The sequence below is a fragment of the Notolepis coatsorum genome, assembly GCF_963971535.1.
Source record: "Notolepis coatsorum genome assembly, chromosome: 7".
Lineage (NCBI taxonomy): Eukaryota > Metazoa > Chordata > Actinopteri > Aulopiformes > Paralepididae > Notolepis > Notolepis coatsorum.
Window position 1 is genome coordinate 88,834,182 of NC_140171.1, and position 72,089 is coordinate 88,906,270.

The 72,089-nt window shown below is 43.8% G+C and overlaps 2 protein-coding genes across 2 annotated transcripts in view; one reads left to right on the plus strand and one right to left on the minus strand.

Moving 5' to 3' along the window:
• Nucleotides 1-5,249: 5,249 nt before the first annotated feature.
• LOC311231439 (uncharacterized protein) lies at nt 5,250-48,281 on the minus strand. Its single transcript, XM_084318019.1, has 7 exons — nt 48,254-48,281; nt 45,609-45,679; nt 44,565-44,744; nt 33,807-33,900; nt 12,328-12,377; nt 8,157-9,072; nt 5,250-6,395 (listed from the first exon to the last, which is right to left on the minus strand). The coding sequence occupies exons 2-7, from the start codon at nt 45,675-45,677 to the stop codon at nt 5,791-5,793; spliced, it is 1,914 nt and encodes a 637-aa protein (XP_084174145.1). The 5' UTR covers nt 45,678-45,679; nt 48,254-48,281; the 3' UTR covers nt 5,250-5,790.
• A 10,800-nt stretch (nt 48,282-59,081) lies between these two features.
• hnrnpll (heterogeneous nuclear ribonucleoprotein L like) overlaps nt 59,082-72,089 on the plus strand; it is a 325,690-nt gene continuing 312,682 nt past the window's right edge. Inside the window, exon 1 of the mRNA XM_084317964.1 lies at nt 59,082-59,394. Within this exon, the coding sequence (XP_084174090.1) occupies nt 59,182-59,394 (213 nt within the window). The 5' untranslated portion in view covers nt 59,082-59,181. The remainder of the gene's footprint in view (nt 59,395-72,089) is intronic.

Consider the following 72,089-nt stretch of genomic DNA (forward strand, 5'->3'; position numbering starts at 1 on the left):
TACCAAGTGTCATGGAGAGGGACTCTGTCGGCCACCCGCCCCCTCCGGACGGGTGTCCCCCAGGGCTCGGTCCTAGGACCCCTTCTCTTCTCCCTCTACACTAAATCACTGGGTAACATTATCACATCTCATGGCTTCTCATATCATTGTTATGCCGATGATACTCAACTCTTCCTCTCCTTCCCTCCCTCAGATATCCACGTCTCTGAGCGGATCTCGGCCTGTCTGTCCGACATCTCCGCCTGGATGACGACCAACCACCTCAAACTGAACCTAAGCAAAACAGAATTGCTCCACCTGCCGGCCAAATCCTCCCCCCTGACCGACCTCTCCATTACAGTCGAGAATGCAGCTGTGACCGCGTCGCCGACCGCCAAGAACCTTGGTGTTGTCCTCGACGACCAGTTGAACTTCTCTGCTCACATCGCAGCGACAACCAGAACCTGCAGATTCCTCCTGAGCAACGTCAGAAGGATACGCCCCTTCCTGACAAAAGAAGCCACCCAACTCCTCGTCCAATCAACAGTCATCTCCCGCCTCGACTACTGCAACGCACTGCTAGCTGGCCTCCCGGCCACTGCCACCAAGCCTCTTCAACTCATTCAAAATGCAGCGGCCCGCCTGATCTCAAACCTACCGAAGTCAGCCCATGTCACCCCACTTCTTAGGGACCTGCACTGGCTCCCCATTGCTGCACGTATCCGCTTCAAGGCCCTCGACCTAGCATACCGTGCGGCAAAGGGAACCGCTCCCGCCTACCTCCGGTAAATGGTCTCTAACTACACACCCTCAAGACCCCTACGCTCTGCGTCTTCTGGCCGCCTCAGATCTACTCCTATCCAAGCTCCCGGAGGGTCATCAAAGAGAAGCCGCCTATTCTCAGTCCTTGCCCCACAATGGTGGAATGAACTACCCATCCCAGTTAGGACAGCCGAATCCCGTCCAATCTTTCGCCGTCGACTAAAGACTCACTTCTTCAACCATTATCTGAAATGATAAAAAAAAAAAAAAAAAAAAAAAAAAAAAAAAATCTAACCCCGACTAACCTTAATGTCATGCACTTGTCCTAATAAACTAACCTACACTGTAACACGCAACACTTTGATGAACATTGTTACTCAGCTGATAGAGTTATACCCTTCTTGCTGTCTTGTCGCACAGAACTTGTAAGTCGCTTTGGATAAAAGCGTCAGCTAAATGACTAAATGTAAATGTAAATGTAAATGTATGTATGTGACAAATAAACCTCTTGATTCTTGATAGGACAATAGAGCTAGGGGCTAACTAGATGGCATACACAGTATCCGAAGAAAACTAGAATGCTAGTTATGTAAATAAAAACACAGCTAAACTGTCTCAGCACAGAATCAAAATAGTCTATTTTTAATGTTAGTGTAGCTAGGCTTAGGTGTCATCAGCCCTTGGCACCAATGGGTGTTCAGCACCTATACAGTAGGTAGTGTGGTTTGTTTGTATTTTTGTACCTGCATTCTATTTTGTTTTTAAATGGAAAATAAAAAGGTTAATGACTAACTTATTTATTTTTTTATTTTTATTTTTTACATTATTCCAAATTAAGGGGATGGTGTAGTGTTTTGATTGATTAACTATCTTGATAAAGTGTGTGGGTCTATTATTTTTCTCATTATACTATCCACTGAACTGTTGTGTACAACCTCAATCTTTAAAATATCTACATCCTGATCTGCACTGCACTTTTTTAGAACTGCATAGTAATCTTTATTCTAGTCATCTTATTTTATTCTAAGCAAAAATGCGCACCAAACTGGACATACTGCCCTTGCAGCCTACTGTGAATGCACAGGACGAGACTGTGAGAGAAACGGTCCAAAACAAGCAAGCCAAAATGAAGCGCTACACAGATGCTAAGCGTGGCGCTCGCGCACCTGTCTTTCAGGAGGGGGAGAGTCAGGATTAGAACACCACATCACGTCCCCAAAGCACACCCGAGATACAGTGCACCAATGACGGTGAAAAAGAAGATTGGCAAAAGCACCTTTCTTCTCAGCAATGGAAAGAAATGGAACGCATCCCGTCTGGCTCACACTTCTATCACTCCAGATGAGCATGACTTAGGGATCCGCCCTGCACTGACAGCGCTCGGCGGTCACACTCCAGTGCAGCCGCACGCAAGAAACAAACCTAGTTGGCATCAGGACTTTGTTGCCCACTGAGTTAGAACTAAGAGTAATATTGGTTGAGCATAGTGATAATTATATCTTGATTATGATTGAATAACCTGTGCTCCCTTTGTTTTGATGATTACCTTGAGTTACACGTTTTATGATACTGACTGTTGGTTCACTTGACTTAAGAAAGTAAAAAGCAAAAGTTCTAAATTTGCATAATGCTGAGTAGCAAGTAACCTTCTTTTTACAGAGAGGAAATGTTGTGTTCTTTAATGCATGTTGAAGCTGTACTTCCTAAAGCCTCCGCTAGGGGCGCAGTTCATAGAATGCCAGGTTGAGCATACAGATACAGGTGAGGACAGAAGAAGTCTGTGTACCATGCTACAAGTTTAGTAAATATGCTAAAGGCTAAAGATTGATCCTGTATCCTAAGTATTCTTACTTACCTACTACTATATTACTTATAACTACAAAGTCTTATTACTACGTACAACATAACAAATAGAATAATCGGTTCCTTGGGGATCATCTTGCCAGTAAGATTGGATAGTCAAGGCTACCCTCCCCCAAAATTCCCCAAAAAACACAAATCTTGAAAACTAATAAGCCCCTCTGAGTCAAATATGTCCCCCAGATGTCTCACGCCTTTCGCTGCCCATTCCACCGACTCAAACGGCTTGCCACCCCTTGTAATATTCCTATTCGTCCACAAGGGGGTATCGTTGTGCCATTTCCAGTTACCTTCCAGAATCCAGACATTTCTCAACAACCCTAAAAGTACTGATGTGTAGGCTACAATTGTGCCAAATTTAGTTCTGCATTGAATGTCAGTCATGCCGGAGAATAACACGTCCTCCAACTTTAACGGGTACAACAATATCTCTTCAATTTCTTTCCATGCACCTGGCGGGCTGCACGATTTTGGGAAATAATCTAATTGCGATTTTTCTGACCGATATTGCAATTGCGATTACATTTGCGATTATATTTTTTTTAAAGCAGCCCCACAGAGGTTTATTGTAAAATGTGGCTTGCATCTGGCCTACGCGGTGGGTCTGTTCGGGACACCAAGTCTGAAAATGTTTCTTTTTACCTGGGAATCGATACCGGTACGGTACCCAACGGTACCTTTTTTTCTGTACTTTACTCTCCCTCTCTGAAGTCTAAACTTCACAACACACAATCTAAAACCCCTTACCTCTCCCAAACTGTTCCTACAACAATTTTTTTATGTTGCATGATCATGTATATTTATTTTGTATTATAGTTTTTTGTGTTTAAATATAAACATTAACTGGCAATCCTCAGTAAATACTATCAAACTCCTCTGATGTCAGACCAGATATGAGACGCGTGCACACACACACACACACACACACACACACACACACACACACACACACAGAAAAGGAGAATGGCTTAAATTATTTTAGAATACTTCAGCTAATGAAGTTAAATGTTTATTATCATCAACTATCCAGTTCGTTTTTATAGTGCAACGTTTTTCTACTTTTCTACATTAATTGAACCAGTAGAGAGAGAGATGCCCCCCCCCCCCACCCTTTCCTTACTCAGCTCATATGTTTTCTCTGTCTTAAGCAGGGTTAGCTAGGAACAGCTTTCTCAAGCTTCGCACGTTGGGCATGGAATGGGCTACAGGACCATTATCCACTTAGACACCCCGGTCTCTCTTGGTGAATTTAAATCTGTATTACATAACTTCCTACAAGAAAAATGTTGCTGCTTTCTGTAGTCGGGTCCCAACTGCAAAATTACTGTATTACCCTGTATTATACACTTTTACTATCATGTAGACTATTCTGCTTTGTGTTTTTGTGTTTACATGTGATGTATTGTATATTGTATGCACATTTATTATGTTCTTGTGTGATGTATCACACATTTTATCGCTGTGTGATGTATTGCAAATGTTATTGCTGTCATCTTGGCCAGGTCTCCCTTGCAAAGGAGATCTTGTATCTCAATGGGACTTCCTGGTTAAATAATAAATTTTTTGAATTGCAGACCTGGCGATTTTTTATTGCATCCTTTCAAATCGCGATTTCGATTAAAAATCAATTAATCGTTCAGCCCTAGTCGGACCTGGTGTGGAATGGCCAAACCATGTTTTGAGTGGGCGTAATTGGAACGCTCGGTGGTACGTCATAAAATTTGCTAACCCACCTTCGGTCTTTGCAGAGTAGAGAATTTAATCTTCGGGTGTTTCCCATTCCAAATATATCCCCTCAGTATTTTATCCACCCTTTTCCAGAATCCTATTGGCGGTGGAAGCAGTATCATCATGCTTATGAAGTTTATTCGTGGCAGTATATTAATTTTCACAGTGGCAATCCTTGTCTGAAGTGAGGCAGGTAGTTTAACCCATCTATTTACATCTCTCAACCGCTCTAAAGATACTTTTATTTTTATCCACTTTTTCTCCTTATTTTTAAATTTTTTCTCCCATCCCAATTTCGCGTTTGCAATTCTCCCCTCCAGTCTTGAACGTTGCTCGACTATGCCCCCACTGGTTGGTTGTAGGGAGGATAGAAGCCTTGCCCCTTCGGTACACGAGGAGGCAGCCTGTCACATCTTTTCACCTGCCAGCGCGGACTCTCAGTGGCGAGGTGTAACGCATGGGAGGCTCACAATACCCCCGCTACTTCCGGTCTCTGCTGTGCAGGCGTCCCCCAACCGACCTGTAGGAGTCGCTGTCCACAACGTCCAAATCCCCACCCATCGACTTCCACCCTCTAACTCTGCCAATGAGTTAGTATAACGGCTGGCCCAAGCCGGAGGCAATGCTGACACCCAGATTCGAGACCGGAGTCTCTTGCATTGGTGACGAGCGCAATCTCCGCTGCGCCTCCCAGCCGTCCTTGTAGTTAGACTTCACTATATTGGGGAGAGAATTCTGTATATGCACACCCACATCCTTTCTTACAGGGATATCTTGGGGGAGTAACAGTGTTATATTTTTTGCGGCTACATTCAGTAACATTAATGCAGATTTCATCCAGTTAACCTTGTATCCTGACAATTTCCTATATTCTATTAGCGTCGTCATCAGCCATGATATTGATGCATTGATGTCCGTGATATAGATCAGTACGTCATCTGCAAATGCCGAGATTGTGTGCATAGACGACTTTATTTGGATAGGTGCAACAATTTGGGTCCTTCTGAGGTGTTGGGCTAATGGTTCAAGAGATCAAATAAATAAACTGGGCGAAATTCTGCATCCTTGTCGTGATCCCCTAAATATGGGGAAAGGGTCAGAGTGCAGTCCGTTGGTAACTACCATGGCTGTCTGTTTCGCATATAGAGTCTGTATCATATCTATGAAACCTTTTCCCATGCCAAATTTCTCTAGCACCGCCCATAGGTATTGCCACTCGAGGCTGTCAAAGGCTTTTTCGGCGTCCAGCCGAGGATACACCGTCCACTGTCTTAGAGGGTGTGTTCTGATTTCTACACATATTTTAAAACCACTGTCTTAGAGGGTGTGTTCTGATTTCTACAGTTCTTATAATACCACTGTCTTAGAGGGTGTGTTCTGCTTTCTACAGTTCTTATAATACCACTGTCTTAGATGGTGTGTGTCTACAGTTCTTATAATACCACTGTCTAGATGGTGTGTCTACAGTTCTTGCCCGTGGAGACTTCTCACACAGGTTATCTTGATCCTGGTGATGAAGCCATTGGTACCAGCGGCCTCCTGACAGAGTTCCTCCTGTTCCTCTTTAACCTGTGAAAGCTCTGGCTCCTCCAGGCCCAGACTGAGGCTCCTCTCCTCCAGACTCCTCTCCTCCAGGCCCAGACTGAGGCTCCTCTCCTCCAGACTCCTCTCCTCCAGGCCCAGACTGAGGCTCGTCTCCTCCAGACTCCTCTCCTCCAGGCCCAGACTGAGGCTCCTCTCCTCCAGACTCCTCTCCTCCAGGCCCAGACTGAGGCTCCTCTCCTCCAGGCCCAGACTGAGGCTCCTCTCCTCCAGACTCCTCTCCTCCAGGCCCAGACTGAGGCTCCTCTCCTCCAGGCCCAGACTGAGGCTCCTCTCCTCCAGACTCCTCTCCTCCAGGCCCAGACTGAGGCTCCTCTCCTCCAGGCCCAGACTGAGGCTCCTCTCCTCCAGACTCCTCTCCTCCAGGCCCAGACTGAGGCTCCTCTCCTCCAGGCCCAGACTGAGGCTCCTCTCCTGCTGCTCAGGGGGGACCGTCTCTTCACTGGTAGAGAGCTGTGTGGGGTCTGGAGGGAAAGACAGAAGCAGAGATAATCTCAACTGGCATCGAGGTTGAATATTATTGCCATCCAATGAAACCGATATGCAGCCTAGATTGTTGTACTAGACTGAGAGCTATACGAGACTGAACATCAGTTTGAGATATTTAGTTTGGACAGAATATGTTGCTATGGAAACTGAAGAGAAAGCCTATCACTATTGAATAATAGGGATGCACGATATTGATTTTTTGACACCGATATCGATAACTTTATGCTCCTCAAGCCGATAACCGATATTTATTGTATTATAATATTTTCTTTTTAAATGTATATATATATATATATATATTTTTTATCAAATTTTTTTTCTTTTTTATTTAGTATTTATAAGCTCCGACGTCATCGGTACTGCTATCGGTACTCGAGAAATTAGAGTTTTTTTTTTAGGAATTTAAACGTCGCAAACTAATCTTGTTGGCCGTTGTCTATATCTCTCCTGCCTCTGTGTCTCTGCCTGCGCGGGGAGCGGGCTGTGCTGTGCTCTCTCCTCTCTTCCCCTCCCACACACACACTCACACACACACACACACACACACACACACTCACTCACACACACACACACACACACACGGGTGCTGCGCTGCCGAGTACAGACAGCTCTGCTCTCATAATGGCGGACAGAACGAAACGTTCAAAAGTCTGGGTCTATTTTACTAAAGTCGATGCTGACAACGCTCGTTGCCACAAGTGCAACAAGACATTTGCCAGTAATGTATAAGCGCTGGTACTTGTCAATGTGGCTGGCGGGGAGATAACGTTAGCTCCGAGTAGAGTAATGGCTGACAATCCGGAGGTAAATAAACGAACGAGAGCTTCTAATTGGTGGTAAGAAGAAGAGGTGGGTGCAAGCGGTGGGACGTAATTGGCAGATCGACTGTCTGTCTCCGAATGTAACGTGACTACGTCACAGCCAAGAAAGGGAGCGCTGGATTTGTGAAAAACTCCCTGTTCCTAAACCACACACTATCAGTTTTACCACAGTACTGGCAAAACGGGAGGAGGCTATAATAAAAACAAGCGCCCTTCATCCAAAATCCACCCACACCGGATTTCTTTTAACCAAAAAATGTATTATATGTTATCGGAGCTATCAATAACGTTATCGGGTTTATCGGGATGACGTCATAATTGCTGATATCGGCCCGATAATTATCGTGCATCCCTATTGAATAACCGCTGAAGTGGCATCCTATTTGGCCCTGCCCCCTAGTTCAAAAGCTATGGAGAGACTGTATGATATTTTGGAATAAAAACTATGGATTAGCTTGAAACTGAGAAATCTTTTGATGAAGTCCTGTTAACTTGGGCTCAAACAGGTAGAGGAGGGTGGGGTGGGATGAGCCAGTGGGTCAGTTATATCTAGAGAAACAAAAACATCTTGGGATTTGAAGACAAATTTAGGAAGAATCTTTCCGTTTACTCAGGCTTTGACAGAGGGAAGCACATGGGGAAAGTGGTAAGCACATTCATGATCCATAAACTGTTTGTTTCTTTCTTACAGTTACTGTAAAACTGTCTCCCCTCCCACATGCTGCTATGATGCCAGAATTTCCCCAAGGGGATCAATAAAGGAATATCTTCTCTTAATTGTATTATTTAAAGTTAGTCCAATGAGAAACTGTATGAGGAATGAGTATCCTGATCATAGGTTATCTGCCCACCTATAGTATAGACAACTATGGAATAACTATTGACATGACATGAAAGAGTTTGAGAACCACTGACCTAACACACTGAAGTCTTTCCCGCGCTGTTGACAGTGGTTGAGTTTCCCTCCACTGTGGATCAGCTGGTGTTTCCAAAGGTAATCTAACCGGTCGAAGTCCTTTCCACACTGGTGACAGTGGTAGAGTTTCTCTCCACTGTGGCTCAGCTGGTGGGCCCGCAGGTTATATAGTTGGCTGAAGTCTTTCCCACACTGTTGACAGAAGTAGCACTTCTCTCTGTGGATCTGCTGGTGTTTCTTGTAATCCAACCGGTTGAAGTATTTTCCACACTTTTGACAATGGTGGGGTTTCTCTCCACTGTGGCTCACCTGGTGTGCCAGAAGGATATCTAGCTGGCTGAAGTATTTTCCACACTGTTGACAGTGGTGTAGTTTCTCTCCACTGTGGCTTTGCTGGTGTTTCCTAAGGTAATCTAACCGGCTGAAATCTTTTCCACACTTTTGACAGTGGTGGGGTTTCTCTCCACTGTGGATCTGCTGGTGTATCTTAAGGTTAATTAACCGGTTGAAGTCTTTTCCACACTGTTGACAGTGGTGTTGTTTCTCTCTACCGTGGATCTGCAGGTGTATCTTAAGGTAATCTAAACGGTTGAAGTATTTCCCACACTGTAGACAGTGGTAGGGTTTATCGCCACTGTGGATCCGCTGGTGTGTCTCTAAGTGGTGTGACTGAGTGAAAACCTTGCCACACTGCTGACAGTGGTAGGGTTTCTCTCCACTGTGGATCCGCTGGTGTCTCTTGAGGGAATCTAACCGGTTGAAGTCTTTTCCACACTGTGGACAGTGGTGTGGTTTCTCTCCACTGTGGATCTGCTGGTGATTCCTTAAGTGTTGTGACGTTGTAAAACCCAGGCCACACTGCTCACACTGATGAGGTCTCGGCTTGTCCGTAGCTCTCGGTCTCCCGCTTGGGGGCTAGGAGCAGAAGACAAGGTCCAACAGTTATTGTGCATTCCACTGACGTGGGAACCTAGGAAACACCTAACCTACTAAGAGAAATGCAACAGAATGGCTCACTAATGCCGCTTTTCCACTGCATGGTACCTACTCGACTCGACTCTACTCGCTTTTGGTACCTGGTACTTTGTTCGTTTTCCACTGCATGTAGTTAGTGTAGCTGGTCGTCATAGAGAGGGCACTGACAAAATAATAATGACTAAAGACAATGATAATTACTGAATTAAGACACAGCACATAATACTGCAGAGACATTCCTCGCCACCAAGGGATCTCTCTCACTCCCCCCACACACTGACCTTCTGACACGCTCATGCGCACACACACCCAGCCACATCCAGTCCAGTGTCGCAAGGTTTCAGGCCACTTAACCTTCTGCTGGTAAGAGTTTGCCAAGATAAGAGGGCAACTCATTTGACGACAACCGTCACGAGTCACTGGTTAAAGCCTTGGCAAGCTGTTGCAGCTGACCAGACAGATCGTTATTAACGTCTCCGTCTCTCTCTCTCTCTCTCTAACCTGCAAAACCTACAAACACACACGCTACACATGGCCTCGGGTGTGCCCCCACTCAAACACATAGCCCCTCCCTATTACACATTAACAGCTGGCAAATTCCGGAACACACTCTGATCTGTAACCACAGATCAAAGGATGGAGAGTTCGCCAAGGTAAGCCAGATATTATATGGCTGGGCACTGGTGAAGGCTATTTGATAAGGAACACACACAAATGCACACACATACATTTACTCACACGCACATGCACAAAACGTGCACACCTCCAATGCAGACTCACCAACACACATTAGGCTGACACATGCACTGAATGTGACAGACACACACACATATAATTAGCACATATAAAAGGGGAAGTCCCGACTCCGTTCTGCTCTTGACTTCACTTCTGCATTCTTTTTCATTTTTCTGTTGCTCTGTAACACGGCTGGCCGGTTGCTCTGTTCGATGGCTTTTGTGACTTGTACCTTGCTTATTCAACCTTGTTATAATAAATACTCTCAATAGTGTAACATCTCATATCTTATTATAAATATACCACAGCACCATGACATCATCTTCAACGGGACACACACACACATATCGAAGCTAGCTATGAAGCTATGAAACCAGTGTCTTATTAGCCAATGTATGCTAGCCGCAATGCTAACGGTTATAATGGGACATCCCAGTCACATAAGCTAACAGAATTAGTAGGGCTGTCTTAAATACTTCGAAGCTTCGTTCGATGGGCATGGGATTCGAATATGAAAATAAAATTTGATTATGTAAAAAAAGAAAAAAAATATAAATTAATTCTTTTATTTATTTTTTTGCAAAATAAACTCTGCCTCTCTTTAACTACAACAAGCAATGCTGTTTGTTATTTAAGATGAGGTCGGACTCGGCACTGACAGATTTGTGTTCATTGTACTGCTTTTATAAAGCCTCAAATGACGGCTTACAATATTTCATGAAAGCCAAGTGTTTAGTTTGTCTAAGATTTAAAAAGGTTTAAACATTACAGCACTGACAAAGTTGAACAAAGTGCTGTACAAGTCCCACAACATTAAAAAAATCGAAGAAATTTATAAAAATAAATAAAAATATTATTTTTTTTTATTTTTTTTCGAAGCTTCGAATTACAATAGAATCTCGGCCCCGAAGCTTCGAATTCCAAAAAAATAATCGAAGGTCAGCCCTAAAAATTTGCTATCTTTTTGTGAGACTAAACTCTTTGTTCTTGGTGGTAAATTGTGTTGCTGTTGGTTTTGTTTCATCTTTTTTTGTTTATTGCACTTTGTTCTCGCTGCAAACAAATAATGAATGCTAATGTTTAGTAGTCGCGAGGCTATTTAAAGATAGCAGGTTTGTGTTTTGTCGAAAAGGCGAGTAGAGTCGAGTAGCTACCATACAATGGAAAAGTGCCATAAGTCGGAATTCAAAGATGGAAACTCAGGGGTTGGTCTCAACATGACGGTATCCACATTGAGAGAGTTCTTCAGACGAGGACCGGTAAGCTGTGCTTCCTTCTGCCCCTTCTCAAACGTATCCTGTTTTTCTATGGATGAAGACAGACTCATTTGTTTGTTTACATTTTTCCTTTACTGTGATTTGTATGTTTGTTATCATAATCAACATTATTTATATATAGCACATTTACAACAGTTGTTGTAAGAGCCAATTTACTGGTAAAGTGCCATATGTCATATTTTATGTATTTGTTTGGATTTCTGCCATTGTACCTGCCAAGTTGGGTTCATGGCAGTAGTTCCGTTTGCTGACCAGTGGGTAGCTTACCTGGCTACTTAATGTGTAGTGGGACTGATGACATGCAGGTGTGTGTGTTACCGGTAAGAGTTTACAGTTTTGGCCGTCATTTGCGACGTCGTTTTGTTTATCGTTTGTTGTGCACGGTAGTACCGTTTGCTTTATATTACATGCAATTATGCATTTGGTAATTGTATGGTGTAAATAAATACACTGTTGAGTACTATGGCAATGGACCTTGTGGACATTCTGTCTTTGATCTGACGTCAATTACATTCTAGCCAGTTTTCAGCCACCTCACTGGCTTGTAGGTTTATTGTTTTTCATTCACTCGTTAATTCAAGCCTTTATAGTTGTGACTAGGGATGCTCGATATTGGCTTTTTTACCGATACCGATATTGTCCAACTCTTAATTTCCGATACCGATATCAACCGATACCGATATATATCCCCCCCCCCCAAAAAAATTTAATAATTTCAGGTAATTAACATTACATATCTCTTGTTGTGGAATTAACACAACATTATGCATACTTTTGACAATAAATAAAATCAGAATTTGTTCTTACTTGCTTGCCTGGGTAAATAAAGGTTATAGAAATGTACAAAAAAAAAAAAAAAAAACGATACCGATATTTTCCGATATCACATTTTAATGCCGATATCGGCCGATAATATCGGTAGGCCGATAATATCGGACATCCCTAGTTGTGACTGTACCAAAGTGCTTCACAGATAAAAGCATAGAACAAATAATACATATACTAAACATAAACAAAAAGTGCAAATACAAATAAGTGCAAGGGTTCATGATTAATAAAGATCAATCAGATCAATCAACCAGCTGGACGTTTTGATACAGAACAACGACATTCTCCATTCTATCTCCCTACATACGTGGATTATATGCTCACACATTGCTAACACATTCTTCCATTTAATTACCTCACTGGGGGGTGGGGCAGGGTGGGTTTCAAAGGTGATTGTCTGAGAGGCTGTGGAGGGGAGAGAGACAGCAGATTAGGAGCAAAGTCAAATATTGTAATGTGTGTGTGTGTGTGTGTGTGTGTGTGTGTGTGTGTGTGTGTGTGTGTGTGTGTGTGTGTGTGTGTGTGTGTGTGTGTGTGTGTGTGTGTGTGTGTGTGTGTGTGTGTGTGTGTGTGTGTGTGTGTGTGTGTGTGTGTGTGTGTGTGTGTGTGTGTGTGTGTGTGTGTGTGTGTGTGTGTGTGTGTGTGTGTGTGTGTGTGTGTGTGTGTGAGAGAGAGAGAGAGAGGGAGGAGACCGAGAGAGAGGAGACCGAGAGGAGACAGAAAGAGAGACAGAGGGAGGAGACAGAGAGAAAGAGGAGACAGAGAGAGAGTAGACTGAGAGAGAGAGGAGACATAGAGAGGAGACAGAAAGAGAGACAGAGAGGGAGGAGAAAGGAGACAGAGAGAACGGAGACAGAGGAGACTAGGGATGGGAATCGAAAACCGGTTCCCATTGGGAACTATCGATTCCTCTTATCGCTGCCATGTTTTTCCGACAGTTGCGCATTTTAAAACAATAACGTTAGCGCCACGCATGCAGCCATAGCAGACTATTTAATTCCTTAACACAGTCCCCGCCAAAAACGAGTTTACTCGGCTTTGCCTGCCATGCGAATTCTGCCAATAACGAGTAAACTCGTTTTTATGATCGTTATTTCCTTTATTCGCTATTGCCATTCATAATTCATCCAGCAAGGCTCTGGGAGACTCGGGCACTGTCTGATATTGCAACGGCTTAATACCGCCGCCTGGTGGATTTCGGGCGATGTTGCACTCACTCTAAACAGGATGGTGTGCTCTGTGCATCAGTGAATATGTTCCAGGCAGATCTCTCTTGTTGTGTTGATCATATGCATTTGAATTTTTTAATGTAGCGTGTGTAGGGACGAAACGCCAATCAATTATGTATAATATTTACCCTACCCTCCAATCTCCCCCAATCCCATTCAATCTAATTTGCTGCAGCTCAAATGTATCCCCTTGCCCCACTTTGCCTTTTATGTCTCTGTCTGTGTTTTGTGTATTTTGTATGTTTGTTTTTGTTTTTGCTGCCATTTTGGCCAGGTCTTGCTCGAAAAAGAGATCTTTGATCTCAAGTGACTACCTGGTAAAATAAAATAAATAAAATAATATGGATCGGGGCCTATAACTCGCGTTCTAGGAATTACTGCAGACCACTCTAAAAACATACTTATATTCACGACGGTATTAAACGACAATGTATGAATGGAAAAATATAACGTTCCCAGTTCCCACATCCGGAACGATAGATACCGATGTTGAATGGGCCATAGTAATGTCAATATAGCTATAATATTTAAAAAGTTATAGCCCTGCAAAGAAGGTGAGCGACTCCATAGGCTTACAGCGCTGGCAGTAGAACTATAAGATGCTCATGATGCGTGGCGCTCATTGTGTTAAGGGCTCGAAATTGCCTGGGTTTTGGTCGCATATGCTCCCGAAATGCTCCCGCTGTTTGACTGTTTCTATGTGCAGTGAAAACTACTCCAATGCTTTGCAACCTAGTCATTAATTTAATTCGGGGTAAACTGACGTTAGCCGCGGAGCTAACGCTAGCTAACATGCTCATGCCAGAGAGAGAGAACAGCTGATCTGACCTGAAAGCGTGAATACTTTCCCTAAGCCAGTTGTACTTCCGCGTTTGGTTTGCGCAATCTGATTGGCCACTGACGTTTCTCTCAGCGCCCAATCGCGTTACTCCTAACAATCGCGCCTAGCTTTCAGTTCCACAGCCCAAGTCCTTCAGTCCGACATCACATCAATATAAATAACGTATTGTTTTCATCTCTCTATATTAACGTAACTAGCTATTCATATCAATCGAAATAACGTATTGTATTGTTTTCATCTCTCTATATTAACGTGATTCCATCAACATAAACATAAATTTGAACATAAATGTTCAAAACACGACTTCATTATTGCTTATCTCTGCAAACGCGACTTCATTATTGCTTATCTCTGCTCTGTTCAAAACACGACTTCATTATTGCTTATCTCTGCTCTGTTTACGTTGGGTGGACGAGCAGTGAGTTTTAATATTGAGCACGGCATAAGAAGTAGGTAATATGCTCTTGCGTGTGACGCGACTTTGGGCTTCATTATTCAGCCACAGGCAGGAGTTTTTAGATCACAGGCTGGTCATGCATAATCTCGCCCACCAGACTCTACCGAATTGACTAGGTCATGCAAGTCAATCAATAAATTACACTTTCTGTAGGCCTAACACTCACCTACTCATTCTGTTGTGACACAACATGACATGTTAGGGTTGTCACCTTCCGTGATCATGTTTGAACCAATGTGTAAAAAAAGTCTAGTTTATTAGACAAAGCATTTAAAAATACTTTGATGAGTCTACATCAATAGCATTAACCATACATTGTCAAGGTTGATAGAATAAAGTCTATATCAATTTATTGCCATCATGGACCAATAACAGAACAGATTGACAGGTGGTGACAAAGCACAAGACTGGGCATTTACAGGCGGTAGCAGTATAGCGATGCACGGCGGTAGCAGTATATTGATGCACGGCGTATATTGATGCACGGCGGTAGCACGTTAGTTAGTATATTGATGTGCTAGTTAGTTAGTATATTGATGCACGGTGGTAGCGAGTTAGTTGATAGTTAGTAGTATATTGATGCAGGTAGGTAGCTGATGCAGGTAGGTAGCTGATGTGACGGACTTGTGGAACTGAAAGTTCTGAAAGTTAGGCCGCGATAGGGCGCTGAGAGAAACGTCAGTGGCCAATCAGATCGCGCAAACCGAACGCGGAAGTACAACTGGCTTAGGGAAAGTATTCACGCGACCTGAAAGGGTGGGGGCGAGCAGGGAGGGAGCCGTCTCTCCCTCCCAAGCCAAGGAGCCCTTTCTGTGTGTGTGTGTGTGTGCGCGCACACTGGTCAGAGGACTAAAGCCCTTCCCATAGTCGAGCGGACCGTACACGGAGCAGACTCCCGCGGGCTCAAAGCGGACCCAAAGGGTACTCAAAGCAGACCCAAAGCAGAGTCCAAGTGCGAAGCTCCTATTTTCTGACGCGCGGACGTCCGTGGCGCCCACTTGGTGTCACACAAAACGCTGCTCGGGGTCTTTGTTGACCATGACCTGCATTAAATGTGACACCACGCGAGGAGAGTTTGAGATTTTCCCTTGACGCCATCGCCATCTTGTGGTAAAAACTATGGCACAGATAGACGCACATTTTGAGTGGCCTCACATACCACGTCTCTGCTTTTTCTCCCGCAAAGCCAGTAAACAGAGCAGCTCTTCTTCATCATCTGATAATGACGCCATAACAGAAGTGTAAACAGCGCGAAAGAATTGTGGGAAATGTAGTAAACTGGTGCGAGACATGTAGGAAATTGGTCCGTGGAGGTCCGCTGAGGTACGATCGACTATGAAAGCTCAATGAGTCCAGTGGACCTCCGCGGAGTCCAGTCCGTGTACAGTCCGCTCGACTATGGGAGCACCTTAAGAGGAGTCAGAGGAATAACGACCTGTTGAATGCAACTACAGTTCAATAGATTCAATTAGTTCAAGAGAATCTCAAATACATTATTTTATTTAAGTGTAATTTTTGTATTTTTCTGACATGGGGGCTCAACAATAAATGACAATCAGAAATGTCAAGTTGCATGTTGTTATTCTAACCAGCTTAGTTCTGTTGCATTTCCAATTTATTTATTTTAATTATAAATTTATCAGGGATCGATAAGGGAATCGATAAAGAATCGATAATGGAATCGCATCGATAAAATCTTATCAATTCCCATCCCTAGAGGAGACGGAGAGAGAGAGGAGACAGGAGACATCACTCCATTCTGATTGTCAAGCTAAAAGCAATTGGTTTTGATAGTTCATCAGTGAGCTGGATGCAATCCTACCTGGAGGGGAGAGAACAGATGGTGGAGGTAAACGGTACCCTATCCTCCCCCCTCCAGTGAGCTGTGGTGTTCCACAAGGAAGCATACTAGGACCGTTACTGTTCCTAATTCATGCAAATGACATGTCATCAGCTTGTGACTGCAACATGTTCCTGTTCGTGGACGACTCAGCCCTGCTGGTCTCTGACAGGGACAAGTTGCAGGTTGAAAAAGCCCTCAGCTCTGGACTTCCGGTTTGCGATCAGGTCGGATGGCGACATGACCGAGCTCAGTGACCACTCCACATATATATCAATTACGACGTTAATTTTACGACATACATTCATATATTGCTTCACAGTGATGGCGAATACATTTTCGAATAAGAAGGGGACATTGAATGAAGCGGATGGTGACTTTATCAGATCTCTATTCCGCGCTGAGCTCGACGCTAGCATGCTCTTGCTAACCAGCAGACTGGATTCACTCCAGGAGGAGCTAGCTAGCGCGGCCACACGGATCACCCAAGTGGAGGAAAGGACGGCGGAGGTGGCAATCTTGACTGAAACCAACGCCGCTGAACTGTCGGAGGTCGGGGAGACATTCCATTATTACGAAAATAAGATTGCGGATCTGGAGGACCGGAACAGGAGGTGTAATATTAGAGTTTATGGCTTGCCCGAGGGCATTGAAGAAGACGCGGCGATTTCATACCTAAAAAAGATTATTCCTCAATGGTTCCCGTCCATTAAAACACCGGAGATTGAGCATTTTTAGAAATGGCCCCTCGGATAAAGCCGGACACTCACGCACTTTTATCTTTTGTTGCCTGCGGTTCCCTACATTAAGACAGGCAATTTTACGAGAAGCAAGAAAACATCCCCCGAAAATGGGCAACTATACACTGAGATTCGCCACCGACTTCAGTGACCATACCGCCAGACGCCGCAGGGCCTTCTCGAAAGCCATGGGGATTGCTCGTGAGAGGGACATAGAAGCATTCCTAATTTACCCTGCGACTCTGAAAATCAAGGTAGGACGCAGAGTTGTGTCCGTCAACCACCTATTCACATCGGCGTCCGAAGCGGAGCGGTTCCTTAGACGAGACATGACGATGACGTCCACCCCGTCCGAGGATGGTGAGGCGCGCTACGAGCACCGGGGAGTAGCAGAGCTTTGGGCCTTGGTTAGCTTAGCGCAAGCTATGCTGGCTATCGGGCTCTTTCAACTAACGATTTCGTTCTTGACTATTTTCGAATATAATTCAGACGACTTGTGCTTTTTGACGCACTAGTCTTTTTATTGTCTGAGCATTGAACTTCGCAACTGGACTTCGCATTGACTGTTATGCATACCATCTTTTTTCGATGCTGTGCATAGTGGCATATGATCGAGGGCTGAGTCCCTCTCTTAGCTTGTTATTCTTTACTTGAGGGTAATGATGAAAATAACAAGTGGCAAGTAGTTTTCACACATAAGCAGAGCTGTGGGAAACCTGTTCAAACAAGGTTTTCAGCTGTGCTGGCGTGCATGATGTAAAGCTTTTACTCTACACATTTGGCGTCGTATCAGGGGTAAGGTGGTGAGGGGTGAGTGAAATTATTCCCCGGTTTACCCCTGCCCCCCCTCCCCTCAAATATGATTTTGTTTACAAAATGTGTGTTGATTCACTATTTTTGGGGATACGGTGTAAATCCCTCAGCTTCTGCTGGGGTTGTGCTCTTGCTTAGAGAGAGGCAATTTCTCTGAAATTTGTTTGGTCGCTGTCATGTAGACTTAGCAAGGCCTGTGACCAGCACTTGATCGAGGACTTGTCTTCTCTCATCATAAAAAACGGCGTTCCTCTTACAGTAGTGCCCTTTTTTATTGTGATAGAGGGTTGTGTGTATCGTATTCACGTTTAAGTAAACGTGGCTTTGAATCCACAACTGGGTTAGGTGTTGGCCTACAGAAGTTACATGTGTAGCTCTTGTACCAGGGCCCTTGGCCCCTCTCTTGGTCTGTGTTTTTCTTACTTTAGGGTAAAGGTGTAAAAATGCAGGTGGCAAGTTCGCACATGAGCCTGAAGCCATGTATAAAACCAGTTTTTGCACAGACGAGGTTATCGTCTGTGGCTGGCGTGCAGAATGTGAAGCTGTTACCCTAACAGGTATAATGCGCTTTCATGTAGCACGCTATGACTGGTGTCATGGCTCTGCTTTGTCGTTGCATCGTATCAGGGGTGAGGGGTCATGAGGGGTGGGCTGATAAAATCCCCCCCCCCCCCCCCCTTTACTGATTGGCTGGGAGGTGGGACCTCCTGCCTGTCAGTTTTCCCTGTCGGCTGAGGGGCAGCGCGTCACAGGGAGGGGGAAGTTCCCTGGTTCCACTCCATGTTAGGATGGGTGGGTCACGGGATTTCCCCCCGGCCATGGGATACGTCACTGGGCACGTTTCCTATTGGCCAGGAGACATCCGTGAGGTTACAGGCTCTGTGCTGCAGACCGGTCTTTGTCAAAGTTGGATGATGCGATGCATTCGAAAACTGTTCATTTTCTGCTCTGCTCTCTATTACAGTGTGTATTGGGCCGTTGGTCACTTGGCCCAATTATTATAGCATGTATCTTTTTTCAATTGTACTCACGTGGAGGTCTCTCTGGGGGAACTTCTGTCTTCCCCTCTTATGTGAGGAGCAGAATTGACGGGGTTGCCCTCAGTCGCGTCATATAAGGCACATACAATAAGACACATTGTGTCTGTGTCTTATTGACCGGCTTCCTGCTGCTCGTCCCAGACAGCATGGAGGGAAACGGTGTCTGGTGTTTCTTATTAGAATTCACCATTGATGTGTTTCGGGTTCTTGACGTGCATATAGCGCTGGCCCTGGGTGCTTCCAATGTGGAACCACGTTATGGGCCGGCGCGCCTTGGTTGCCCAATTCATAGAAACAGCGTTTTATGCGGGCGACTAGGAAAGAGATTTTTTATCTCTACCGAGCGCCAGTGCACTAGGTTAGACTCGATGACTCACGTGCATCTCCGGGGGGAGATGACGGAGTAGATCATTACATTGGCGGAGGGGTCTCACGGCCATGAGGTGGGACGCCAGGAGCAGCGCATTCACGTTCTGTCCATCTTGGTGGCGCCCTCTGTGATGTTTTAGATCAACACGCGTACCTACCCCCCTCTTAGGACTGGGGATGGCTGCGTGACTAGGACGCGGGACTGGTTCTGGTCACACCGGACCAGGTCAGTTGACCCGTTGTCCGCCAGGGCGCAGATCTGCTGTTCTGGTACCCTGAAGGACTTAGTGCTTTTCCGGGGGGGAAATGCCGGGTCGGTCCGGGCTTCGCAGGGATTGATGTCGTGGATGTGTGTGTCATATGTATGCCAGCGTTTCCGTTAGCCGGTAATTACCGGTATTTGACCGGCAAAATCTGGTGAAGTCCGACATATCTAATCTCTCCGGTCATAATGTCCGGTGAAAATAATTCCCTCTAAACACAATTAGATTATTTGAATTGTATTAAAATAGGCTAAAATTAAATAGCCTATGCGATGAACGAAACAATCATTACATTCACCAAGCAGCCGGTCAATGACATCCTGTGTCAGCGAGCTGGCAGCTGATATATTTACGTGAAGCATGGCTTGGCAGGGTGCAGTACTCCAATTCAGCCATTGGCAATTCAGCTGTTGGGTGGGGGCGCTGCTGACACCGCTGCTCTGCTCTGTCTGCTCTGCTCCATGCTTCACGTAAATATATCAGCTGCCAGCTCGCTGACACAGGATGTCATTGACCGGCTGCTTGGTGAAGCAACGACAAATGTAATGATTGTTTCGTTCATCGCATAGGCTATTTAATTTTAGCCTATTTTAATACAATTCAAATAATCAAATTGTGCTTAGAGGGAATTATTTTCACCGGACATTATGAGCAGCAGCACCAAGTCGTTGGGAGGTGGAGATATACATCACGGCGCAAACCCACGATAATGTTGCCGTCTCTCTGCCAAATTTCTCAGTTCTTCGCTTGATATAATTAATACAAATGTCCAATATAACGGAATTCGTTAGCTCATAAAAATGTGATTATAACAGACTGCTGTTTATTAAGGTGGGCAGACTGCCCACCGACACCTCAAGTCGGCAGCAGCACGCAGTCTCGAGGGACTTATTTTATTTGGAATATATTAATGACTGTATATACGCAAAAGTAGTCTAGTTTTAAGTTAAAATATTATAAATGCCTTGATGATGTCATTCTTTATATAGGCCTATCAATTGTTTTTAAGCTCAATAAACTCTGACCGGAATTTATCCCATTTGTCCGGTAGATTGAAATCTACCGGACACTCAGACCTGCAAAAAAAAATTCTAACGGAAACCCTGATGTATGCCACTACGACTTGCCCATAACAGTGACGTGCTTGGTGCATACTGTGTTGTACCTTGCGCTGTGTTAGGGGGCCTGGTCCTTCTCCATTGTTTCACTCCTCCCTCCCCCTAATGGGCAGGGATGGGAGGGGGCTGTCGAGGTGGTTGCTGTTAACCCCTCTAGGCATCCCTGTGTAGGTCCCGGTCCGCCAGGCCCAGGTTCGGACTCGTTCTCGTCGACCTGTTGGCCTGGGTTAACCCTTTGAAAACTGAAACACTTTGTTTCTAGGTTTTTCTTGGTGGGTTAAGGGAACAACCGCCTCCTGTTAAACTAAACATAGGGAGGTGGTTGGTTCTCCGGTGTGTTGGTAGCTGAGTCGACTCTCGGGTTGAGGCCGGGCTTGACCCCGTCTGCCCGAGAGTGTGCCCCCGCATTCTTCATGACGTCTGCCAATTGTGTCGGCCTCTCCTTTGAACCTCGACCCCGCTGGAGGGGTCGGGTTTGTTGAGGTCATGACATGGTGCACAGCATACCGAACACCCCTTCCGCCGGGTACTGTTCTTACAGTAGACCCTTTAGGCGCCTGTCTAGTCCGCAGTGCTCCAGGCACAGGTCGAGTTCTGGCCTGTTGCCTGGATTGAGGGATCAACCCCCTGTATACCAACATTTCAATTAAGCAATGCAAATTACGATTTGGCCCGCTTATCACACATTCAGACCTGGCGCGATACCCAGAAAGCATGTACTAACCGCCATAAATGGCACACACATTCCCCTCTATTTAATAACAATTTACTCCTTACTGGACAACAACCTGGGAAAAGAAAGGTATCCATACGTTGGGGGACATCTACGATAACTCTGGTCTCCGATCTTTCCAAGATCTATCCAATGGATATGATCTCCCCAGAACCTCCTTTTTCTTTTTTTTTTGGTCCACTTTTTCTCCCATTTTCTATATTTTCTCCCATCCCAATTTCGTATCATCCAATTCAACCCTCCCCTGTCACGAACGCTGTTTCTTGCCTCCCACAAGCCGGCTGCAATGTGGACTAAGTCATACATAGCACAAGTCCCCTCCGGTACTTGAGGTAACAGCAGTCGCATCTTTTCACCTGCGAAGCTCGATCTCTCAGTGGCGAGGAGTAACGCGTGGGAGGCTCACGCTGCCCCCGACACTTCCCGATTCTACTGCGCAGGCGCACCAACCGACCTGTAGGAGTCGCTGTCCACAACGCCCGATCCCCACCCATCAGTTTCCCACCCCCTAATACGGCCAATGTGTATTAGTATGAACGACCAGCTAAACTGAAAGCAATGTGGAGCGCTGGCCTCGAACAGGCGAGCCCAGCGTCTCTGCATTCGTGGTGAGCGCATTGCCCACTACGCCACGTAGCCGCCCAGAACCTCCTTTTTCTTTTATTTACAAATAAGAGCAGCCCTGAGGGCTCATGGCGTTCCATGGGATGTTCCACTAGAGCAGGGGTGGCCAACCCGCGGCTCGCGAGCTGCATGCGGCTCTTTGCCCGTCAATGTGCGGCTCTTCCATCCATAAAAAAATATATATATATTATAATTTTTTTTTTGTCACTCATTCCATAAGGACGTAGAATAAACATTTACAATTTTTTTTTAAATGGTCCATTTGCATGTTCTTGGTATCTGAATCTAGGGACATATATGGATCAGTGTCAGAAATAGTGTGTCTGTTACTAGGCTTGAGTAAATTGTAATGAACCAAAGGAGAATATCAATTCTATTTAAAAAAAATATATAATTATCTTTGACTGTGAATAACACCATGCTAAAATTTACCAGACCTGAAAAATCTAAGCAAATGAATAAAGGGAAGATGACTAAACAGAAGGTTTTGTAGATACAGTACTGAATTCTGCCATCTTTTTTATAATGTAAATTTCTCCACCATTTTTCATCGTATTGCAACACCGTTTTTTGCAAGACGTTCACAGAAAGGTAGAGAAACTAACTGCGTTCTGTTTTATGGCAATAACGTTCAGGTTTGTGGGAGATAATCCCCAAAAATAAGAGAAATAAAAAAGTCAATCCAGAAGTCAGATGATTGACAGGGGCTGGTGTGAGCTGGGTAGGGTAGTTTTTCAAAATTCAAAAGCCCTGAGTCTCTTCCTTCAAAAGACTACACTCACTTTTGGCTGTGCCACTTCCTCCTGTCAATATGCGCCGGTTTCCGACTCAATGCCCTGAGATTTCTATAATCTTATATATCACTAATAACAGTTAAAATAATTGGTAAACAAACATAATGCTGAAAATATACACTTTTACTGTATATCTCGGGCTTAAGAGGTCAACCCTGTGAGGCCCAAATTAAAAAGACATTAGCAACTTCAGAGGCCAGAGGGTGGGACATATAAACACATTTACTATCAAATAGCATTGTGAGGCTGAACAACAGGACCAATTGACTATACATGTGCTTAACATTTTTTAAATAAACATTCTTTTTTTAAATGGCTAAAAGTGATTTTGTAATTTTGCAACCGTGGGTCTCACAGGGTACTTTTAACCCTGTGAGGCCCAAATAAAAAAGACATTAGCAACTTCAGAGGCCAGAGGGTGAGACCTATAAACACATGAAGGGTGCCGTGACTGAAAAAAAAGGTTGAGAAACGCTGGTATATGGTGTGGCTCTTTGTGGTACCACAGTAATTTTTGTGGCTCTTAGTCTCTGACTGGTTGGCCACCTCTGCACTAGAGCGTCACCGTTTTCACAAATTCTTTTATGACAAAGAGACATCGAGAGGCTTCGTTTCTGACTTTTATCACCATTTACTTACGTCCTTGTATAAGGACCTCCCCCTTGATACGATTTGGAGAAAGGATATCCCGGAGTTGGATGTAGATTTTGATTGGGATGCAGTCTGGGAAAATGTCCGGCTGCCCTCACGCAACCCAGATCACCAACAGATTCATCAAAATTTTATTCATAGGACTTATTTGAACCCTAGACGACTGAATCTAATGGGTCTCAGACCTGACTCTCGATGTACCTTATGTCCAAACGGGGCCATCGGAACATTTATGCATATGTACTGGGAATGTCCTCCTGTTGAGCTTTTCTGGGAAGAGATTACCACCCAGCTATCAGATATTTTATCTCTGACTATACCTGTCCTGCCTTCTGTATCATTACTGAATGAGGTTTCCCAATTACCGACCTCTACACATGTGAAGAGACTCATTTTAGCCGGCCTCACAGCCGCAAAGAAATTGATTGCCTCACGGTGGATACACCCAGACAAGCTATGCCCGAAGGTATGGATTCTTACCTACCTTGATGTAATATATCTGGAGATATCCACTGCACGAGTTTTAGGGGTTAACGAAGCGAATATTGCTATCTGGTTGGCAGCGGTTGCAAAACTTAAAGAGCGCATATAACGATCAATTGCTAGATAATCTACCATATATTATGTATTTAACTCACGTTGGGGTCCTGGGGGCGTGAATATTAAAGGCAACCAACTTGTGTTCAGCTTTTCGTTCAGCGTTTCTCTGATTGGCCACACGGCCAATCAATCAATCCACTAGCACACGCCCTTGCGGCAAGAGAGACGCGGCAGGAGCGCTGGTCGAACCAGCGGTGTTCTGTTGTGTGACTGTACTACAGCGGTGTTCTGTTGTGTGACTGTACTAAACTCTTCCACCACATGACCGACATTTGACATACAGTACACCTCCTATCTATGTTGGGATTATGTTTGGTCATGACAAAACAATAAAAATCGCTACTGTTAGTAATGCTGCCACCACCCACTTCAATGACAGAGCTGTCATATTTGCGAATGCATAAACTATATCTTAAATTATGGCGATGTGTCTAATATGGCTGTCGCGAAGTCATTGATAAGCGACAGCCATATTAGACACATAGCCATAATTTAAGATATAGTTTATGCATTCGCAAAATATGAGAGCGCGCCGCTGTCATTGAAGGGCTTCCTACAACAGAGCACCGCCGCTGCTGCTGCTGAAGCTGTATCAAGCCGGCGGCGGCGCACGGAAGCCGGGGATAAACCACCGCGTCGCCCCGCTGGCGCTTCAGGCTCAGCAGCCTCCACGGGCGAAATAACATATAACGTTACTGTAACTGAGGGGTACAATTCCCTGACTGTATTACTAGATATGATACTTACTACCACTACCTTTGTACTTAATATTCGGCCACCCAGTACACGGCATAAATATATTATCATGAACACTCTCACGTAGATGAAACGGATCCAACACAAATGTACGAATTAGAAACAGGTCTTTATTTCTACACAGCGATGGTGTGTAGAATAAGCACTTAATCACTTAATTACATTTATGAATTGAAATAGTATGCACTTTTATGGCAAAGAGTATTCGTCGGTATATCAATAGAGAATGTCCAATCTCTGAAGGCGCAGGTGGTAAATATACGACCTGGAATAGTTAAGGAATAACAGCAATGATACTTTAATGATTATAAGACTGGATACACTAGAGGGGGTTAATCCGGTCGCTTGTAAGCCGACAGGAGTAGGAGGGGGGGGGGGGGTAGAATCCGGCTGCCTCGTCTGGCCAAGGGTATCCCAGGTGAACCCACTGTAGTGCCGTTCAATGCGCCGGCGATCCTTGGACCACAGATGAAAGCAGGTGGACTCTTTGTGGGCCGGCTCTCTCCGGTCCACGGGGGAGAGACGTGAAGCGACCTCGTCTTGCAGAGCGTCTCCTCACCTTGCGTCCTCTCCAGGGGGGGGGGTTCCAACACACGGCAGTGTCGGGGGTCTTTATCCATGGAATAATCAAAGTATCCAAAGCATAATCCGTGCCTGGGAAGGCGGGCTGTCGTCGGTAGAATAATCCGGTATACAGGTCCACTCGCTCGTCGGCTCTGGGGCTCCTCGGGTGCAGCTTCACATAGGGTCAACCACCCTGGGTAAGCAGCCAGTTCTCTGCCCGAAACGATGGGGTACTGACTACGGTAGTATTCTCACCGCACGAAGCACTATATATTAACAGACTATTATTAGCTTAATAGACTACGTCCAACTCGACGATATAGTGCCAAATATGACTATTCAAATATTAATATACACGATGTCTCAATACCGATGGTAGGCGAACTTGGCCTTACTCCCACACGTGGCGTCGCGGGGAGGCTTTACGTCTGTGACTCTATTGGAGGGTAAGAAACTGGACTGAAAAGAAAGTCCTACTTTAGTAGCGCAGTATATATACGCACTATGAACAAATAGTCCCATTAGTGGTGCGGTAGCCAAATTCCTACGCGGAACTAGGACTTGTTCGTACATGTCGAGCGGTACGTTTGAACTGGGTCTGAGGGGTATGGCAGCCTGGCACCAAGGTCTCGACCAATAGTAGAATGGAGACTATTATGGGATGTTCAGTAGGCTAGAATGGATATTCAATGCATATTGTACAAGGAATATACAAGGGATATCAGGGAATATTAGAGAATATACAAATACAATTAAATATATATATATAAATAAATATATATATTCGGTTTAATCTGGCCCTTCACAACAGTTACAGTTCCACACTGATGTACAGTGAGTGTCTAATATGGCTGTCGCGAAGTCATGCCTCTCCCTCTGAAAGCCCATCCACGCTGTGTATCATAGAGACATAGAGCACTGGGTTTTATCACTGGAGATATAAAATTGTATGGGCTTTGATTAAACATGTAACCTACACCTACTGTAACTTACTGTACCTCTGCTTCCTACAGCACAGCAGGTAATGGCGTTAATCAATGGAACGCGAAACATAATAACGTTACGCTTTCTAGTTCAGCGCATTTCATAACTGTATGGGCTTTGTTTATACACGAGTGAATCTGGTAGTTGGTTGTTAAAAACGCGAAACATAATAACGTTACGCTTTCTAGTTCAGCGCATTTCATAACTGTATGGGCTTTGTTTATACACGAGTGAAACAGCAGCCCAACACAAGTGCGTTGGAACAGCAGCCCATGGTACACAAGTTGGTTGCCCGCGCTGCCGCTCGCTTGCGCTCCTTGGATTTCATTTGGGACGTGGGACGACTGCGCTTGCCTGCGCGTGGGGGCGGGGGGGCGCGGCCAATCAGAGAAAAGCCGAACACAAGTTGGTTGCCTTTAATATTCACGCGTCCTGGGGTGAGTGTGTGGGGGGGAGGGTAAAGAGCAAGCGAAGACCATTGTCCACTTGTTTTTTCTTTTAGTTTTTTTATTGTATTTTTAATTATGTATATATTCTGGGCCCCCTTTAGATGTGGGTCTGGTGGTTGTGGGCTCGGACTGGGGGGGGGGGGGGGGGGGCGTGGTTCGGGGTCTCTGCGGGTCGGGGCATTAAAGAGGCGTGATGCTTTGGCTCGTGGGGGCGCCGGACTTGCCGGGCCTGTAGATGGAGGGGGCTCAGGAAACCCATTATGTTTGTGTTCTGGGCCCCTTTTGATTGTGTCGGAGTGTCACAGGCTAGGGGTGGGGGGGGCCCTTGGTTCGGGCCCTCGGCGAGTCGGGGTGTTAAAGAGGCATGATGCTCTGGCTCGCCGGGGTACCGGACTTGGGGCTCTCGAGGGTTGGGGATCGTGGCTGTGATGGGTGGTGAGGGAGGGGGCTTAGGGTGTTAATTGTACAATCTATTTTATTTATTGTCTAGTCATTGTAGTGTTGAGTCGATGTTTTTGGTGTCTATTTATGTATTATTATATTTGTATGGATTGTATTATTGTTATTATGTTGTGAACTGTGTTGTTTCATGTTAGAAAATAAAACAAATTTGATCACAAAAAAAAAAAAAAAAAAAACTCAGCTCTGAACTCAGCAGAATCTGCACCTGGCTCGCTGATAACAAACTATCATTACACCTGGGTAAAACAGAGTCCATTCTCTTTGGATCAAATAACAAACTCAGCAAGGCTTCTCTGTTACAGTGGGTGACAATATTGTCACAAGGAAAGATGAAATTACATACCTGGGTTCCATCCTAGAGGCAAATCTTTCCTGTGACAAAATGGCAACCAATGTAATAAAAAGAAGTCAGCCAATGAACAAGATTCTTGTACCGGATCTCCTCTCTGGTAAACAAGAATACCCTGAAGACTCTAACAGGAGCACACATTCAAGGGTACTACGACTATGCTTGCACCTCATGGTACCAAAGCACCTCAAAGGCACTAAAAACAAGACTACAAACATCACAAAACAACACATACCATAATATCAGTCACTCTTCTATTGGTACGAGAACTCGGGGTGTAGCCATAGTCGTTAAACGTAAGTTGAATATTGTACTAAAGGGAGTATGGTCTGATGTAGAAGGTCGGATAACTATAGCTAAGATTGAACATAAGAACAGGAAAATAGCGTTGATAGCGGTATACGCCCAAATTTGTACGAAGAAGATTTCTTCACTACACTAACCAATGCAATGTTAGACATTCCCGATTACTCATTTATAATAGGAGCGGATTTTAATGCCATCTGGAACCCAAGGATGGACAAATCTTACCTCGCCTTTTCCAGCGAACAAAAGAATTCATCGAAGGCATTAAAGGATTGGTCGAAAATTACAGGTGTAAATGACTTATGGCGGTTACTTAATCCCACGACCCGAAAGTACTCTTGTCGATCTGCGAGACATAATACACTATCCAGAATAGATTATGTCTTTGCATCACAGAGACTATTTGATAATTATGAAGTGGAAATGATACCCAACGCACTATCAGATCACTGTTATTTACTCCTTAAAGGTACATTTGGTATACTATCCTCCTGAGCCCCAAGATGGCGATTTAACTCGTTGCTGCTTAATAACAAGGAATTCATTACACAACTCAAAGAAGCTCTTATAGTATTCCAACGGGAGAATGCAAACTCGGTGCAAGACCCCAGAATAATATGGATGTCGGTAAAGGGAATGATCAAAGATTTCACGGATAGCTTTTCCTCCAAAATGCGCAAGAATCAATGCACAAAACTGGCTGAGCTGGAAACGCTTTACTCAACGTTATTTAATTCTCTAAAATACAACAACTCAACTCGACTAGAAAATCAAGTTAACGTACTAAAAATAGAGATCAATGCCATATACAGACAACAATCGGAAATACAAATACGCAGCACAAGACAACAGCAGTACTCCCATGGTTCCAAACCCAGCCACCTATTAGCCATGCGATTAAGAATTAATGCAACATTTGCAGATATAACTACCATTAGAGCACAACAAGTACTTGTAACAGATCCTGTAAAAATAAACGATACATTCAAAGTATTCTACTCCGACTTATATAAATCAGAAACGACCTTCGATCAAAACAAAATGGACACATTTCTTAATCAAATTATTCTCCCTAAACTTTCAGAGGATGACGCTAAACAGTTAGAAACACCGATCACACTAGAGGAACTCAAGAAGGCCATAACCGCAATGAAAAGTGGTAAGGCTCCTGGAAGAGACGGTTTCCCATCAGAAATGTACCTTTCTTGTTGGGACATAATTGGCCCCTTATTACTAAATATGATCTTATACTCAGTCAAGGAGGGGAACTTCCATAAGAATGACAATATTGCACTCATAACAGTCCTCCTTAAAAAAGACAAAGACCCCAACGAGTGCGGTAGTTATAGACCTTTAAGCCTCCTCGGAACAGATATCAAACTGTACTCTAAGGTATTAGCCATCAGATTACAAAAGCATATGACGTCTTTAGTTCACCCGGACCAAACTGGCTTCATAGGAGGCCGCCTGATCACTGAAAACATAAGACGAATACTGCACGTACTTGATGCCGACAAGGAGGACACCATACCTAAGGCGATGCTGTCCCTGGATGCTATGAAAGCCTTTGACAGGCTGGAATGGTCGTATCTATGGGCAGTGCTAGAAAGGATGGGGTTAGGAAAAGGATTCATCGATATGATTAAAGTATTATACAAAGACCCATCGGCCATGATTACAACAGGCACAATCATCTCCAAAATCTTTCCGGTATCACGCTCTGCCAGACAGGGTTGTCCTCTTAGTCCCGGACTGTTCAATCTATCATTAGAGCCTTTAGCACAATATATAAGACAATCCCAATCCATAGAACCAATCGTAATCAAGGGCACACAACAAAAAATTAGTTTATATGCGGACGATGTAATATTGTTCATGCAAAACCCCAACACCACATTGCCTCATCTGCTCAAGTTGATTGAGGACTTTGGTGATTTATCGGGATTTAAGATAAATTGGCCGAAGTCGGCTTTCCTTCCACTTAACACCCCTGCAAAAAAAGATACAACCCTCCCAGGAGAGATACCGATGGTAAAACATTTCAGATGCTTGGGAGTGGAAATATTCCCCACCATAAGACAAACGGTGAAGCACAACTACACAAAAATCCAAAACAAAATCAAAGACGACCTTGATAGATGGGCAAAACTTAAAAACACAGTACAAGCACGGATATCAATAGTTAAGATGGATGTACTACCTAAAATCAACTTCTTCAGTTCAATGCTACCGTTACCCCCTCCAGAGGGTTACTGGAAAAGATTACACTCCTCCACATACAAATTTATTTGGAATAACAAACCACCACGTATAAAAAGATCCACCGCACAGAGAAATAAAGCAGATGGTGGCATGGCATTTCCAGATTTTTTCCTATATTTTAAGGCGTACACATTAAGTCCATTGACAACATGGTTTGACTCCCAAGCATTAGTATCCTGGAGAAAATTAGAAGAAAACATAGTAGCCCCACATAGACTGAAGGACATAGCATACACTAAACTACCAATCAAGCACTGTGAACGAAAATTTGGCCCCATAATTACTCATGCGATCCGGATATGGCGTGAATCACAAAAAGAAAATCCTAACCCACAAAAATGGCACAATCATACTCCCTTATTCAATAACAATGCACTCTTAATTGGAAAACGACCTATAAGATTCCCTATATGGGAAGAGCAAGGCATACACTCATTAGGGGATGTTTTTAACAAACAGGGTTTTTGTAGTGATAAAGAAATACGCAAAAAATTTAATCTCACCAAGTCCACATGGCTTTTTTACAAACAGTTAGAGCTATGTTTGAAGTCTCACGGTGTTCCATTAGATAGACCAATTGAACACCACAGATACCACAAATTCTTCTACGAAAGAGAGACATCGAGAGGTTTTGTTTCAGAATTTTATCATCAATTACTAACGTCCTCGTATGAAACCCTCCAACTAGACTCTGTCTGGAGGAGGGATATACCAGACCTGGAAAATGACTTTGATTGGCAAGGAGCCTGGGCAAATGTCCGACTTACATCAAGGAACCCGGATCATCAACAAATCAATCTTAACTATATTCACAGGACATACTTGACTCCTATAAGACTGTGCCGAATGGGGCTTAAACAAGATTCCAAATGCACCCAATGTACAAATGGGGACGAAGGGACATTTATGCACATGTATTGGGACTGCTCACCAGTTAAGGCATTCTGGAAAGATGTGACCCAACAAATATCAAAACTCGTATCTTGGAATATACCTGTACACCCCTCGGTATTACTATTGAATGATGTTTTTGAGTTTGCAGTGAATCCACAGCTAAAGAGATTGGTTTTATCGGGTATCACAGTAGCCAAAAAGCTGATCGCATCACGCTGGTTTCAACCGGAAAAAATGTGCCGTAAAGTTTGGTTTCTTACATATCTCGATGTAATTTACCATGAAATATCTACAGCAAGAATTCTGGGTCTCAATGAATCCAAAATGTCAATGTGGTTAGAAGTGGTGGAGAGAATAAAAGCTAGCTTATAATGGTAGTGTCTGGTTAGGTGCGAGGGATAGTGAGGTACTTCTCAAGGTGGGGTCCGGGAGGGGGGGGTTCGAGCTGGAGCATATGTGTGTAGGTTTTTTTAGATAACAGGTATTAGGGGTATATCTTATATAAGACAACCAACTAAAATGTGATCTCATTGGATGTGCCCTGACAATTAATGCTTGTATATCTTATCGTGTGTTGTCATGTTTGTTTATATGTTTGTTTAAAAAATAATAAAAAAATAAAATACAAAAAAAAAAACATCACAAAACAAACTGGTCAGACTTAGGGGTGGGCGATATATCGAGTATACTCGATGTATCGCGGATTGTTCTACCCGAGATGTAGTACTGTACTATATCGCGAACATCGAGTATTTAGTTTATATGGCGCCGCCCGCGGCCGAGACACTCGCAGTGCTTTCCTCGAGAAGGGACGGCGGAGCTATAGGCTAACGTTAGTGTATTGGTCCCGAGTGTAGCAGGGACGGCGGAGCTATAGGCTAACGTTAGTGTAGTCAGGGCTGTACAGTCAGTGCGATATAATGTTGCGGTTGTAATTTCATTAGACAGACCAGCGCGAACCTTTAATAACATGTAATTTAATTGACACGAGCAATGAGCTAACGGTAGCTGCTAACCAAGGTATCCATTAGGATTATGCTAAGCTAACTAGCGATAGCTGCTAACCCTGGTAAACGGTCAAAGCGGACTCCACAAGACTAGTTCCATTCGTGAGGAAAGGGGGTGGGTTATATTGACAACGCTTGACAACAGCAGTTTAAACATAACTTCATATTTATTGGTTATTCGTTTCTGTCTATCATTCAATTTCCATCTCCGTGTGTCTCCATCTCCATCTCTTCCTGTTTACATTCGAGTGTGACGTCATCACCTACGGCAGCTTAGACGATCAAAACGCGAACCTAGAACAAACCCTGAGGGGGGGGGCTCTCTCTCTCTCTCTCTCTCTCTCTCTCTCTCTCTCTCTCTCTCTCTCTCTCTCTCTCTCTCTCTCTCTCTCTCTCCATTCAATGATTTAAAGTAGCCAAACGTTACAGACAGTATAAATACTAACTGGATAGTTGATGATATAAACATTTGATGATATAAACATTTAATTTAATTATCTGAAATATTCTAAAATCATTAAGTCTGCTATAAGCCATTATACCTTTGTGTGTGATTATTATTTTCTCACAGTAGGGTGTGTATATATAAATTATACATATATATATATATGTGTGTGTGTGTTTGGCTAAAGTGGATAGAAAACACAGTACTGTGTAAAAGTCTTAGGCACCCAAGAGTTTTTATATAAATTGTCTTAGATGTAAATAAAAATGTTTATTAGTGTGTCAGTAGACTACTCTTAGTACATTTTCATTAAATTATTTTTTAAAGCATCTTCATGGTTTAATAATGCAAACATATGTTGCAGGGACTTATTATAATCATCATATTGGCGTGACTGTATGCATCAAAGGGTTAAATCAAGCATTTTTAAGTGATTTAGAGGAAATGTCAAAATATCGCGATATATATCGTGTATCGCGATATGGCCAAAAAATATTGCGATATCATTTAGAGGCCATATCGCCCAACCCTAGTCAGACTACTGCTTGACCCTTAAAACCCACCTCACCCCTGCCCATTTTTACAACCTAGGATGGCTTAGAGTAGATGACAGAGTACAGCAACTTGCAATGGGCCTGGTCTACAAGATACACTACACCACTAAGATACCCATGTACATGTCGAAATACTTCCCAAAGGTCAGTGAATTCCACTACCACATCACCAGAGGGAGTTCCACAAACAATGTTCATGTCATGTTCAACCCAGATTCGGCTCAAATAAGAGACTAAACACATTTCACAATTATGCCACAACAATGTGGAACGCTCTACCCACAGCTGTAAAAGAATGTGAATCCCTACCCACCTTCAAAACCGCTCTCAAAGAGCACCTTTGCACAGGAGGCTGCAATTCTAAACTGGCCCCGGTAAATGCCCCAATGTACAGTTTCTTCCCCCTCGAATGTATATATTCTCTTTTAGAATCTCTGTCTCTTAAACAGTACTGTATACTTGTATATCTTGTATGTAATAAATGTCGGGATGTAACAGTACTGTATATCTGTATGTCGTGTATGTCATAAGTGTCATGATGAATTGAAAATGGGGGACCCTGATGTAAACAAGACGAAAGTCTTTCTCTCGTCTGCATCCCCTTAACAATTGAGCCGTATTGTACCCATTCTGCAATCTGTTAATAAAGTTTTCAATCAAACAGAGAGAGAAGGGAGATGTATACAGTACCTGATGCGCTGACTGTCTGGACCTTGTATGTCGTTTCACAGCTGCTGGTACAGAACAGGTCCACTTTGCCCTCACCATCCTTATGACAGGGCGTCTACAGGTAGCAGCAAGTTACATTTAAGACTTTTAATGCCACAGTTTAATTACATTTAAGGTACATTTTGCAATAACAATAAGCACCAAATGTGAAAATATAGACATAGGTATTCATGAGTAAAATAAATACACATATTGTCAGTTCAAAATGATCAGTAAAGCAAAATGACAATAACTGGTTGAGTATGTTTATTAATGTGAAAGAATATTTGCCCTTGATGACGTGAATCACTAACAATAGGTGGGGGGCGAGGCTAGATGGGGCGGGGCTAGAGGAGGCGGTGCAGAGCTAGAGGTAGAAACCTTTACTGTGACTTGAAATATGTTGCATGTTGTTGTTTAAGCATCCTTGGATTTCTTGAAAGGCGCTATATAAAGCTATTATTATTAATTATTATTATTATTATTATTATTATTATTATTATTATTATTATTATTATTATTATTATTATTATTATTATTATGTTTGTAGTTGTTGGTTGTGGAATAAGACCCTGGATCTGACTACCACAGGTGCGATGGACCTGCTCTACGTCGCCCTCAGTTGACTAACCATGCCCGCTCTACTTCAACTGGATCCGAGCGGTTCTCCTGCCCCCTGGGGAATATGACTGATACTCTGAGCTCCGAGCATTGACTTTTTTTTTGTTTTGTTCTTAGCTCTATTTTATTTTAATTAATGTACTTTAGATACTATTGCTACCATGAATTTATGTATATATGTTTCATTACATGTATATACAGTATACATACCAATTATTCGCCTGTTCTATTCTCCATCCAGCTATCATACATAGCAACACTATATTATCACCGACATCCTGTTGGGGGATCCCCATTTGAACTGCCCATCTGAGGTTTCTCTCATCCACGCCGCCTGTGGTGCTTTTTTCCCCTAGTACTAGGTTTTTAGTGAGTCGTTCCTCATCTTCATCAGGGAAAGTCTGGGAGTGTTGCATATTTGTATTTGATGGTGTTTTTTGTTCTGGATCTATTATGATGTCCATGGGGGAAATTCCATGTGATCTCGGGCTATACAAATACATTTGATTTGCCTGAATCACTTGCCACAAACAAAAGGACAGTCTTATTGTGGCTTATTATATCCTCTACCAGGGTCCTCAAACTACGGTCTTATTATATCCTCTACCATGGTCCTTTTTATTTTTTTAATCGTCCTAAATCATTCATTCGAATTAATCGAATTAATCGATTAATCGCCCAGCCCTACCTCAAACTATTATTATATCCTCTACCAGATCCTCAAACTACGGTCTTATTATATCCTCTACCAGATCCTCAAACTACGGTCTTATTATATCCTCTACCACAGGGGTAGGCAACCCTAGGCACGCGTGCCTGCATAGGCACGCGGGGGCATTTGCATAGGCACAGGGGGCAGCAGTAAAAAAAAAAAAAAAAATGTTTTTTTTGCTCTGAAATATTATAGTGAAATATTTTGCACTGTTGTCGCATTTATTTTGTTGAAATCCTCCCACAGGTTCTTTTTACTACCACATATTTAATTGAGACCCTTTATTTGTTTATTATTTCAATTTAGCTAGAAATACATTGCTACATCATTCAGTAACATTTGCAGAGCCTTATAACAAAAACATTATTACGGTCACCATTGTGACCAGTGGGATTAATCAACAATTTTTATATTTATTTTTTTATTTCATTGAACATTGCACATGTTAAAAGCCATTTTTTTTTACTCAAAATGTGAGTATTACCAAGTCAACTTGTGTTCTTAAAACAATGACAATAAACATAGTTTTATTAGGTTGAAATAATGTGGTTGTGTACTAAAAACCTTAATGCACAGTAACTGAACTCAATATTTTTAAGTTCTGGTAACTTATTATTATTTTTTTTTACAGTGTAGTGATCAATCAAAACTTATTTACACGATATACCTCACATTCACCCTCCATTCACATCCTGGTGTTCTCCTGGTGTTCTCCATTAGGCCTGTAGGTGGAGCTATGACAGCACACGTACAGTACACACACCGATGGTGTGTGATGTGTCCAAAAATGTATGGGCAAAAATGTGAGTGAAATGGTCGCACTGTATGCAGCTGTTTGTCTGCATTGCATCCCCCCCCCCCCCCCCAACTCAGATTTAGGGTTGATACAACCATCATAATAATATTGTTAATAATAACAATAACAATAATGATGTAATAATGTAAAAATTATCATTAAAAATACCTGATTATGAGAAAAAAAAATTACGATGCATGGAATATTGTTGAGGCACACTAGTTACAACTATATTTCAAACAGGCACTCCATGTCAAAAAGGTTGCTGACCCCTGCTCTACCAGATCCTCAAACTACGGTCTTATTATATCCTCTACCAGATCCTCAAACTACGGCCTTATTATATCCTCTAGGCTCTACCAGGTCCTCAAACTACGCTCTTATTATATCCTCTACCAGATCCTCAAACTACGCTCTTATTATATCCTCTACCACAGTGGTTCTCAACTGGTCTAGCCTCGGGACCCAACATTTTCCTTAGTCATTAAGTCGCAACCCAACATTTTTAACCACTATGATTTATCTAAAAAAAATATATTGCAGTAATACGCAATCTTTCAAAACATGAAATAAATACAAAAAAATTCAACAAAAGTGCAACTATTAACCCAATGAAATAAAATAATAATAAATAATATATGCTTCTTAGCAGATTTCTTAGCTTAACATAACAGACCTACATTTGGGGGAACTAATGGGATAACTGGGGTTGCAACAAAAGTGCAACTAAGGGCTAAAAACACAATGAAATAAAAATAATAATAATAATAATAATAATAATAATAATAATAAATAATATATCCTTCTTAGCAGACTTCTTAGCTTAACATCCCAGGGAACTAATGGGATAACTGGGGATGTTGTTTGCTCCTGACAAGAGTCTCAAAGTCTGGTCCTCTGCTTAGTCTTCAGCTGGACCAGAGCTGAGAAGCCACTTTCACAAAGATAGGTAGTGCACACATTTTTCTTTTATAATAATAAAATAAAATAAAATTAATTTTTCTTTTTACACACATCCGCGACCCACTCAAAATGGTCCCGCGGCCCACTTTTGGGTCGCAACCCACCAGTTGAGAAACACTGCTCTACCTACAGTCTTATTATATCCTCTACCAGGTCCTCAAACTACAGTCTTATTATATCCTCTACCAGATCCTCAAACTATGGTCTTATTATATCCTCTACCAGATCCTTAAACTACAGTCTTATTATATCCTCTACCAGGTCCTCAAACTACACTCTTATTATATCCTCTACCAGGTCCTCAAACTACGCTCTTATTATATCCTCTACCAGGTCCTCAAACTACGCTCTTATTATATCCTCTACCAGGGTCCTCAAACTATGGGCATTTGGCCAGGCCCTCTGGAAAATGCCAGAAACACTTCAAGATAACAACTATGTAAAAGTTATTATTTTGTATTTTTTTATGTTATTGGAGCACTAATAACAAGAATCTATTTTTTTTAGACCCCCCCAGTTTTTTAAATATAGGCCTCTACCAAATGGTTGAGATGCCGCTTGATGGTAAAAGTACCTAATACATCATGATACATGTATAATAACAATTATATGATAATTTAATACCTACAAAATAAAGTAGAAAAAGTTAAATGACTGGAAAACAAGTCATGTCAAGTAAATTCTATTTAGCAAAAGAACTTTAAACACTTTAAATGACACAATTGTATTTCCCCCACTCAAAATCACAAAAGAGTACCCAGTACTTCTCAACTGGTCTATGTAAATTAACTACCGTAAATAACTTCACTTCACTTCTTGTACAATATCACTTTGAATGATACATGCATTTTCCATTTGTTTACCCCTCTCAAATTCACAGAAAAGGACCCACAGGAACATGTCCAACTTCTGAACTGTGCATTCCCTCTCTCCGATCCAGCACAAGAAAACGTTGCACTTCCCACATTTCCACCGTGACACGCTCTTTGGGCAAAGGTTGCACCGCCAGTGTTAAGTGGCCGATGTCCGTAGTTGTCGTAGCGCATGTCCGGTTGTGGTTGTGGGGGTCTTGGGGGGAGGCGCTTCTTCTCACAGGACATGCATGGTGGAGAGCAAAGGATGGTCGGCCAACTCTGGGTTCTGGCTTGTTGACTTGTTTCAAAATGTGATGGGAAACCTTTTGAGAGGCATTGGATTTTCCTTCAGTAGGCCACAATCTCTCTTGTAGACCAGCCAGGAATTGGAGATGCACACAGGTCAAGGGTGCATCAAACAGGGGGAAGTACCATCGTTGTGACTTGGCGGGGGTCTTGTACAGGTGAACCAGATCAAACCCATATGCTGATTGTAGCCAGGAATGGTCATGGGATGGCGATCTTCACTTTGTCGTCTTTGCTCCACCGTTGGACACTTGAAAGAGGCATGATCCCACAGGCATTGCTCAGGAGGGTGACACATCTGTCATACCATTTGACTGAAAGTACCCCTTCAGCTGACTTGTAATCAAGAGCTCCACGTCCTCTCTTCATCAGCTCTTTGCCTTCCATCAAGCAAGCGCCACCGATGCGGTTTGGTCGGACAGTGCCGATGCACTTAACTCTTTCTCTGCCACGCTGGGAACGGGATATGGCTATGTGCTGCCACGCATTAAACCAATGGGGTCGGAGGGCGGCTACGTGGCGTAGTGGGCAAGGCGCTCGCCACGAATGACGGAGACGCTGGGCTTGCCTGTTCGAGCCCAGCGCTCCACATTGCTTTCAGTTTAGCTGGCCGTCCGTACTAATACACATTGGCCATATTAGGGGTAGGGATGGGTACCGAATTCGGTACTTTTGAGGCACCGAACCGAAACACGTCGGTACTACCGAGTATCGAATCAAGTGAGAAACCAAAAAAATAAATAAAATAAAAAAAAAAGTTTTTTATTATAATTTTTTTTTAACTTTTTTTTTTAACTTTTTTCTTTTCATGTCAACGTTCACACGCACAATATATGCTTACCTAGGATTTGACTTGATTCAACAACAAAGCAGTCGGAGCAATGACAAGCCGAAAACTGTCGAAATTGTAGTTATTTGAAGTTTGGATTTTTTTTTTACGACTGAGGTAGGTAAATTAAATTTATTGAGACTAAAGTACCGAAAAAAGGTACCGTTGGGTACCGGTATCGATTCACAGGTACCGGTATCGGTTCAAATGTGAAAGGTACCCATCCCTAATTAGGGGGTGGGAAACTGATGGGTGGGGATCGGGCGTTGTGGACAGCGACTCCTACAGGTCGGTTGGTGCGCCTGCGCAGTAGAATCAGGAAGTGTCGGGGGCAGCGTGAGCCTCCCACGTAGGCTTGGGCGGTATGACGGTATTAAGGTATACCAGGGTATTTAGAAATACCTACGGTATTGATTTTCAATACCGTCCGTCACCGTCAAAATCACAGATGCGCTTCAGTTTCTATAACAGTGAAACGGAGTTTTGAGTGTAGTGCACACACTGAGTGTAGTGCACACACGCGCCAGCAGAGGGCGAGACCGCTCTAGTGGAGCGAGTGGGTCACAACGGTGTTCACGTTTTACGGTAATGTTGCGACAGTGCTGTGAAAATACCGTAAAGCGTTGTGACGAGAGCAGTGTTGTTGTGGCGCAATCCGTCTCTTATTATATGTGAACTAAATTATTATATGTGAACTAAAGAGTACAAGGTTTACACAACAGCCCCCACCCGCCTTTTTATTGTATTTGTACCGTCCTGTACTATCCGCTGTCAGCTGTTTATCTCTCTCTGTGAGCTACTGAGCTTGAATAACTAGCGTTAGCTCACGTTAAGTAGCGTTAGCTCTGCGGCTAATCTTAGATTACCCTGAACTAAATCAATGACTAGGTTATAAAGCATTCGAGTAGTTTTCACTGCACATAGAAGTAGCCAAACAACGGGAGCATTTCGGGAGCATATGACCAAAACCCAGGCAATTTCTAGCCCTTAAGGAATCAAATAGTCTGCCATGGCTATAGGCTAGATGCTAACGCTAAAACGGTGCAGGCTTCTACCGGTGCGGGACTACCGTTCTGAGAGCTGACGATGATTTGTTTACTTGGTAACACGTAACCCCCCCCCCCCCCCCCCGCGGATGAAAATGAAAGTCATACCGTCAAATACCGTGCACCGGGGTATTATAATATAAAGGTTTGCCGGTTTGAAAATAAGGATACCGCCCAAGCCTACTCCCACGCGTTACTCCTCGCCACTGAGAGATCGAGCTGCGCAGGTGAAAAGATGCGACTGCTGTTACCTCAAGTACCGGAGGGGACTTGTGCTATGTATGACTTAGTCCTAGTGATGCACGATATATCGGCCGCCGATATAATATCGGCCGATATGGCAGTTTTTTTACACATCGGTATCGGTCCGATATCAAGATGGGGCCGATATCCGATATTAAAATAAAAATAAAAAAAAATTTAATCTTTTTTTTTCTTTTTACATGTTTTGGCCTTAAATAGTTTCAAAAATCAGTCATTTCTGAAAATAAGTTACAAAAGTAAAAAAATTATGCGTTTTGGAAAATAGCTCTTTATTTGATTATCATAAAAAAGTGTTTTCTATACAGAGATATCGACATCGGTAAATATCGGTATCGGCCAGAACAGCAATATTAATATCGGTTATCGGTATCGGCCACAATTTTCACATCGGTGCATCACTACTTAGTCCACATTGCAGCCGGCTTGTGGGAGGCAAGAAACAACGTTCGTGACAGGGGAGGGTTGAATTGGATGATACGAAATTGGGATGGGAGAAAATATAGAAAATGGGAGAAAAAGTGGATCAAAAAAAGAAAGAAAAAACAATGGGGTCGGTCACCTTGTTTGCAGGGCTATAACTATATTCTATATTATAGCTATGGATGCAATACTATGGCCCATTTGACATCAAGTATCTATCGTTCAAGATGTGAAAAAAAAAATGTATACCCATTTTATACCGTGGTGAATATAAGTATGGTTTTAGAGCGGTTTAGGGTAATTCCTGGGAGGCTAGTAATAGCCCGATACGTGTATTATATTAAATCCATGGCATTTCGTCCCTACACACGCTACACATAAAAATTCAAATGCATATGATCGGTATCATGTTCCATCATGAATGCATGAAAAAAGGTGGGGGGGTCGTTTCTGATTAATTGATTGTCAATAACGGCATTCGTTAGTACAACCCCATACGCTGATCAGGGTCGATGGCTATGAAAACAAGGCACAATCAAGCTGAAATTGACGTTAAATTGCTCTTACCTGTGGGCGGTGGGATTCCAGAAAGAATATTCCAATTATTTGATTGCCATCTGGTAGATCGTATGTCAATTTGGGCCACGACATAACCCACCACAGCATAATGAATCGGGGGTCCCGAAAACTATTCAATGCGATCGGGTGAAGCGCTCGGTCCAGGTTACTAGAAAAGTCCGGCCGGAGGAATTTCATCGACGCACAGCCCCATACACAGAGTCTCAAAGGGAGTGCAACATCAGCCGCATACCACCAGTCGGCAGTATTGGACTTTTGCGATCTCAGACTCATTCCCTATGGTAACACAGGCTCCCTGGATGGATAACGATTGGAAATAACGAATAAAAGAAATAACGATCAAATAACGTATATATATGTGGTTGACGTTCAATGATTGGCGGACAAACACGTATAAAATCGTTGTTGGCAGGGAATGAGTTAATACCCAGACTTGTGTGCAGGCTCAGGGCCAGGTCAGAACTAGTGAAATCGTTGTCACAGAAGACATTTGGCTGTGTTATGGTTTTGCATAACGTCCTCACCGCCTAAATGCGGTGAAGCTCTCTGGAAGCCTGGAGGCGGTGAAGCTCTCTGGAAACCTGGAGGCGCATCCAACATTAATGTTGGATTACAAGCCACGGCTACCTCATCTATGCCTTCCTCACCTCCTCCAGGGATGACTGCTCTAGCCACAGATGTTTATGGGACATCGTGGTTAGGGTCATCGTCTTCCCCGAGGCTATAGCCTGCAACTGTGTTAAGTGCAGTATAGCCCCAGATGCTACAGCCTGCACTGTGTTAAGTGCAGTATAGCCCCAGATGCTACAGCCTGCACTGTGTTAAGTGCAGTATAGCCCCAGATGCTACAGCCTACACTGTGTTAAGTGCAGTATAGCCCCAGAGGCTACAGCCTACACTGTGTTAAGTGCAGTATAGCCCCAGAGGCTACAGCCTGCACTGTGTTTTTCTTTTTGATCCACTTTTTCTCCCATTTTCTATATTTTTCTCCCATCCCAATTTCGTATCATCCAATTCAACCCTCCCCTGTCACGAACGCTGTTTCTTGCCTCCCACAAGCCGGCTGCAATGTGGACTAAGTCATACATAGCACAAGTCCCCTCCGGTACTTGAGGTAACAGCAGTCGCATCTTTTCACCTGCGCAGCTCGATCTCTCAGTGGCGAGGAGTAACGCGTGGGAGGCTCACGCTGCCCCCGACACTTCCTGATTCTACTGCGCAGGCGCACCAACCGACCTGTAGGAGTCGCTGTCCACAACGCCCGATCCCCACCCATCAGTTTCCCACCCCCTAATACGGCCAATGTGTATTAGTATGAACGACCAGCTAAACTGAAAGCAATGTGGAGCGCTGGGCTCGAACAGGCGAGCCCAGCGTCTCCGCATTCGTGGCGAGCGCCTTGCCCACTACGCCACGTAGCCGCCCCACAGCTTGCACTGTGTTAAATGCAGTATAGTCCCAGAGGCCCGGAAAAGGGTCTCTGTATCCTGGGGATTCAAGACCGCTTTGCCCTATGACCTTTGATGAATAAGAGGTTTTATGAGGCATTTACGAGGCTGCACTTTGCACGGCAGCGGTGTAGGTTTTATCTGCCAACCCGCCACTTTACCAGTTTACCCCTCTAACGTCACGGTGACCAATCGCGGCCACTCTTATTGTCTGGGACCAAATACGGCCACGCCCCACTCCCAGCAAAAAGTGGGAATCTCTAGAATGGGTTTGGGGCGTCGCTGTATACGGAAGTGGCTCTCAAGGTGACGATTAGACAACACTTTTTTGTTGTCAGTAGATGGCAGCATTGGTTTAAAATTAAAGGCTGAAAATGTTGAGAACTACAACACTGCATTTCCCAAGAGCGTTAGCACAGGTCGCAGGTCACTGGGATGTGTCTATATTCTCCGACGCAATCTGAACAGCGTTAAACGATACTGCGACCTCGGTATAGCGACCGAGAATGGCCAACTAATTATCTTAACAAAAGTGCGCTGGTAGCGTTACATATGTTGTCTAAAGGGGGACATATGGTACAATTTAAGATTCTAATGATAATCGGCATATAAAGGACAACATAGAGCATCGTTAATTTGTAAGAAACCTCAATGAAAACGGCGCAGGGTGCTATTGTTATGAAAATGTGATAGAATCCTATAAAAATGTGGACGCATTTGGCCTACGTTCCGTTAGGTAAAAGCTGCTAGACGTACACCATCTTGGGGGGAAAAGACCCGGCCTTACACCTGCGTAAAGGACAGGTACCGTAGGCCTAGTTCAAACCCTTTACATTTGACACAATCTCATGGCGACACTAGGGTCAAATCAAATGCATAGCAGCTCCTGATCAGGGCACGTGTTCTCCCTAAAATACTACCCCACCATAGCATCAGGGACCGGTGCCGGTGGGGGAACAGGGAGCTCACTATCACAGGCTGCGGGGAGGAGCTGCAGTCAGTGTTTAGACGACTCAACCCCTCATTTATGATACATGGCCTGCAGTCAGGGTGATTAGCTCTGACGCGCCAAATGGAGTGTATGTTTCAGGGTCCTTCATCTCTATTTCTTCAGATAGAGAACACACCAGGGTAGTGACACGGTCCCTTTCGTCTGAGAACGGGGCTGCGGTCCCGGAAGCCTCCAGAGAATCGTAGCCTATACCTCCACAGACTGGCCGCTGCTCTCGCTTTCCGACAGATCGGTGCGCTGAGCGTGTATCGCGAGAGGGAGCCTGAGGTCGTCAGCCCCGCTGCATCCCCAAGACACTGCTGGAACCAGGGCCAGGGGTCCTTCTCCTGTAAGAAGGACTCAGCTCGGCTGCTGGCCGGCTCACACTCGTATCCCTCCATCATCGCCTCCACTGGACACCTGAGAGCTCTCTGTGAGAGCACACTGGTCCAAGGATTCCCCACGACAAATGGGACGCTGGCGGTGGTGTAGTCCTGAACCTTGGTCCATCTCACGGTCAGTAGAATTTTCTTCTTGTCTTAGAAACACAACTCTTTGTAGCTGCAGATGTGTATGAGCTGTTCTTTCACGTGAAAGAGCGAGGAAGGGTGAGCATGGCCACTTCACCTGGTTATATACTAGGGAGGTGGGCGTGGCTATGTGAATGATAGGCGCATGAAAAGTTCTTTCAACAAGCGCCCATTGGCGCAAGCATAGTCCAATAGGCGAAGCATGACGCACAGCCAGTATGAAATATAACCAGATAATCTCTGGGAACGTCAAAGTGTGTTTTGGTAACAATAACCAGATGTCCTCTCAAGCTGTATTCTTTGGCTCCATCCTTCATTGCCGTTTGTGAGACAAATGTATTTTATTTTATTTAAAAAGAAAAACAGATGTACGTGTCCCACCTCTTTGGTATCTGGCTCATCTTTGATGCCCGCTGTGAACGTAGTGGACATCAGAGCCTGGTTGTACTCTTCATCCAGAGACTCATCTTTCACCTTGACCAGAGATGGAGAGGACATCCTGATGATGTCAGAAGCACTGGGGTCTTCTGCTGCAGAAGATGCCTGGGACAATTGCTTTTCCTGGGGGGACAGCGAATGTCAGTTTGCAGTGTTATGACACTGTGTTTGGATGGAAATGGAAAATAAAGTATTTTATTGCAATAAACCACAACTTTACAATAATCAGAGAGGAGAACTTTTTTCTATTACATCTAGGGGCATAGTGATTCATCGACTGAATCGAATAAATTAATTAGATTGACATAATCAATTAAAAATGACTACACCAAAAAAACACATAGCGACACTATGTGGCGGCTGCACTTACGTGCCAATTTAAATTATCATGCGCTCCATAAAAAGCTCCCGCTAGACATATATCAGGGTATTTGCGGGGTATTAAAAAATATTAAATTAATATATATATATTATATATATCTGTGGTGTGGGGATGGCTGATTTGAGCAGCCACACCTGCCCTGCGTCGAGCTAATCAGACCTGGGAGCAGGTGTGGCTGCGCACCTATTGCACTTTGAGGTAATCAGTGTAGCACAGGTTAAATCAGCCATGCTCACACACACTGAGGAGAGCCTCTGTCATGACAACATCATATCTGCTCCTGGTTTGTTACATCTAGCCACTCTCTTCAAATAATCTCTCCCTGTGTCTCTGTATCCCACATTGGGTGCCAGACAGTGTAACAGTAGTCGCTGCCACGTGCCACCTAAGTGGCTTTTTACAGGGCTCTCCAACAGAGACACAGGCAGAAATTATTTGAAGAGAGTGATGTAACAAACCAGGAGCAGATATGATGTTGTCATGACGAAGGCTCTCCTCAGTGTGTGTGAGGATGATGGATATTGATATGCAGCCAGCCCAACCCTATTCTAACATCACAGATCATCCAGGATAGGATGGAAGCCAAAATGGTAAAGGATATTCACCTTCTCCACATCTGATGATGACACCATGGCTGTCTTTATCCCATTTGCCACTGTTGACGTGTCGTTCATTCCTGTAGGATCAAGTAGAACATGTCATTAAAGGAACACGCCAACATTTTGCACAATGAATGGAAACGGACAGTGATGGTTAGACTAGGCATTGTCCAACTAACACCTCCCCCGAAGGCTAACCGGCACTGTCCGCTTCCATTCATTGTGCTAAGCTAGGCTAACATGCAGCCAGATAGCTTTCTACTGAACGGCCGCACAGAGAGGAAACTGGCATCCATCTTCTTGTCTCTCTCTGGAGAAGACGGTAAGCTAATTTCCCAAAATGTTGGCAGTGTTCCTTTTAAGATGAATGTGAATTGGGGCACAAAACAAACGTTTCCCACTGAGCCACCTGGACAGTATTTTAGTTAGCCAAATAACTTTTAATACCATTTATTCATAATTAATAATGATCAACATGTATGGTTGAATCACATTAAACCTAATAATATTCAAGTTTAGTATAATTCAATATTCAAGTTATCTGGTCAACTTTCTAATGCTGCTTTGTGAAATACTCTACTGTAAAGGAGGGATTTAATATTTAAAACTAAACTTAAATATGTTGGGGAAAAGCAATACTTTATTCCACTTGAATGATTACTCTACATAAAAAGTTATCATATCACCTTTCAAGCCTTGTTATATTTATTTTTTAATACAAATACAAATCCAAAATTGTATGCCCTCAATGTTGTATACATTTCTTCCATGTCGTGTCGAAAATGGTATTGAATATCGATATTTTTTCCAGGGTATTGAAACGACACTACAAGCAGGCATGTGAAAAGTCGAATGTGTGCGTGTTGGGTAACGCGGCGTAAGATCTTCAAAATGTACAGTATGTACTTAAGCATGCTCCCTGTGTACATATTATATCAATGTTAAAATTATATACTATGTATTACTACAGAACATCCCCAGGATTCCATCCTAGAGGCTAATCTCTCCTGTGACAAAATGGCATCCAATGTAATAAAAAAAGTCAACCAACGAACTCGATTCTTGTACCGGATCTCCTCTCTGGTAAACAAGAATACCCTGAAGACTCTGGCAGGAGCACTCATTCAGGGGTACTACGACTATGCTTGCACCTCATGGTACCAAAGCACCTCAAAGGCACTAAAAACAAAATTACAAACATCTCAAAACAAACTGGTCAGACTACTGCTTGACCTTACTCCTAGAACCCACCTCACCCCTGCCCACTTTGACAACCTAGGATGGCTTAGAGTAGACGACAGAGTACAGCAACTTGCAATGGGCCTGGTCTACAAGATACACTACACGACCAAGGTACCCATGTACATGTCAAAATACTTCCCAAAGGTCAGTGAATACCACGATCACAACACCAGAGGGAGCTCCACAAATCATGTTAAACCCAGATTCGGCTCAAATAAGGGACTAAACACGTTTCGCAATTATGCCACATCAATGTGGAACGCCCTACCCAAAGCTGTAAAGGAATGTGGATCACTACCCACTTTCAAAACCTCTCTCAAGGGACACCTACGGGAGACTGCAATTCAACACTGGCCCCTGTAAATATCCTAACCCAACCCCCTCCAATGTACAGTCATTTACCTAGTATGGTTGTCAATAGTCCAATGTACAATTTTGTTTGTTTGTACAGTGTCTCCTCCTCCCCCCCCCTCAATGTACAGTTTTACTTGTAAATACAGTGTGCCCCCCCCCCCCCCCCCCACCTCCAATGTAAATTACCCAGTATGGTTGTCAATATCCCAATGTACCCAACCCCCCCCACCCAACCTCCTCCAATGTACAGTTTCTACGTCAAATGTATATACTCCCTTTTCTTGACTCCTTCTGTATCACAAACAGTACTGTATTTGCAAATCTGGTATGTCATAAATGTATAGATGTAGCAGTACTGACTATCTGTATGTCATGTATGTCATATATGTCCTGATGAATTGAAAATGGGGGACCCTGATGTAAACAAGACGAAAGTCTTTCTCTGGTCTGCATCCCCTTAACAATTGTGTGTATTGAGCTGTACTGTATTGTACCCATTCTGCAATCTGTTAATAAAAAATTTCAATCAATCAATCAATCAATCAAGGGCACTAAATGCACTTAACCTCCTTTAAAATAACAGTAATGCATTTTCATTTTCCTTTTCTTTTCCCTGGTTGGATTCTGTAAGATGTGATGTTTCTTGTGTTGTGTTATTTGTTGTGGTCTCTACCACCGCTGCAAAGCAAATGTCCCCTCGAGGGACAATAAAGTCTGAACTGAACTGAACTGAACATGTCTTGCCCCCGTTTAAGTAAGTCGGCGAGAGAGACATTCAAAGTAGGAAACTGGCAAATTGTCTGAGGACAATTAGATATTATGGAATATGAAATTATCCAACTAACTTCTCAAAATGTCTGTTTACTGGGCGCTGCCATGATGAATCAAATGCGATTCGGCCCCGGGTAAATAGACAAGAGTCACAAGACTCTCTATTGAAACGTTGAGAAGTTGGAGCATTTCAACAAAAGTGTTTAACAAATACGTGGCATGGACTTTATGTTTAGGTAATATAAAATGCTCCTGAGTAAGTAAAATAAAGTTGCATGACGTACCGTCGCCCAAAAGTTCGTTTCAGTAATAGTTTCCCTGGCTGTTTTAAAGGAAACTATAAAAGAAGGAAGGGTCCTCACGTCAGAATACCAGCGTATAGCAGAATATTTCATATTCAAATTCAAAATATACCAACTGTCTGAGGAGATCACACATCATCAACCAACATGTAAAATCAGCTAGTTAACAAGGCAACACATTGCCGATGATTCTGACATACGGGGGTAATAACCTGTTAACTAAGTGACTGGTCATAAACGATAAGACGGCGATTCCACGCGCTACACTGACGAGTGGACCCGTCCTGCTTTTATAGTTTCCTTGGTATTATGGTAACTTAGCTTGGTCCTTCTGCGCAAGCGCGACACTACGCGAGGACCACGCGGACTACTACTAGAGGTCCTGCCGGATTAAAAATAGTAGTACGCGAAAATGTTTAAGTATACATAGAAGCCAATGAATGAATGAATGAAAACTTTATTTAACAGATTGCAGAATGGGTACAATACAGTACGGCTCAATACATACAATTGTTAAGGGGATGCAGACCTGAGAAAGACGTTTGTCTTGTTTCCATCAGGGTCCCCCATTTTCATTTCATATAGACATTTATGACATACCTGACATTTATGGCATAGGGACATATAGGTATTTAGTACTGATACATTTGTGACATAAGCGGTATTCAAATATACAGTACTGTTACCCCTAGATCCTGACAGAGTATATACATATGATGGGGAGGGGACTGTACATTAGGAGGGGGTGGGTGGGTGGGAGGGAAATATACATACGGCGGGGAGGGAATATATACATGCGGTGGGGAGGAGACTGTCTATTAGGAGGTGGTGGGGGTTTTGGGCATTTACGGTGGCCAGTTTCGAATTGCAGCCTCCCGTAGGTGCTCTTTAAGAGCGGTTTTGAATGTGGGCAGGGATTCACATTCCTTTACAGCTTTGGGTAGGGCGTTCCACATTGTTGTGGCATAATTGCGAAACGTGTTTAGTCCCTTGTTTGAGCCAAATCTGGGTTTAACATGATTTGTTGAGCTTCCTCTGGTGTAGTGGTTGTGGTATTCACTGACCTTTGGGAAGTATTTTGACATGTTTGGGCACCCCGGTCGTATAGTGTATCTTGAAGACCAGGCCCATTGCAAGTTGCTGTACTCTGTCGTCTACTCTAAGCCATCCTAGGTTGTCAAAGTGGGCAGGGGTGAGGTGGGTTCTGGGGTTCAGGTCAAGTAGTAGTCTGACCAGTTTGTTTTGTGATGTTTGTAATTTTGTTTTAAGCGCCTTTGATGTGCTTTGGTACCATGAGGTGCACGCATAGTCATAGTACCCTTGAATGAGTGCTCCTGCCAGAGTCTTCAGGGTATTCTTGTTTACCAGAGAGGAGATCCGGTACAAGAATCTAGTTCGTTGGTTGCCTTTTTTTATTACATTGGATGCCATTTTGTCACAGGAAAGATTTGCCTCTAGGATGGAACCCAGGTAGGTAATTTCGTCTTTCCTTGTGACAATATTGTCACCCACTGTAACTGAGAAGCCGTCGGTCTTGCTGAGTTTGTTATTTGAACCGAAGAGAATGGACTCTGTTTTGCCCATGATGATAATGATAGTTTGTTATCAGCGAGCCATATGCAGATGTTGCCTAGTTCCGTGCTGAGGGTTTTTTCAACCTGCAATTTGTTCTTGTCAGAGACCAGCAGGGCTGAGTTGTCCGCAAACAGGAACAAGTTGCCAAGTGTATCACACCCGTGTTGTTGGAGTGTAAACTAGTTTTAATGACGCAAGGAGGTGGGGTTTGATGACAACCCAGGAAGTATTGAAAGTACCGTAGGATCTGAACAAGTCACACAATCGAAGAAATTCCAATGGTTTCTGAAAGCTGAGAAGTTGCGCTTTCTACCCATATATATTCGATTACGGTACTGGCGCGTTCGGCGCGAAACGTTGGAATGCCGCCAGCGGGAACTGTTTGTGGAGAGGAGTCAAAGCGATAGATAGGTACAGTAACAGATAGCGATAGATTGATATAATATATATTAGAGCATAGAGCGATAGAGAACTATAATGCTGAAGAGTTTATCGCCGGCCACTAGAGGGCAGCGTCTCACTAGTATCGCTGACCGGATATGCCTTGCTCTGATGATCTAGTATGCCGAGCGGCCATTTCAGATTTAACGTACATTCCTTCACTCCGCCTCGGGTCGATGAATGAATGAATGAAAACTTTATTTGACAGATTGCAGAATGGGTACAATACAGTAAGGCTCAATACACACAATTGTTAAGGGGATGCCCAACATACATGACATCATGCCATTTATGCAGTGGCGGCTCCTGGATTATTCTCCAGATGGGGCGCTAGGGGGCGCTATACCAAACATGTACCACGCATTGGCCAAATAAAGTACAGTCTAATTCACAACTTGAAACAATATATAAATAGAAACGTTAGAAACAAACTCGCTCCGTCTCCAAACACGTCCCTCCACACTGCATCCATATATAGCTTATAGCCAACAAGTACTGTGTGAGATAACAACAAATAGCTGCATCTCACAACACAACAGCATAAACTCACTTTGTTTAATTGAAACGTGGTGGGCTTGATAAAGTGTATAATCCGCTGTTGATGATGTATATCCAGACCACTGTCCAGACTGCATCCGCCATATAGCTTGTTAGCTGTTAGCACCACAACAAGACAGTACTTGATTTCTTTGTCCATTTCCGCGTCGAACAGACTGCAAACTACCTGGCGTTCTATCGCCATGCTCTAAGACAAACTCTAACCTTAACCAACTTTGAAAGAGTGCCTAAGCTTAACCGTCGAAAGAACTTGCAGTCACGCTCTAAGACAAATAGCTGCATCTCAGTCACAACAACACAACTATCTCTACCACCAACCTAAGCTAGAATTGGAACATAGAAAGTGGATTCGGCCAATCAGAGATCGCCTCCGCGAAATACTGCTACGAAAAAAAAACTGACATCGGCCAATCAGAGAGCGTCTCCGCGAAATGCGGCTACGGAAATTCTTGACGCTGCTGCCTAGACCGCTTCAAATCGCGCCCGGATTCCAACATAATAGTCATATTTCAACGCACAACGCGTTACGCACTGATTGGCTGCGACGGATACAGCGATCAAACAGTGACGCGCACTCAGAGCGCTATTGCGTCTAGCCCGGGCCGAGAAATAAAAAAAAAGTGAGTCACTTCCTGTTCAGGAAAACGAGTATTTTTTATTTTATATATTTTTTTTTTGATCCACTTTTTCTCCCATTTTTTTTTCTATATTTTCTCCCATCCCAATTTCGTATCATCCAATTCAACCCTCCCCTGTCACGAACGCTGTTTCTTGCCTCCCACAAGCCGGCTGCAATGTGGACTAAGTCATACATAGCACAAGTCCCCTCCGGTACTTGAGGTAACAGCAGTCGCATCTTTTCACCTGCGCAGCTCGACCTCTCAGTGTCGAGGAGTAACGCGTGGGAGGCTCACGCTGCCCCCGACACTTCCTGATTCTACTGCGCAGGCGCACCAACCGACTTGTAGGAGTCGCTTGTTCACAACGTTCGATCCCCACCCTTCAGTTTTCCCTCCCCGTAATACGGCCAATGTGTATTACTGCGGACGACCAGCCAAACTGAAAAACAATGTGGAGAGCTGGATTCGAACACGCGAATCCTAGCGTCTCCACACTGGTGGCGAGTGCCTTAGACCACTACACCACCTAGCCGCTCCGTTTTTATTTTATATATTAACGTTATATTGTGCATTGGAAACACAAACATACTTAACACTTTAACTGCCGGAAGACGTGTTTAGGCGTCCTTCCCCGCCATGCTCAAGTTGCCGAAGACGCCGTAACTCGTCTTTGATATCAATATTTCAAAAATCTGTGATCAGATTCATATTTCCCATCCGCTGGCCTGAGACCCACCAAAAAGCCCCACTGAACCCTCTAGCAGTTCAAGAGCACCATCTGGTGGCCGATCGGCGCAATCGCCAAACAGGAAGTTACTTGGACGATGTGCTATTCACCCATATTACTTCCGGGCACTCGGTATATGTCCCGGCACTCTAGCTCATCACAATACATAGCGATCCGTTGCCAATAACTCGATAAACAACATGATTTGGACGTATATACCATTATACAACCTGGAAATGGACCGGGTATTCCAACATCCCATAATAGGAAAATGTATACTCCACGCTCATCGCCCAACGGCGCGAGGAAGATACGGTAAGATTCAGCGTTATTTTTCAATGTCTTCTATACTAACTGATCTGATGAACATTTGACCCACATTAGATGAATGGTATAACGCTGCCCACGGAATTATAAACGCCCCCTCGCCCATCCGGTCAACATCAGATGATGTGTAGTAACTTCCAGAAGTCCGTCCAGTTGGATTTTTTTATATCGCGCCGATTGCTATCAAACTGTATTTGATCATCAATATAATGCATTTGGGGCTATAAATCACGTTCTGGAGAAAGCTGCAGAAAGAGATGAAAACATACTTATACTTTAGATCATATTTTAGTATGAATATGTGAATGAAAAAGTTTAACGTTCATACACCCTGAACAATACATATAGGACATTGAATGGGCCCTAATAATGGCAATTTAGCAATATAATTTAAAAAGTTATAGCCCTGCAAAGAAGGGGAACTTATCCATAGACAAATAGAGCTGGCAACCTATGGTATATCATGAATTTAGCCTTAGGCAATCAAAGTGTTAAAATGAGTAAATATTATTCATTTTAAACAAGTTTATATTATTTATAGGGCTATAAAACAAAAAACGAAAAAAAATTGTTTTCTTCTTCTCTGATTTAACAGGTGGGGCGGCGCCCTAGTGCCCCCGGTGGCGAGCCGCCACTGCATTTATGGCAACAAGTCATCAGGAAGGGCACAACTCTATCAGCTGAACAGTTGACAATGTTCATCAAAGTGTTGAGTGCCTACAGTGTAGGTTAGTTTATTAGGACAAGTGCATGACAGTAAGGTTAGTTAGGGTTAGATTTAAAAAAGAAAAACAAATTTATTTCAGATAATGGTTGAAGAAGTGTGTCTTTAGTCGCACGGAAGCAAGGAAGCATACTAGGACCACTACTGTTCCTAATTTATGCAAATGACATGTTGTCAGCTTGTGACTGCAACTTGTTCCTGTTTGCGGACGACTCAGCCCTGCTGGTCTCTGACAAGAACAAGTTACAGGTTGAAAAAACCCTCAGCTCGGAACTAGGCAAAATCTGCATATGGCTCGCCGACAACAAACTATCATTACACATGGGCAAAACAGAGTCCATTCTCTTCGGTTCAAATAACAAACTCAGCAAAACCGACGACTTCTCAGTTACAGTGGGTGACAATATTGTCACAAGGAAAGATGAAATTACCTACCTGGGTTCCATCCTAGAGGCTAATCTTTCCTGTGACAAAATGGCATCCAATGTAATAAAAAAAAGTCAATCAACGAACTCGATTCTTGTACCGGATCTCCTCCCTGGTAAACAAGAATACCCTGAAGACTCTGGCAGGAGCACTCATTCAAGGGTACTACGACTATGCTTGCACCTCATGGTACCAAAGCACCTCAAAGGCACTAAAAACCAAATTACAAACATCTCAAAACAAACTGGTCAGACTACTGCTTGACCTGACTCCTAGAACCCACCTCACCCCTGCACACTTTGCCAACCTAGGATGGCTTAGAGTAGACGACAGAGTACAGCAACTTGCAATGGGCCTGGTCTACAAGATACACTACACGACCAAGGTACCCATGTACATGTCAAAATACTTCCCAAAGGTCAGTGAATACCACGATCACAACACCAGAGGGAGCTCCACAAATCATGTAAAACCCAGATTCGGCTCAAACAAGGGACTAAACACGTTTCGCAATTATGCCACAACAATGTGGAACGCCCTACCCAAAGCTGTAAAGGAATGTGAATCACTACCCACCTTCAAAAACACTCTCAAAGAACACCTACGGGAGACTGCAATTCAAAACTGGCCCCTACAAATGTCCTAACCCAGTTGTACAATAAAGACCAAGCATGGCTTTGTCAGTATTCCAATGTACAGCCCCACCCAACCCCACCCCACCTACCCAACCTCCTCCAATGTACAGTTTTTATGTCAAATGTATGTCAGTATTCCAATGTACAGTGCCCCCCCCCCCCTAACCACCCCCCCCCCCACCTCCAATGTACAGCCCCACCCCACCTACCCAACCTCCCCCAATGCACAGTTTCTATGCACAGTTTCTATTCTATGTATATACACTCTTTTTCTGGATTTTTTTAGTATCACAAACAGTACTGTATTTGAAAATCTGGTATGTCATAAATGTATAGATGTAGCAGTACTGTCTATCTGTATGTCGTGTGTGTCATATGATGAATTGAAAATGGGGGACCCTGATGGAAACAAGACGAAAGTCTTTCTCAGGTCTGCATCCTCTTAACAATTGTATGTATTGAGCTGTACTGTACTGTACCCATTCTGCAATCTGTTAATAAACTTTTCAATCAATCAAACGGCGAAAGATTCGACTGGTTTCGGCTACGCTAACTGCCTGTTATTTTTCTACAACGGAGTTCGGCTATTTGCGAATCTGATTGGCCAGTGTCATTTCTGGTCATGTGACATGTACGCCCAATCGTGGGACCCACTACACTTCCGCGTTACATTGAAATCGGGGAGGAGATTGCGGGGGAGCATATGAATGAATGTGGACGAGAGCCGTGATGTAAGTGGTTGCCGATACGGCTGTGGGGGTGCTAGAGACATGATCGAATAGACGTTTATGCGCCTCACTCTCCTGAACACGGCGTGACCCATTCCTAATCGATCAGAACTAAATCGGCAGAGAAAAAGCCAATTTTAAAGCACCTATTCCGCATGGACATGCGCAGATTGCCCATGGAGTCTGGACGACGCGAGATGACGCACGAATGAATGTGGACTGTTCCATCAGAGGGCGGAGCTTCGGTGGTAATGTGTGTGGCTACAGACCGCTGCACTTAAATATAAACATTAGTGTACCTGGAGACTCAATGAGGTAATTGTAGATGTCGCCATAAGACACGTCTGGCCATTTAGTGGGATAATTTTTTCATCATCCTGTTCGGCTGAAAGGACACTGGCCACGAAGCTCCCCCCTCTGATAGAACAGTCCACATTCATTCGTGCGTCATCTCGCGTCGTCCAGACTCCATGGGCAATCTGCGCATGTCCATGCAGAATAGGTGCTTTAAAATGGGCTTTTTCTCTGCCGATTTAGTTCTGATCGATTAGGAATGGGTCACGCCGTGTTCAGGAGAGTGAGGCGCATAAACGTCTATTCGATCATGTCTCTAGCACCCCCACAGCCGTATCGGCAACCACTTACATCACGGCTCTCGTCCACATTCATTCATATGCTCCCCCCGCTATCTCCTCCCCGATTTCAGAATCCCGGAAGTGTTGCGGTGGTCTATGCCGCGTTCACGTTACGTGGGAAGAAGTGGAAGAACCAGCTTCCGACTGGGAAAAACCATTCACGTCAGCCTCCTAGTGGTAATTCCTACTAGGACATATGGGATTTTTTTATAGACCCCGATATCTCCCACTTCGCGTCACGAATTGCGGAAGTATGGATGTGGGCGTTTCATCGAGTCAACGCGTGAAGGCTTCCTAGTTGTAGCAACGAGATGTCCTCTGGTTCTTCCGCTTCTTCCCACGTAACGTGAACGTGGCATTAGGCGCTCGTTCGAAGTCTGTTAAGGTTAGAGTTTGTCTTAGAGCATGGCGATAGAACGCCTGCCCTGAAACTCTAACCTTAACCAACTTCGAAAGAGTGCCTAAGCTTAACCGGCGAAAGAACTTGCCGTCACGCTCTAAGACAAACTCTAACCATAACCAACTTCGAAGAGTGCCTAAGCTTAACCAGTGTAGAAACTTGCCGTCCCACGATTGGCGCTCATGTCACATGACCTGGCCAATCAGAGCACAAACCGGGAACCTGGAAACGAGGATGCGTTGTAAAAAGGCTTCAAGCCTCCCCGCAGCTCGGATAGGAGTGGGTCTGAGACGGCCAGAAGATGCAGAGCGTAGGCGTCTTGAGGGTGTGTAGTTAAGTGGTGCGTTGCTGATTTCAAAGCTGGTTACACAATGTTTTAATGACGCCAAGTGCACGCATGAGCATAAATGTTACCTCGCGTGCGCACAGGATGTAGCCTTCAATATATAAAGAAATTATATTGTCAACAGATATGGTGGAAAAACAAACAATGTTTTAAATGTAATTGTAGTTAATTGTAGTTGGGGTGATCATTTGATTCATGGCGCTGAATCCCCTTTCACATTCTGCAGTGCTGCATGGAATTACTTTTGTGCATAAGTATTTTACTGTGTAGTGTAGTGGATGGTTGGATAGGATGGAATAGACACAGAACTCCCTGCCCCCTCCCCTCAGGTTTGGTGTGAACGATGGTCAGAGCACCGTTCACACCAAACCTGTGAATGTGATTGCCATGAAATGGGTTGCATTCCATGCCCTATTGTTGTTATGCTTATGCAAGGTAGCCAGGTACACGCGACGAGTCGAGTGCAGCGCATTCTTGAGTGCACGCTCATGCGTGCGCATGTCCGTGCATGCACGCGCTTCTGCTCACAAAAGCTGGTTGCCCGCCGGCTTCTATACTTTAAGCAAGTGGCTTGTCCTTCCGCGTTTTTGGACGGTTTTTGGACGGTTAAGCTTAGGCGCTCTTTCGAAGTTGGTTAAGGTTAGAGTTTGTCTTAGAGCATGGCGATAGAACGCCTGCCCTGATTCCAAACTTAACCAACTGCGAAAGAGTCGCCTAAGCTTAACCAGTGATAAACTAGGCGTTAGGTAGTTTGCAGGCTGTTAGACCCAGAAATAGGCGCAGAACTTGCCGTCCCACGATTGGCGCACATGTCACATGACCAGAAACGTGCGTGGCCAATCAGAGCGCAAAACGGGAACGCGGAAGGACAAGCCACTTGCTTAAAGCATAGACGCTGCCCGCCGTGCAACCCCGTGCAACGCATCCCTGGTAGTTAGAGACCATTGACCGGAGGTAGGTGGGAGCTGTTCCCTTTGCCGCACGGTATGCCAGGTCGAGGGCCTTGAAGACATAATATCACCGACATCTAAGAAGGGAGATCCCCCCCTTGAATGGCCCTTCTAAGGTTTCTCCCTTCCACATCGCCTGTGGTGCTTTTTTCCTATTGCTAGGTTTTTAGTGAGTTTTTCCTTACCTTCGCGTGGGGTATGTCTGGGACTCTGGGAGTGTTGCATTCATTTATTTATTTAACATTTTATTTTGGACTTCATGGTGTTTTTGTTTTGTTCATGATTTCTTCTTGACTTGTTTAAAGAAGATGTGTCTGACCCATTAACGTGTGTTGTCGGGCCTTACAAATTCATTTGATTTGATTTACCCCAGCATCTATGGGACAGTCCACTGATAATAAGGCTGTCAACGCTGCAGTGTGAGGAGGGGAGAGAGAGAGAGAGTCATGGAAAGTCATGGAAAAAATAGTATACGAACAGGTCGAAAAGTACCTCGCGGAAAAAAATCTAATCTACGAATTCCAATCTGGCTTCAGAACATCCCACTCCACTGACACATGCCTTCTCTATTTAAATGACCACATCAAACAAGAGGTGGACGCGGGCAAATAGGCAAAATCTGCATATGGCTCGCTGATAACAAACTATCATTACAACACCTGGGCAAAACAGAGTCCATTCTCTTCGGTTCAAATAACAAACTCAAACTGGTCAGACTACTGCTTGACCATACTCCTATAACCCACCTCACCCCTGCCCACTTTGACAAACTAGGATGGCTTAGAATAGACGACAGAGTACAGCAACTTGCAATGGGCCTGGTCTACAAGATACACTATACGACTAAGGTACCCATGTACATGTCAAAATACTTCCCAAAGGTCAGTGAATACCACGATCACAACACCAGAGGGAGCTCCACAAATCATGTTAATGTCATGCTCAAACAAGGGACTAAACACGTTTCGCAATTATGCCACATCAATGTGAAACGCCCTACCCAAAGCTGCAAAGGAATGTGAATCATTACCCACTTTCAAAATCACTCAAAGAACACCTACGGGAGACTGCAAGTCGAAACTGGCCCCTGTAAATGTCCTAACCCAACCCCCTCCAATGTACAGTAAATGACCAAGTATGGTTTCGTCAATATTCCAATGTACAGTTTTGCTTGTACAGTTGTACAGTGTCCCCCACCCACCCCTCCTACCCAACCCCCCACCCCACCCCACCCACCCAACCACCTCCAATGTACAGTCCCCCCACCCAACCACCCCACCCCACCTACCCAAGCTCCTCCAATCTACAGTTTCTACGTCAAATATATACTCTCTTTTCCGGACTCTTTTTGTATCACAAACAGTAGGCCTACTATAAATTTGCAAATCTGGTATGTCATAAATATATAGATGTAGCAGTACTGTCTATCTGTATGTCGTGTATGTCTTATGATGAATTGAAAATGGGGGACCCTGATGTAAACAAGATGAAAGTCTTTCTCTGGTCTGCATCCCCTTAACAATTGTATGTATTGAGCTGTACTGTACCCATCTGCAATCTGTTAATAAAGTTTTCAATCAATCAAGAGAGAGAGAGGGGGGGGGGTGCAGCGTGCACAAGGGGGCGTATCGGTGGGTGACATACTGACATTCATTCTACAGCCAAGCCGTCGTGCACAGCTGTCAGGGCGGTAGTTACAGTAGCTCGCTGCACGACGAGTGCACGTCCCCGTGTACTGTAAACTTCACGGACCCTTGTAGGTTATTTGGTTGTTTTTTCTTGCGGCGATACGCTTTTTTGATCGCGAGAGCAGTTGTCATGTCTCTGGTCGAGGAATACGAGGAAGGGGAATACGAGAGAGCGTCCAAGCGGCTCAAGACAATGGATGTTGAGGAGAGAGAGGATTTGGAGGAGGGGGAAGACTCGGATTCAGCCTCCACCGGGCTGCTAGGAGACGAGGAGGATGCTGCGGTCTCCGGCGGGGAGAACCGGGCTCGGTGGTCAACTGCGAAATATGGCACCGGAAGAAAGGTGAGGCTATTTGACACATTAATATAGTCTAGAGGTTGGCTCAGATCAATGCGCCCGTGGTTGGAAATAACTTCAGTGTAATGCCAGGCATAATGGTCCTGTGGCTGTTCAGGCCTATGTAACGGAGGTACCGCAGTCTATCCACAGTCACGGGTACAAGTAGTGACGTGGCTGTGGACGTTAAGAGGTACTGCAAGTAAACTCACTCCCCAGAGGCATCCAGAGTAGACCCAATAGCATATCTGCAGAGCCACAGAGCCCAACGTCTGGGCGGGGCTTCGGCGTGGACGGGCTTGAGGCGGGGCTTCGTGGCGTGGACAAGTCTTGTGGCATGGACAAGTCTTTGCACTACTGCGCATGCGGATGAGGGGGGGGGGGGGGGGCTCGCTCTAGCTCTCTCTCTCTCGCTCTAGCTCGCTCTCTCTCTCTCTTTACGACATACACAACTTTCGTCTTGTTTACACAGATCTACAAATATACAGCACTGTTTGTGATACAAAAATAGTAGAGTATATATAGTAATTAGGGATGCACCGAAATTTCGGCACCGAAAGTTTTCGGCCGAAAATGGCAAAAAATTGCCTTTCGGCTTTTGGCCGAAAGAGTTTTTTCACCGAAAATATATCACAGAAACAGAAACAACCTAACAACCTTGCGTGTTGTTGTGATGATGTCACGCTGTCGGGAGTCGCGCTGTTTCTATGTAAACTCTGCGCGCAACGCGTCCAATAAATGCGTCTTTAACATGCTTTATATCCTTATTTACTATATGCCGCGGTTAAGCACTGAGTGATCTAATATGCATATTATTCAGAGCGAGAGGGGGGGATTGTGTTTCTCACATTGACGCTGTCTGTCTGTTGCGCGTCTACTGTGCCGAGTCAAGCGAGCACATTCAGCTGGGGACTAGAAAGGTGCGCTCAGTAGAGCACAGATGTCCGCTGCGCAGCCAGAGAAAAGATAGAATTAATGTACTGTATGCATTCAGAAGTGCTGAATAAATGTTTTATGGACCCATAATAGTGATTATTTATTATTTAAGTTAAGTTTTGCCATAATCATATATTTTTCCATAATCATAATGTTCCACAACATTGGTAAAAAAAATATTCTATTCTATGAATCATTTTCGGCCTTTCGGCTTTCGGCCAACTGTTTTCTATTTTCGGTATCGGTTTCGGCCAAGAATTTCCCATTCGGTGCATCCCTAATAGTAATAATAGAGTATATACATTTGAGGGGGAATAAACTGTACATTGGAAGAGGTTGGGTAGGTGGGGAAAACTACACATGCCTTCTCTATTTAAACGACCACATCAAACAAGAGGTGGACGCGGGCAAATACTGCGGCATGGTCATGCTGGACCTACAAAAGGCCTTCGACACTGTCAATCACACCATTCTGATTGACAAGCTAAAAGCAATTGGTTTTAATAGTCTATCAGTGAGCTGGATGCAATCCTACCTGGAGGGGAGAGAGCAGATGGTGGAGGTAAACAGTACCCTATCCCCCCCCCCCCCTCACAGTAAGCTGTGGTGTTCCACAAGGAAGCATACTAGGTCCGCTACTGTTCCTAATTTATGCAAATGACATGTCGTCAGCTTGTGACTGCAACTTGTTCCTGTTTGCGGACGACTCAGCCCTGCTGGTCTCTGACAAGAACAAGTTACAGGTTGAAAAAACCCTCAGCTCAGAACTAGGCAAAATCTGCATATGGCTCGCTGATAACAAACTATCATTACACATGGGCAAAACAGAGTCCATACTCTTCGGTTCAAATAACAAACTCAGCAAGACCGACGGCTTCTCAGTTACAGTGGGTGACAATATTGTCACAAGGAAAGAAGATATTACCTATCTGGGTTCCATCCTAGAGGCAAATCTTTCCTGTGACAAAATGGCATCCAATGTAATAAAAAAAGTCAACCAACGAACTCGATTCTTGTACCGGATCTCCTCACTGGTAAACAAGAATACCCTGAAGACTCTGGCAGGAGCACTCATTCAAGGGTACTACGACTATGCTTGCACCTCATGGTACCAAAGCACCTCAAAGGCGCTAAAAACAAAATTACAAACATCTCAAAACAAACTGGTCAGACTACTGCTTGACCTTACTCCTAGAACCCACCTCACCCCTGCCCACTTTGACAACCTAGGATGGCTTAGAGTAGACGACAGAGTACAGCAACTTGCAATGGGCCTGGTCTACAAGATACACTACACGACCAAGGTACCCATGTACATGTCAAAATACTTCCCAAAGGTCAGTGAATACCACGATCACAACACCAGAGGGAGCTCCACAAATCATGTTAAACCCAGATTCGGCTCAAACAAGGGACTAAACACGTTTCGCAATTATGCCACATCAATGTGGAACGCCCTACCCAAAGCTGTAAAGGAATGTGAATCACTACCCACTTTCAAAAACACTCAAAAAACACCTACGGGAGACTGCAATTCGAAACTGGCCCCTGTAAATGTCCTAACACAACCCCCTCCAATGTACAGTAAATTACCAAATGGTCTTATCAATATTCCAATGTACAGTTTTGTTTGTACAGTTGTACAGTGTCCCCCACCCACCCCTCCTACCCAACCCCCCCCCCCCCCACCTACCCAATCCAATGTACAGTTTCTAAGTCAAATGTATATACTCTTTTTTCTGGACTCTTTTTGTATCACAAACAGTACTGTATTTGCAAATCTGGTATGTCATAAATGTATAGATGTAGCAGTACTGTCTATCTGTATGTCATGTATGTCATATATGTTACGATGAATTGAAAATGGGGGACCCTGATGTAAACAAGACGAAAGTCTTTCTCTGGTCTGCATCCCCTTAACAATTGTATGTATTGAGCTGTGCTGTACACCTAAATATTAAAGGCAACCAACTTGTGTCTAACCACGCCCAACTTGCGTCTAGCCACGCCCCCGCGGCGACGCGGCAGCAGCAGAGCTCTGCCGCGGAGCTCCGTCGCGGCAGCATTATGTAGCAGTAATCCCCCCTTTTTACTATCCAGAACTAGCTCAATTGGCAGCGCTGCATTGCTGTGGATCCTACGGCCCGTTTTTTTTTTAACGTGCATTCGCATTCTTTCGCCGTTAAGTTTAGGCATAACTTTAAGCATTGTTTCGGAGTTGGTTAAGGTTAGGCATTGTTTCGGAGTTGCTTAAGGTTAGAAGTGTTAAGTTTAGGCGCTGTTAAGGAGCTGGTTAAGGTTAGAGTTTGTCTTAGAGAATGGCAATATTTTTTAACGTGCATTCTTTCGCCGGTTAAGTTTAGGCATTGTTTCGGAGTTGGTTAAGGTTAGGCATTGTTTCGGAGTTGCTTAAGGTTAGAAGGGTTAAGTTTAGGCGCTGTTAAGGAGCTGGTTAAGGTTAGAGTTTGTCTTAGAGAATGGCAATAGACAGCCTATTTCCGCGCTGCAGCTCTCTCGCGCTGCCGTGGTCACATGGGCGTATTGGCCAATCAGAGAAACGCTAAACACAAGTTGGTTGCCTAAAATATTCACGCGTACTGTACTGTACCCATTCTGCAATCTGTTAATAAAGTTTTCAATCAATCAATCAATCAATGGGTGGGGGGGACTGTGCACATTAACCTGGCACACAACATACTTGTTCACATGTCATTTTTCTTTCACTCTAAAGGAAATATGTCTCGCATACAGTAGACCCCCCAGTACTTTGTGGAGACGAAGATGATGAGTACCAGTCTTCTCCTCAGACATATAAAATCAGTTTTTCAATACAAGTACGACTCAAGACACAGAACATTAGTATGCAAAATAAAAAATGAACACAGATTTGAGTGTGAATGAAAACTTTATTTTAACATATTGCAGAATGGGTACAATACAGTACGGCTCAATACACACAATTGTTAAGGGGCTGCAGACCAGAGAAAGATGTTTGTCTTGTTTACATCAGGGTCCCCCATTTTAAATTCATATCGACATAGGGACATACAGGTATTTAGTACCGATACATGACATATACGGTATTCAAATATACAGTACTGTTACCCATAGATCCTGACAGAGTATATACACATATGATGGGGAGGGGACTGTACATTAGGAGGGGGTGGGTGGGAGAGAAATATACATACGGTGGTGAGGAGTAGGGGTGGACGGTATGGTCTAAAATTTATATCACGGTATAATTTGAAGCATAGACGGTAACGGTATATATCACGGTATAATCGTTTTTGATAAAAAATTTTTTTTATTTTATATAATTTTTTTTTTTTTTTTATAAAATATATATATTATATAATTAGACTTGTACTTGTATTATCTGCGAGACATCGCCACCACGCAACAAGCTCCACTGTCTGTGTGTACTCTAGTAGCCTCCAGCTACGGCCAGGTTTCCCCGGAGCTGCACCTGGACCTATACTCAGTAGCCTCGAGCAGAGCTACGGCCAGGATTCTCCGGCGCTGCACCTGGACCCTATTATATTGGAATAACGTTAGCAAGCCCTCAGCTCGAATACGCATCGAATCAGTGTTATAAGACATTGATATCAGGAGCTATCCGGCTAAGCCGGATATATAACGTTAATACAACGCCTCAGTGAATTATTTAGTTCAATGGGACATTTCGTTTTGAACGGTGAACTAACTCGCGTTAACGTGAGCTAACGGCTAACAGGTAGCACACACACGTCTCTCTCTACTAGACTTTGTGGAGCGTTTGTTGATGTCAGGAGCTATCGGTAGCTGGCCGACTAGATACCGTTCGGTTAGACAATGCCTCATCATGTATTAAACTAAAAGTGAATAGTTGACTGGGTCATTTTGTAACGGTAGCTAAGCTAACATTAGCTCAGGGAGACGCCGCCGACAGCTGAGCTCCCGTGTCCCGTCCCACTAGACTACTAGATCCGTGTTTACATGCGTGCGGTAGGGGCTGGCACGCCCACTGCGCGAAGCCTCCTAAATAACTTTTTCCAGTTCGCACATATCTATTATCTATGACTAATTCTATCTATTTTTAGGGGCAAATGCGAGTGAAATAGTCGCGCTGTGGTTACATGACGTCATTGGTATTTTAGAGCTGCACTACCGGTTTAGACGGTATAGTCAAAATCCATACCGTAGAGCAAATTCATACCGTTTATACCGTATACCGTTTATACCGTCCACCCCTAGTGAGGAGACTGTACATTTGGAGGGGGTGGGTGGGAGAGAAATATACATACAGTGGGGAGAGAATATATACATGCGGTGGGGAGGAGACTGTCTATGGGGGAAGAGAGCTTTTAATTTCCTAACTCCACTAAAACGTGGTGCATCCAGCAGCAGTTGTATGTAATGTTCTGCGTCTTCAATAGAAGACTTAATATATATATATATTCAAGGGTAAAACCAATGTATACCAATATGAAACAATCTTACCATAAGCATAAAAATCCCACAGTCAATTCCATTTGTTTGTCGTGGAATGAACATGTGCTAGAAATGAAATAAAAGTTATTAATGCCCATGAAGAAAAGAAAATGTGGGCTTTATACATATGTTATCTTACAACATAACAATGATGGCAGAAATCATGGGGGATAATAGTAATGACTATTAGCTTTTCACCTGCAAATCATAGGCCGTCGTCTCAGTCCAGGGTCTAGGATCTATGCCCTGTGCAACACGCCTGAGGGAGGGAGGGGGCAGAATTAATGATTCGATATCAGTATAATAACTGGACTTGGAGAAGTCTTTATTCGGCATGCAGACAGACACGCAGTTAGTTGGGTCGCTGATGCGTTTGAGTCTCTGCCCCCCCCCCCCCCTCATCCGCATGCGCAGTAGTGCAAAGACTTGTCCATGCCACAAGACTTGTCCACGCCACGAAGCCCCGCCTCAAGCCCGTCCACGCCACGAAGCCCCGCCCAGACGTTGGGCTCTGTGGCTCTGCAGATATACCCTACTCTCCAGACCAAGTAGCAAGGGGTGAGTTCACCTCTTGGTACAGTGGTCTGTGATGTCGCCCCCGGTGCGGGAGACCGGGGTTCAACTCCCACTCAGGGCAATCCCTTAACAGGGGTCGAATCGAAACAAACACAACGCCATAAGATCACACCGGCTACACGTGGTGCCGTGACCCGGATGCCCTGGGTGGAGTGAGTTTAGGGGGGTGAGTGTAACGGAGGTACCGCAGTCTATCCACAGTCACGGGTACAAGTAGTGACGTGGACGTTAAGCGGTACTGCAAGTAAACTCACTCCCCAGAGGCATCCAGACCAAGTAGCAAGGGGTGAGTTAATGTCGCCCCCGGTGCGGTAGACCGGGGTTCAACTCCCACTCAGGGCAATCCCTTAACAGGGGTCGAATCGAAACAAACACAACGCAGTAAGATCACACCGGCTACACCTATAGCATACAGTGATGTAATCCAATTAGGAATAAACTGCACTTTATTTGTATTTTTATTATTATTTATTTTTACATCGACTGCAGTGTGTGTGTGCATGTGTGTGTGCATGCATGTGTGCTCGCGCACGCACGCATGAAAAGTCCAGACACTTAAGTCAATAATAGCCTACATGGTCTACTACTCTACTGGAAAGCTCGGACTAATGGCATGAAATGTTGTGTTTATTCTCTCTGGAACTGCTCAAACTTTCTTGAAACCTAACATTACCAGATACCGACAACTGCAACACACACACACACACGCACACACACGCACACGCACACACAATCTAATTAGTTTATTCTGCGTTGTTAAATAGGCCTACCTTGAATTGTGTCAAAAAGTAGGCATACCTACCAGCAATGTTGACTAAGACTTTGACCATTTACACAGGATGCAAATGTAACTTAAGTGTATCTAAATAACATGGACACACACAGCTCAGACACGTCTCAGTCGGGCAGCGAAAGACTGAGTTCTCAGCGGACCGAGTCATTTGCTTACCGCAAATTTGATTTGACATTAGTGTCTCCGACAGTCTGGCGGCTGTAATTATTTTCTTCTTGTGGGCTATACGGCGCTCATGGGTCTAAAGTGACAGTTTCTCCAAGCAGTCTCTGTGGAATCTACATAACTATTCAGACAAACGGTATGAACTACGTACGGGTTAAAATATTTATTCACCTCTATCTCCCTGTCGCTGTCTCGCTCTCTCTCGCTCTCTGTCTCTTTCTCTGTCTGTCTCTCTCTCTGTCCTCTCTCTCTCTGTCTCTTTCTCTGTCTGTCTCTCTCTGTCACTGTCTCTCTCTGTCTCTGTCTCTCTCTCTGTCTCTCTCTCTGTCTCTTTCTCTGTCTCTTTCTCTGTCTCTCTCTCTCTCCCCCTCTCTCTCCCTCTCTGTCTCTCTCTGTCTCTCTCTCTCTCCCCCTCTCTCTCCCTCCTCTCTCTCTGTCTCTGTCTCTCTCTCCCCCTCTCTCTCTCTCTCCCCCTCTCCCCCTCTCCCCCTCTCTCTCTCTCTCTCTCTCTCTCTCTCTCTCTCTCTCTCTCTCTCTCTCTCTCTCTCTCTCTCTCTCTCTCTCTCTCTCTCTCTCTCTCTCTCTCTCAGATGAAAGTCTATAAATGCGACATGGGCTGCAGAGATCGAGCCCAGTAGGGCAGTAGGCTGTGCGTCGTCATCACCATCCTCACCACATAGAGACACTTTGGAAGTCCAAAACAGCCTCATCATAAATATGTATCGAGTTACTATCTGCAACCAAGAACATTGCTCTCTGGGAAATGGATTTCAGAAACTGTGGTCTAATTGGAGATCTCATGCTGTGCTCACAAATGAGAAAGGCTTGTGCCTGTTCAGGGATTCTAAATCACACACACACACACACACACACACGCGCGCCACGCTGTCGGTTCAATAAAAAAACATCTCCTCCGTTAGATCCAAGGCTACATGCTCATGTTTCCGAGAAAGGATGCCTTTACACAAATCAGCATACAGACCACACAGGGCAGTACAAGTTGAACTTCAATATCTAGGCTATACATATTACAACCCTTTGTTTTATAATCCTCAGGCAGTTTGTGAAAGCATACATGTAGTTTTGCAAGCTGGCAATTACTTCACACTAGAATAAGTTGAACTAACAGCAAAATATAGTTTGGTTAATTAAAGTTACTTAGAAAAAGTTGTTCAAACTACAACAAAAAAAGATCCCATCCACATATAAAGCAATACAAAAGTATTACAAATTATAATGCAAAACATGACATTTTAAATTTTTACATTTTGTCATTTAGCTTTTATCCAAAGTGACTAGTGACAAGTTCTGTACGACAAGTCAGCAGGAAGGATACAACTCTTACAGCTGAGTAACAATGATGATCAAACAGTGCTTAAACTTGGGGGCTGCAGTGTTGAGTGCATAGTAGTAGAGACATAATTAATTAGTATAGTAGGAGGAGTGCATGGTAGTATAGGAGAGTAAGAAGGTTAGTGTTTATTATTATTTCTTTGTATTTTTATTTGAATTTTTTTACATGACTTCATAACCTACCTCTCAATTGAGTTTATTGCAAAAGCTCATTATGAACTTGGACGTTCACTTTTTTTAGACCATTTAACAACTTGATCACTGGTCTAAAGAAGGTCCTGTCAGCTTGGTTGAAAATTATTCACATTCACGTGAGCAGTCTCTCAGAGCTCTGGTGCCTTTATTTGATGTGACAAATACATACGTGAGCAGTCTCTCAGAGCTCTGGTGCCTTTATTTGAGTGGGGGGCGACAGTGGTTCAGGAGGTAGAGCAGTCGTCTGGTAATCCGGAGGTTCCCGGTTCGATTCCCACTCCTCCCGGGCAGCAAGTCGAAGTGTCCTTGAGCAAGACACTTAAGCCCTAATTGCTCCTGATGAGCAGGTTGGCACCTTGCATGGTTGCCTCTGCCGTCGGTGTGTGCATGTGTGAAACTTAAAGAAACTTGAAACTTGAAACTTGAGTGAATGGGTGAAATGTGAGGAACAACAAATTGTAAAGCACTTTGGATAAAAGCTGTTATATAAATGCAGCCATTTACCATTTACATGTAGTGAAGCTATTCCCCAACACTGACTATAGTCTTCAACTAGGGCTGGGTGATAGGGCCAAAATATCACATGACAATATTTTGTCATGGTGCTATTTAATAAATAAAAAAATCAATTTTCTTTAAATAATTATAATACTAATGCAAGGAAATACTTTCTTATTAACTTCAAAATATACAGTATATATATTAAAAATGTAAATATTGTGGATGACATTATAGTAAAAATCCATACCTTTGCATGGAACCATGACGGTATTCTTTCATATTCTGCATGAATATGCAGCCCTGTTCTCCATGTGTTCCTTCTGCTTACTGTACCTCCCAGCCCTGTTCTCCATGTGTTCCTTCTGCATACTGTACCTCCCAGCCCTGTTCTCCATGTGTTCCTTCTGCATACTGTACCTCCCAGCCCTGTTCTCCATGTGTTCCTTCTGCATTACTGTACCTCCCAGCCCTGTTCTCCATGTGTTCCTTCTGCATACTGTACCTCCCAGCCCTGTTCTCCATGTGTTCCTTCTGCATACTGTACCTCCCAGCCCTGTTCTCCATGTGTTCCTTCTGCATACTGTACCTCCCAGCCCTGTTCTCCATGTGTTCCTTCTGCATTACTGTACCTCCCAGCCCTGTTCTCCATGTGTTCCTTCTGCATACTGTACCTCCCAGCCCTGTTCTCCATGTGTTCCTTCTGCATACTGTACCTCCCAGCCCTGTTCTCCATGTGTTCCTTCTGCATACTGTACCCCAATATACAATATTCCATTGCAGTATTGTGATATCAAAACCTTGGGATACCATTCTGAAGTGCTAGATGTGTGGGTTGGCAGCAGGGTGGCCGAGAGAGGTGGGCCACTGAATTAAAGGTTGCTGGTTCGGTCCCCGCTGACAGCTTATGGCTGGTATTATGTTTGCTCACCATCTCTGCCAAAGTTGCCTTTGGCAAGGCACTGAACCCCCAGAACTGTGCCAGGTTTGAATGACCCTGAGCTCTGACCGAGCTTTCGGAAGTAACTTCTTCTGTCACTTCTTAGGTGAATAATGTGTATTATTACTTTTATTTTACTGGCATGCAGTAATTAACCACTTAACCTGCAATGAGTCTCCCTGGCCATTTTAGTTTTAGTTTTTGAGGACTGCATACTTTTTTTGCAAACCAAAACAACATACTTTATACTTATAGCACATGCATGAGCCTTGTCTCTTTTGAAAGATGACATTCTGAAGTTTCTGATTCCAGAAAGAAAATTCAATTTTAGTGCTAACGTAATAGAGTAACATAGGTCTGAACTTGAGTTGTAGAAAAACTTGTTACTCAAGTTTTTCTGTAGTAGTTAGTAGTCCAGAGGTAGTATTTCCCCAGAAGGTGGTATGGCTTACAAATCCATACGGACCCATAGCCTGAAGCCTTATGTCCAGATTTCATAAAGATCCATTCAGAAATGAGTGATTAGGAGTGATTTTGGTAAACTGTGTACAAAAGAAAAACTGAGTTTTCTCATGACTTAAATTCATTCGGCTGTTTTTCTCTTCCTATTTTCGCTTGTTAGTTATTCACTAGATCCCTGATTCATACATCCCCAGGTGCGGTATCATTGGAAAGCCACACTCATTGGCTACAACCCTCCACAATCACGATCGGATCTAGATTGACGGAACTAGAGCCCCAAGAGTCGGGAGTGGTATTTTGTGCAATACCGTGTACTTTGCACAAGCCTCAAATACCGGCATGTAACTCGAGAACCGCTGAACGGATTTTGTCGGATTTTGTCGCTATCGACAGGCAACAAATAAGCCTTCAATTCGATATATATAGTGTATTACAAAATATGCACACCCAAGCCACTAGGGGTTGCCAAAGTGCCGGTGGGCAAATCGAGTATTCTTTCAGCAATGATGTAAGTAACTCAACAAAACCTGAAATCATAAATAACTTACTGAAAGACTAGGGTCAAGGGGTTTAGCAGATGATTCATTAGACTCGGCTTAATAATAATAATAATAATAATAATAATAATAATAATAATAATAATAATAATAATAATAATAATAATAATAACTATTTATATAGCACCATTCATACATGGATTGCAGCTCAAAGTGCTCAAATAGCATAAAATGAACATAAGCATACAATTTGCATACAGTTAACAGAATAAAAACAATGCATAAAGTGCAGACATAAGAACGGGTATAAAAGTAGTGCAATGTAGAAAGTGGAGACATAAGAATAGGGCGGCGTACAATAAGTACAATAAGTACAGTGTTGCTCGAAAGCATGTGAACCTTCTGTAGTGTAATAGTGAACGGGACAGGGCTGGGCGATATGACGATATTATATAAATATCGGGTACAGTTCATTAACGATACACTTTTTTGTGCCCATTCTGCGGTCTGTTAATAAAGTTTTCAATCAGACAGATGTATGGAAAGGCTTTTATTATAACATTCGTTGCAGTAAAATCATTATGCCTCGTTTAGTCATGCTGCGGAGCGCTGGTAATCTACTCGTCGGCCGCGGGGAGCTAACGTTAGTTAGTAGCTTTGTTATGAGCTCTCGTCAAAATCAATGGAGGACATTCTGGAAGTAAAAAACGGATACGCGCTTGCCGATTGGTGCTAAGAACAGCAGGGCGGGTGCAAGCGGTGTGACGTAATTGGCAGACTCGACTGTCAATCAAAATTATTCTGTTTGCCGTATGAATGAATGAAAACTTTATTAACAGATTGCAGAATGGGTACAATACAGTACAGCTCAATACAACAACAGTGGACTGGAGGATGAAGACCAGAAAAAGACTTTCGGCTTTTTTACATAAGGGTCCTCCATTTTCAATTCATCAAAACATTTAGAGACATATAAATATACAGTAGTTTCATAAAAATGCTAAAATGCTATTGATTGATTTAAAACGTTATTAACATATTGCAGAATGGGTACAGTACAGCTCAATACATACAATTGTTAAGGGGATGCAGACCAGAGAAATACTTTCGTCTTGTTTACATCAGGGACCCCATTTTCAATTCATCATATTTCATATCTAAATCATATAATATCTCATTGCTAAATATATGCAATATATAATCTAATAATCTAAATCTAATATATAATATAAAAATGCTAAATGCATGGGTATTTTATTTTGTCTTTAATGTTAGCTTGCAAACTCAAATACTGTCTTGGTAAGCCTCATAATGAATTGTTTGGGGAAAAAAAGAAAAACATCGTGATGTGTATCGTGTATCGCCGAAAGGTCAGAAAATATCGTGATATCATATTTAGGCCATATCGCCCAGCCCTAACCTTCTGTAGTGTGGTAGTGAAAGGGTTAACCTTCTGTAGTGTGGTAGTGAAAGGGTTAACCTTCTGTGGTAGTGAAAGGGTTAAGCATGATAAGGCTGGATGTACAGTAGCCAGCCGCGGCGATATAGGCGAGGCAGCCGAGGCAGTCGCCTCAGGGCCCGCGGGGGGGGGGGGGCCCGGGACTGAAAGGATAGAGTAGTGTAGAATAGGGATTGTCATGTGCATAATCCATCTAGCTCCAAAATCAATTTCAGTAGGTGGCGGTAATGCACCAACACGTTAGTGCCAACCGCCAATAAACATTAGAAGAAGAAGAAGACTTGTTACTGGAGGACTGTGACGTAGCCACGTAAGTTTATTGGAGCAGCGCGGAGTCCGCGGACATAAACAACA

Bases quoted from the DNA above. Each gene is read 5' to 3' on its own strand.
- LOC311231439 (XM_084318019.1), bottom strand. From the start codon at position 45,677: ATGAACGACACGTCAACAGTGGCAAATGGGATAAAGACAGCCATGGTG. The intron at 44,745-45,608 runs GTGAATATCCTT...CTGTCCCCCCAG, and splicing joins CATCATCAGATGTGGAGAAG to GAAAAGCAATTGTCCCAGGC. The intron at 6,396-8,156 runs GTCAGTGGTTCT...CTTTCCCTCCAG, and splicing joins GAAAGACTTCAGTGTGTTAG to ACCCCACACAGCTCTCTACC.